The following is a 72,089-nucleotide window of genomic DNA, read 5'->3' as shown; positions in this document are numbered from 1 at the left end:
CCGCACGAGCAGTGGGCCAGCACATACATGCGCACAGGCAGTTCAACTTGTGTGAGCAGTGGGACAGCATGCGTTCTCACATGCATGTAGCTCAACTTGCACAAGTTGAGCTGTGCGTGCATGTGCACTGGCCCACCACTCATGCAAGTCAAGCTGCATGCGTGTTTGTACCGTCCTGCCCCTTGCGCAAGTTGAGCCTTGTATGTGTACTGGGCCGCCACTCATGTAGCCCTGTTCCCCTCTCCCCCTCCAGCCAGGCTGCTAAGCCAGAAATGTTGGAGACCGATGTTTTAGAAGATGGCTGCCGATCAGTGTAGACAGATAAATACTGAATTAGGAGGATCTATGATATAAAATAACTTTCTGTGTTCCACTCCAAAGATTTCATTGGAACTGGCATGGGGAAAAACTAAGAAATATGTCTTTAAAAAATCACCAATTTACTTAATAAGGACTTTTGATTTGATTTTATTCAATTTACATGGCCACTTACCAAGTGATGCTATCCTAGAGTATTTCTACCTCCACTCCATTTTCAATAAAAAGTTCCTCAGAATCATGAAACTGTAATTTTTCCTTATGTGTATGACAAGCAGAAAAATTATGATTCTTAATATTATATTCATTGGGTGGGATTCTGAGTTGTGAAACGATCATGGAATGTTATGGAAAACATCCAAGCAAGGACCCAGAAGGGAGTTTGACATCTGTTAATGGACATCCTGCAGACAATATATCACAGCAAGAGAGAAGCAATGGGATTTCTTTGGAATGCTGAGATGAGAAAAATGTACATGCAGATGGACTAGGGCAGGAGAAAAAAGCTTCAAGCTGGGCTGTATATAACTTTTAAAAAGGATTAGTGGCATAGAGAACAATATTGTGGCAGCAGAACAAGCATGGCACAGAAGTTACAACTGCTCAGATCCCCTTTACTAATGCACCACAAAGCTCCTAATGCACTACAAAGCTCCTATCCCATTGTCTTCCTTTGAATCTGGTTGCTAAGAGTGGAACTGTTTTTAAAGCACGTCAGAAATGTGGAGGAAGGCAGAGCTGAATCCATTCCCTGCTGTGTTTACACCCACTTATCCACACGCATTAGATATATTTACATGACATATTGTACCATGGTGAATCTAAGTTTTGTAGGTTGGCTGGCAGCAGTAAATAAGATTAAGTCTAAAAGCCATTTTCCTTTTCCAGTGAGGGGAATCTAGGATGGGAGATGCAGCTGAAAATTTATCCCCCACCCCCACCCCGAGTTTGGATGGGCTATTGCTCCCGGGAGTAGCAAATACAGCAAGCAGACTTTTCCTTATTGAACGTTGACTAGGATCCTATGATCAAAAGACCTGAAGAGCTGGAACTAGCGAGGGACCGTTGGCAGGAAAAGTGCAGTCAGAATATCAGGGATGTTTTATTTCTTTCTGGAACTGCTTTGCTCAGTTGGATCATTTTACCTTTGCTCCCACTTTCTGTTCCTTTCTTTGCATGCTCTGTTTACATGATTGCTAGCTTTTGTATGCAGATCTAAGCATACAGCTATCTTATTCCACAAATATTTACTCTGCTGCATCTGTTAAAATAAAAATCCTGTCGTCCTTGTGTTGTAGCACCACGCACTTCAAAACCACTTGCCTGCTAGCCTGAGTAACAGGGAAAACTAAAGTCATTTATTGAAAAGCTTAATGCCAAGGAGGAGGCATCTTCTGTTCTACCCTCTCCAGTGGGGGCATCTTCTCATTCAAGAGCAGATGGTGGCTCAAGTCCAAGTTGTACGTCTCCCAAAGTGCTGGATTGCTCTTCTCTTGAGAAATAGCCAGATGTTAATGGCTTTTCTTGACTAGGACTGAATGATGAGGCTTTAAAGATTTGTTTATAGATATAAGATATGGGAAGGAGAGACTTTGTTGAATTTGTAGAGAAAGTGATAAGTTATGGTATTAAAATTGAGAGGAGATGAAGAGGATAACAAATTAATTTGTGGGACATCATTTGAAGGGATTAAAGATTAATATTTTTAATTTGTTGTTTCTAGTAGCCCTTAATGGATTTTTCCTGATTAAGTTTGAATGATGAGGTTTTAAAGATTTGTTTTTAGAATAAGATAAGACATTGTAAGAAGATTGTTTTTCTTTGTATTTTTAGAGAAAATGACAAGGTACTGTGTAAGGAAAAGATATATGAAATTGATTTGCTGGTTAAAGTGTGTGTGTGTGTGTGTGTGTGTGTGTGTGTGTGTGTGTGTATTTCTGATAATTCTTAATGGACTTTTGCTGATTAAGACTGAAAGATGAGGCTTTATTATTTGCCAATAGACAAAAGATGATATATGGGATGAAGAGATTTTTGGTTGAAATATTAGAGAAGATGTTGAGTTAAAGTGTTTGTAGCTGGCTTAATGTAGGGAAAAGTCATTTCTTTCTATATTTTCTTTCTTTTTAATATATTTTTCTCTTGCCTACATTTTTCCTTTTTGTACTTTCTATTTTTCTCCTTTTAATATTATCCTTAGCTTGTATTAGCTTTTTATCTTTGTATTTTTAAACTTCAATTAAAAATATTATGAAAACAGCCAGGTATTCTACCAGTGCAGCACCCATCACACACTGACCTCAAGCACTGCAATATGAAAGGAGTTTCAATAGTGCTATTTAAGTAGCACAGCTCCTTCACATTCTGCCGTTCCTCCGACCTCCTCTAATTCTCAGAAAGGTAGAAATTTCTCTACTATTCTAATCGAGCATGGACCCTGAATTCAGAATTAGCTTTCTTCTCCTAAGCAGCAAAACACTGGTTCATTTGGATAAATGTCCCACCTCTGCCAGCAGCTCATCATCTAGGCAAGCGGATCCTTCCAAATACATCGTCCCTGTCCTATTGTTTCTTTTATTTTTCTTATATGTTTATTTATTTATTTATTTATTTATTTGATTTGCCAATTGTTTACAAGATAATAAGTATAAGTGTATACATAGTTGTGAATACATGAAATGGGTACATATAAGAAAAATAAAAGAGGAATAAGAGAAACAATAGGACAGGGACGGTAGGCACGTTGGTGCGCTTATGCACGCCCCCTACAGACCTCTTAGGAAAGGGGTGAGGTCAATAGTAGACAGTCTAAGGTTAAAGTTTTTGGGGTTTCGGGAAGTATCCATATGTATCCATGTATTCATAACTATGTTTTTACATACCTATTATCTTGTAAGCAATTGACAAACCAAATAAAATAAAATAAAAACACATACCTTGGATGGTAATGGTCTTACTTTTATTAATGATTAGAGATTTTATTAGAGGGAAACTAAATGGCTACATATCGGGGACAGGCCCGGGCTAGTTCATTAAATAGCCTTGCCTCACCCCCTCATTTCTCTCCCTCTGAGGGGAGTTGGGCTGAGAGAAAGCGACTGGCTCAAATTCACCCTTAGAGCTTTTGTAAATGAGGAGGGATTTGAACCTAGATCTCCTGGCTTCTAGTCCAACACTTACACCACACACATTCTCTAATAATATTTAATTATAATGCAATAATTTATTGAACAATAAAAGAATTGAGCCCCCCTTTTTCACTCTCTTTCATACAAATGCATAAAAGAGTAGGTGCATTAAGTCCTATTTTCCTTAATTCGTTGAAATGCTAACATCTCTCAAAAGAGCCACATTTTTTGTCCCATCTCCCCAGCAATGCAATTATCTTCCTGCCATGCCCCTGCAGCTATCAGATGGCTATAAAGAAATAAACTCTGCCCCCATCTTTCCAGACTCTAAAACTGTGCTTCACTCAATACTCTGAATGAAAACCATGTAGGAAGCGTCCCAAGAGTTTAGTCTGCTTTTTGAACCTAGCCTCAGAGACCACTTAGTCCCTGTTTTTATTGGAAGGACTCTCCTTTGGATAGTTACATATTTTATGCGCAAACATAAACATATGGCAAGTCACTCCTGCTTATTCTGTTGAGTGGGGCCCCTGGATTTTTGCCTACAAATCCTACTCTAATCCACCACTGCATCTAATTTCAAGGGAGGCCAAATGTGATTCCTAGCAGAATTTTAAATAAAATGGTATTTCAATGAGGCAGGGAAGAAAAAAAGCAGAAATTGGTTAAGGTTTCAACAATAAAGAGGTTTGATAAAAAGTAATAAACCGAATAAACAATATTGATGATATATCCCTTTGCAACAAACCTTGTATTACAGTCCAGTGCACTTCTCCTCAGAAGTAAGCTCTGTGGCATTGACCCGGGCATACTCCTGGGAAGTGTGTATAGAATCATTTCCTTAACATCAGTGCATTTCTTCTTAGCTTAGAAAAAAAAACAATCAAAATCTTCAAGGTCCCTGCTATTCAAGAGGAAATACTTGTGTCAGCAGAAAAAACAGCACCAAGTGGCTATTGCTCCAGGCGAAGATGCATCAGAGTTCCCAGAGTTTTGGGAGGAGAGATATGAGGCAGAGTTGGAGATTGGCCTCCCTGTCTTCTAAAACCAGCATTCAGATAAGAGCACAGGACAAAAAAAGGCCCTGGTTCCTCTTGTGGGGGATCTGTGGCAGGAGTTCAAGGTAGCAGCGCAACTGTCCTTGCCTAGGAGATGTTTCATCAACTTTTGATATCACAGGACATAGTATCCTTCCAGGGCTTCTGTGAAGGTTAGGAGTAAGAGCACCACATTACAGTAACTTTGCTTCTTCCCGAGTGAGATTTCAGTTGGTGATCATGGGGAAGGACAGGTCAAGCCTTCAGGCACTCCAGCATAGGATGCCCTCGGGTCAGCCTTCTTTCCCATAGTATTGAATGGCTATATGAAAGTACTAGGTGAGGTCATTTATTGGCATAGGATTAAGTAGGATCAGTATGTAGAAAATACATGATTACATCTCAATTCTTGGCTGAAGAGATGAGATGATCCAATCCCTGAAGGATATCAGGCCTGGATAGTGAGAAATAAGTTTCTGGCTTACCCCGAGAAGGTGGAATTCAGATACTAGCCAATTCCAGATTGACTCCAAATGTAACTACACTTTTCTGAAAGGCCTACAATAGGGTGATGGGGGGGTTTCTTCTGGGGTCTGGACTCACCGATGATCTGCATACATATCTGGAGGCAAAGGCCAGAAAGGTCAGGAACGGCAAGTGTTCCGGAACAGAAAGCACCAATTACGGTCAGTCATACACTTGCCACCTTGTGAACTCTTTACTGTAATTTGCTCTAGATCGGGGTGTCAAACTCGTGGCCCTCAAGCCGGATGTGTCACGTGCTGATCACGCCTACCCCTATTTTAGTGAAGGGGGGAAAAGTCATGATACGTCACGTGACGATAACATGCCGTCATGAGTTTGACACCCATGGTCCAGATGAGGATGCACTTGAGAGTCACCTGGAACCTTTACCTGATGCTGACTGTGGCTATCTAAATGATGCCAATCCCATTGTTGCTATCTTCCATCGCTGCTGCGGGAACACTCTCTGAGTGCTATTAAAGCAGATTAGTATATCTACAACCTTATATTACCAGGGCATCTTTGAGAAGGCCTTTTCTGAACGGCATCTGCCTGCCCTATCTATGCAAATAGATTCATTACTGGGAAATCCAACAGGAAGGCACAAAAGTGAGTATTTTCCCTCCTTTTCCCTCTGACTTTGCTCTCAGAGTCAATAGTAGTCCCATTCCTTATGATCTTCTGAGACATTGTTAAAAGCTGCATATTTCAGAAAGTCTTTGAAGACTAGGATGAATTAGCATTTTTTCCTGCTTAAGATACATTGCCATGAGTGGTGTAATTATACATTATATTGTTGATTTTTCTGCTAGTTTACTGTCACTGTTGACAGTAAACTAGCACTTGTAAGCCATTTAGGGTCATCCCTAGTGAAACAGCATAAAATAGGTTATAAACAAAAATTGCTTCTCTACAGTCACTCATCGCTGGTGCCCGCTAGCATTCTCTTTACAAATCATATCCTTCTTTCGATCTGCAGGGCCTGGCACTGGTACAGCGTTCTGATTGCCAATATGCCCGTTCATATGGTCAGAAAAGCAAAATAACGCAACAAAACAAAATCATTCTCCCAGTCCATTGACAAACCAACTGACGATGCGGAAGTGGGAATAAAAACAACCTTCCCTTCTGTGCCAAACTGCACACCCTTTGATTTTCCAGAAATCCAGTGCCTGTGGGAAAAAGAAGATCCCAAAGTGCTAGTTTCAAAAAGGAAACTTTCCTCTTTTTGGGGGGGTGGGGGGGTGTCCTTTGAAAATATTTTGCTTCTAATCCAAGAAGTTTCTTCAGTTCTGACTAAATGATGGGCAATGGACGGACTTATATTCCTTGTAGTCATCTGGTCATTAGCACTCTGAAGGTTGGTCATTAGCTCTCTGAGAGTCATTGAAGCCATTTTAACTGATACAGATAAACAGATGAGAAGAGAATTCTAGAAAAAAATCAAGTTGCCTCTAGGAAAAAGCAACCATGACCTGGATTAAGAATCTCCATAAACAGAAAAAGAAGATCTTACTATTCAGCAACAAGAAAAAGGGCTACTTTTGTAGATTTGGGATATACCAAGTGCAGTGATATAAAGTTAGGATGCATTTTTGGCACTGGAAAAGGGTTCCTTTTTAAAAAGAGCTGGAAAACCTTTCTGTGGTCCAGCATAGCTACATTCAATCGCCCTTGACTTTGCTAGTCCCTTACACATAGATGTTTTACATGGTGCTTCAGCAGCAAATGGAATGGCCGAGACCAAATTTTTGCATCAGGCCAGATTCTATTTTACTTGCCTCTCTCTCTCTCTCTCTCTCTCTCTCTCTCTCTCTCTCTCTCTGTGTGTGTGTGTGTGTGTGTATTGCTTACATTTGGTGCTGATCTAAGGAACTTACAACCTGGTGTACACTAAGTCACAGCCATTGCAGTATCCCTGGGTCATGTGAACAAAAATTGGGCACTTGGTACTATGCCTTCCCTTACGATGGACTGCAGGGACACTGCACCAGCTACCCCCCCGCCGCCAATGTCCCCCATCTCAACCAACTGGTGCCCACAGACCTAGGGCCTGTTTCGAGATACCTCAGAGGGCAAGCGAGGCAGACCATGTGTGAGATTGGCAGGTCCTAAAGGGCAGGGCCACTCCCACTGCCTGGGGCACCCAATGTTTGATGACTCACACAGTCACTTAAAAATTGCAACAGGCAGATGGGGACAGTGGTTGTTAAGTGAGGCAATCATATGGACACCTAATTTAAGTATTGGCATGACTTATCACCATAACGGGCAGGCTCCATTATGGTCGTAAGTTGAGGACCACATGTAGTTTAAAAAAGAATACAACATGTAAGTTTCATGTCTACTTTACTTGTCTCATTTTCGCCTTATCTTGTTCCAGTGCAATTTTTTTTTTAAAAAAAAATGTATAATTTGTATTTTTGTGAATTGGTTCTGATTCTTTGTTGTTGCTAGCTCTAAATAGCAGCCTGGAGGGAAAGGTGTCGATTTCAAGAAATAACATGCATCTCCAAACCATACATCTTCTGCAGTTGACCCATTTGCTATGCTGAAATATTTTCCAATGGGGAGTGGGGGTAGAAATTTCCTGATAGAATTTCAAACATTTATTAAGACCAGTTCTCACACTTCAGGAATGTTTGCAGTTAGGCTGGAATACCTTACCAAAGAGTGAAATCATGGGAGAATGCCTGCACTGTCCTAGGCAGCCTTGGCTTGCAACAGCCTTCATGCTGAAGTCAATTCTGCTTCCCCCCAAGTGAGGGATGAATTAAAAGAAAATTGACCGACGAAGATTGACCAATGCACAACAGTTGTTTATATTCATGCACTGGAATCAAGAGAGGATAGAATAGAATAGAATAGAATAGAATAGAATAGAATAGAATAGAATAGAATAGAATAGAATAGAATAGAATAGAATAGAATAGAATAGAATAGAATAGAATTCTTTATTGGCCAAGTGTGATTGGACACACAAGGAATTTGTCTTGGTGTAAATACTCTCAGTATTACATAAAAGAAAAGATACATTCGTTAAGAATCAAGAATTATAAGGTACAACACTTAATGATAGTCATAGGGTACAATCAGCAATCAAATCATACTAGGAAACGGTCAATATAAATCGTAAGGATACAAGCAACAAAGTTACAGTCCTACAGTCCCAAGTGGGAGGGGATGGGCGATAAGGAGTGATGAGAAGATTAACAGTAATAGTAGTGTATACTTTGTAAATAGTTGAACAGTGCTGAGGGAATTATTTGTTGAGCAGAATGATGGCTTTCAGGGAAAAAACTGTTCTTGTGTCTAGTTGTTCTCTATAGCGTCGTTTTGAGGGAAGGAGTTGAAACAGTTTACGTCCGGGATGTGAAGGGTCTGTAAATATTCTCACAGCTCTCTTTTTGACTCATGTCCAGAAGGCAAAGCTAAGGTCCAGGAACAAAGCAAGACAGGTTCAAGATCAGGATGGGCAAAGGGAAAAGACCTGGAGGCGATCAGTTCAATTGCTGTGCACATTGCTTTATATATTTTTTGTTTTAGACAAGATTGAGTTTGGGATTTGCCATTATGCTCAGGGCGTGATTACCATGCCACAGAACCATTAACCTCTCAATCTGAATCTAGGTGAATTAATATTGTACATTTGAGGATATGATAAAATAAAAAATAAAAAATAAAGGCCCACGGATCCCCAGTAGTTCATTGGCCACTGTTTAGGTAACGAGTGCAAACTAGGCCTAGAGAGACATATGCAAGGCAGGGTGCGGAGCAGATCTGGATAGTTGGGAATCAAGCTGTGATGCTGTCTGTCTTGAACTAACATTGTGGCAGTTCTAGGCTGTATGTACACACACACACATGCACACACATTGGCATATCCTTTCCAGGTGTCTGAGTAAAAATTTAAAAAAAAAAAGATGGCACTTACTGCCAGCCAGCAGCAAGGCCCTACTGGGAAAGGAATGAGGCTACTCATGAATATCTCATGGCACCTTGCTGGGAAAGGGAATGGATGATGCAAAAAAGGGGAACTGGCAGAAGGTTAGGCTTCTTATGCTCCACTGAACCTCATAAATATGCTAATAGCAGGACAAGGACATGTCTCTTGCTGGTACATGGTATGGGAAGAATCAAAATAGAACTGGTACAGTAGTCTGCTCTATGCCTGTGACTGTACACAGGACAAAAAGTTACAGTATTGGGGTTCATTCTAATCCCTATCCCTGTAAACAACTCTCTCTCTCTCTCTCTCTCTCCCTGCACTTTTGCCTCTTGGCATCTCTGGGAGAGTTTGGGAGATATAACAGCTCTAACTAGAACTCATCCTAACGTTCTCCTGAGGGATATCGTTGTCCGGGAGCTCGGCGGAGAAGCTCGGTAAGTCCTGAATACCCAGTCAGGGTCCAGGAGAAACGCGGGCCGCCGAGAGCGCGTTTCAATCGGACCGCAGGCGGGCGCCGAGTCTCGAGAAGGTCCCGGGTTCGGCCCGAAGAGAAAGGAGCCCGGGAGGAATCGAGCTCGGAATCCCAGCGGCGTTTCGAGCAGCGGATTTCCAGTGGAGTTTGGGGAAACAGCCCCAGAGGGAAAGGAAACAGCCCCAGAGGGAAAGAGAAAGTGCCGGAAACGATCGGGAAGGGCCGGCAGAATCATCTCCCCAAGAGAAAGTGGGGACTGCAGGCGCGATCTTATCAGCGCCCAAGAATCTGCCTCGGATGGCGGCGCCCGTGATCAGATGGCGGCGCCCGTGATCGGCGGGCAAGAAGACGGTGAGGGAAACGGAAAAGTGAGGGAAACGGAAAAGAAGGGAAAAGTAAGAGAAGACAAAGATACTAAGATTCGTTCGGGGCACAGAGCGAGCGTTCTCACGCCCGCGAAAGAGCGCAAACAGACAGCCCGGAGGCGCAAAGGCAAGCGGGCGAGGCCATCTCATTCATCAAGGGAAAACAAAAACAAATAGTTTCCTGTTAGCTGTTCAATCTTTCCTTCACTCAGATAAAAACCCTTGGATCATTGTGTTACAACTTCCTGTTTACAGAGTAATAGCGATCTGCTAGCGATAAATTCCTCCCATTCAGCTGCCAGTTAAACAATTAACCCGTTCCTTGCAGACTCTTAATACTACCTCATTACCTCAAATCTTACAACTTTTCTACCTCATCACCTATATCAACGATTAGATAATCAATTTCTATAAAATATTTTATTAATGGTTTAACTGATTTATTGTTTTTAATTGATTAGTGTGATTAGAGTGTTTAGTGCAAATAGTGTGATTACTGACTAGTTTAAAAGATCAAAATTCATGTAATTTAATTGAATAGCAAAATCATTGATCTAGTGAATTTAAATGAACAGTGTGATTAATGATTAGTGTAATTAATTGATTAGTGATTAGAGTAATTAATTGTTCAGGCTGATTGTTGCTCAGGAATATTATCTGACTTGAGAGACTACTGCAATTGATTGTTTGATGTAATATTGGTTATATAGATTACCCAAAATTGTTCCTTTAATTAATTCAATCAACGTACTATTTTAACAATCCTACCATGCCAAAAAGAAAATCCTACGTCAAACCACAACCTAAAGAGAAGATGATCCCCACCAATGAACCACAAGACTCCTGCACATGCCTTAAATGCTACAAAAATCTAAAGGATAATGAAAACTCCACCAAATGTTCTCTGTGTAAAAAATACACTCATCATGACTGCTTGGGATTACCTGAGCAGATGATTCAATACCTAAAATCATCCAATGAGTTTCCATATTTCTGCAAATCATGCAGACCCAAACTGGATCTGTCTGAAAGAGTTGATACCATCGAAACCATTGAAACATCCCCTACCATCGAAACCATTAAAACATCCCTCAACATCATAGTAGCATCCCTGGACGCCGTAAAAGAAAGAATATCCAACCTTGAAAAAAAAGACACAACGCAAAAACCTGAACATCCAATAGCTACAAACCACATCTCTACCAATCAACCACAATCCAATCCAAAACCCAATCCACAAATAAACACAACCCAGACAAATATTGATATCCCAATCCTCATCAGAGAAGCCGTTGAGCGTGAACGGAAACGTCCAAACTCCATCTTATTTGGTCTAGAAGACACCAATGTCAATGATGACATCACAACTGTCCGAAACATCATCAGAAATTATCAAGCATCAACCATCTCCGCTGATGAAATACTTGACATTTCCGCATTGACCGAGATCTCAAAAATAGAGACGGCTCTGTGGCCCCACGCTTGTGCAGGGTCATTTGCAAAAATGAATCAAGCAAACGTAAATTCATTTATACTATAAACTCACTCGCCAAAACCAACACCAACCATAAGAACCTCCGTTGCCGCCCTGACCTAACCATACAGCAACGTGCCCGCTCCCGTGTACTCCGATCGAACTCAAAAACCGTCTAGACAATGGAGAGAAGGACCTGTACATTGACTACCATGCTGACTGTATCAAAAGTAAGCCACGCAACCCAATACTCAACTTTTACCCTCAACCACAACCCTACCTCAACCCATCCACCATCACCCAAGACTAGGCACGCACGCCCCAACTACCTCAATTCCAACTACTGCCGGCCTTAAATGCAAACTACTCAATGCAAGAAGCCTCGTGAATAAAATACCTGAATTTCTCTTCCTCCTAAATATGGCTAACTTCGACATTATATTTGTCTGTGAAACATGGCTCAATGCATCTCTCCCGACTCCATTACCACAGTAAGAGACTATCATGTTTACAGATCAGATCGTGAAAATCGTCGAGGAGGTGGTGTTGCTATATTCTATAAAAATCCTTACATCTAAAAAATATCCAAGTTACCCAGGAGCTTGCCCTTCCTGAAACCATCATCTGTGAACTATCCTCAAATATCACAATTCGATTCTTACTATGTTACAGAGCACCTGATTATGACATCGAACATGTAAACAAGCTAAATACATTACTAACATGGGCTGCATCCTGCCCATACCCTTTTATCCTTCTTGGTGATTTCAATCTACCTCATATTAACTGGACCCTAAATGATTGTACAACTGAAATCATACACACAACCTTCTACAATGCTATTACAAATCTGGGACTGGAACAACTAGTAACCAACAACACTAGACTAAACAACTGCCTCGATCTCATCTTCTGCAACAGTTTGAACCTAATTTACGGAATACAAACTAAAGAACCCTTTTCCAGTAGTGACCACAATATGATCGACTTTTGTCTCAACATACATCCACACAAAAATCACCACAATGATGTAATCCCCTATTGTAACTTCAAAAAGGCAACTATGATCTTATAGACAACGATCTCTCATCCCTTGATTGGCAATCTCTATTCACTGGATGCAATACCGTTGAAGACCATTATAACATATTTTTACTTGAAGTCAAAAGAGTCATCAAACTATATGTTCCAACAACAACTCCCAAAACAAAACAAAAAGCAGATTACCCATATCAATAAGGAAACTTCAATCCAAAAAGAGATCACTCTGGCGGAAAAACAAATCTGGTCACGTTGCCAATTTCAAAAACCGATACAAAAATTGATGCCACCAGATAAAGACTGAATGCACCAATTATCACATTAAACAAGAGGAAAACCTTCTAAGCACCAATTCCACCTGAGCTTTTTACAATTTTGTAAACAACAAACTAAAAGACTCAAGGTCCATCCCTCCCTTGATAGGACCTGATGGTAAAGACTGCAACGACGACACCATTAAAGCCAACATCTTTAACACATTCTTCGGCTCAGTATTTGTAAACAGCAATGGATCATGCCCAGTATTTCCTAGCCGTACCACAGATAACAACAATGATCTAATACATATCGATTTCACAGAAGACAATGTCGAAAAATCACTACGCAATCTAAAACCATCTCTATCTATTGGACCGGATGGAATATGTGCCTACTTCTTAAGAAAGCTATCCACTGCCATAGCCAAACCTCTAAGCATAATCTTTGAAAAATCTTTCAGGACCAGCTCCTTGCCTAACCTATGGTCACAAGCCACAGTCATCCCCATCTTCAAAAAGGGAGACCCAAGCCTAGTTGAAAATTACAGGCCAATCTCCTTATGCTGCGTCACCTGTAAAGTCATGGAATCAATTATTAACCAATCCATCATCCTCCACTTAGAGACAAACAACCTACTCTCCAATAAACAATTTGGTTTCAGAAAAAAACTATCCTGTAATCTGCAACTCTTACACTGCAAAAACATATGGATGACACAACTCGACCAGGGCAAAGCAATTGACGCAATCTACATAGACTTCTGTAAAGCTTTGATTCAGTGGTACACGACAAACTACTCCTAAAAATAAAATCCTATGGTATCTCTGGACAACTGAATAACTGGATAGAAGCATTCCTGTCAAACAGACAACAAATGGTCAAAATCGGGAGCGTTCTATCAAATCCAGTACCTGTCAATAGTGGTGTCCCCCAGGGCAGTGTTCTAGGACCAACTCTCTTCATACTCTACATAAACGACCTCTGTGATCATATTAAGAGCAATTGCGTTCTCTTCGCTGATGATGTAAAGCTGTTCAATACCACAGACAATACTGCTACCTACAAAAAGATCTTGACTATGTATCTGAATGGTCAAACAAATGGCAACTTCAAATCTCAACAAATAAATGCTCTGTCTTACATATTGGCAAAAAAATCAGAAAATAAAATACAAGCTGAATAGTCAAGATCTTGTTGATGACCCAAGCTCTGTAAAGGACCTTGGAATACTCACCTCTAATGATCTAAGTGCTAGAGCCCACTGCAACTACATAGCCAAAAGGCATTAAGAGTTGTTAACCTAATCCTACGTAGTTTTTTCTCTGGTAATATCACACTACTAACCAGAGCATACAAAACATTTGCTAGACCAATACTCGAATACAGTTCATCAGTCTGGAACCCTCATTACGTATCTGATATTAGCACAATTGAGAAAGTCCAGAAATATTTCACAAGAAGAGTTCTCCACTCTTCTACTCATTGTAGAATACCTTATGCCACCAGACTTGAAATTCTAAAACTAGAAAACCTTGAATTACGCCGTCTTCGGTCTGACTAAGCATGGTATATAAAATCATACATTGCAATGTCCTACCTGTCAATGAATACTTCAGCTTCAACCATAACAACACAAGAGCACACAATAGATACAAACTCAAAGTAAACCGCACCAAACTTGATTGCAGGAAATACGACTTCAGCAATAGAGTGGTCAATGTCTGGAATACTCTACCCGACTCTATAGTCTCTTCCCCAAACCCCAAAAACTTTAACCTTAGACTGTCTACTATTGACCTCTTTCCTAAGAGGTCTGTAGGGGGCGTGCATAAGCGCACCAACGTGCCTACCGTCCCTGTCCTATTGTTTCTCTTATTCTTTTATTTTTCTTATATGTACCCATTTCATGTATTCACAACTATGTATACACTTATACTTATTATCTTGTAAACAATTGGCAAATCAAATAAATAAAATAAATAAATAAACTTGACTTAGCCTTAAACGGTCTCCTGGTTCCAGGTCTGGCTTTCTTAGGTGGTGACTCAGTTCTCCAAGTTCACTATATTGGGCTACTTCCAATCCAAGTGGAGAGTCAAAAGGTGATACGCAAATGTGTTGACCTGCCCAGAAAAGCTCACTTAGTGAGAATGTCTGTATGTTCTGGATACTTAGAACTTTGGAGGAATAGAATAGAATGGAATGGAATGGAATAACAGAGTTGGAAGGAACCTTGGAGGTCTTCTAGTCCAACCCCCTGGTTAGGCAGGAAGCCCTATACCATTTCAGACAAATGGGTGTCCAATATAATGCATCATCACTAACATCATCATCATCATTCATAGATTGGCTATATGCAGCACAATCTGTAATAGTTAGCTCCATAAAGAGAACAGTATGCTGTCCTGTAAACATACACATGCATGGCCTATTCACCTTCATTAAAAATGACAAAGCACATTCTCTCTCTGTCTCTCCCTCCCTCCCTCCCTCTCTCTCTCTCTCTCTCTCATTAAATGCCTTTGATGAAGCTGACATATAAGGAAAGGCAATGAAATCTTAAATTGTGTTAAAAACTGACACGTTTAAAATGGCACATGTATGTTTTCCTGGACTGTAGTCTACTTTATCTTATACATAAGAAAGGATCTTGATTGTATGTTTACATGTATGTGCAAAGATATATAGTTCAAGAAGTAACAAAATATAGAAGCTATAAAATATTATAACTAATTTTACCCATTCACACTCAAAATATTTGGCAACCAATTTAAAGCCTTGGTTGTTATCTTTAAATTCCTGTAATCTATAGTATATGCAGGAAGTCCTTGTTTAACAACCACTTGTTCAGCAACTGTTCAGAGTTATGATGTCCCTGAATGAGGGGACTTACAACCAGTCCTCACAGTTACAGCCATCGCAGCATCTCCACATTCACATGATTGTGATACAGTGCTCAGCAACCAACTCACAATTATAATACAGGCACATGATCACTATTTGCAACCTGCACTACCAGTTTCCAACAAAGTCAATAGGGAATCTGACGGGAGATCACAAAGGGTAATCACATGATGTTGTGCTTAATGACTTCAGGCTTCACTTAAAGATGGCAACTGGAATTGATGACATAAGCTGACAGTGGTATGGCATTTTATGATAGTGTTGCTTAGCAATGGAATTGCTAGTCCCAATTCTTATTGTTAATTGAGGATAATTGAGCTGTATCATCTACCAATCCTGCCTTCTAGGAAGCACCTATGAAACATTGCTTCCCCATTGTGGGCTTCACAGAATACGGGCCAGATGGCAGGTCTTCTCCCTCACTTTATGGAACTCTTCCCCCTGGATGTAAGCACAGCCCTGGCTTGTTCATATTACAAAGGCAATCAAAGGTTGTATTGTTTCACTAAGCCCTTGAACCCTAGTGATCTGATTGCAGCATTCAACTTGTGGATTTCGTTTTTGAGGTTTTATGATTTGGGTTTTTTGCTATATTGCTGTTTGCCACCTAGGGTTCTCTGGACTGCAAAAAGATAAAGGGATAAATCTCTATCTATCTATATATATATCTATCTATCTATCTATCTATCTATCTATCTATCTATCTATCTATCATCTATCTATCCAATCTATCACCTGGTGGCTTCAATGGGTGGACAGATTTGCTTCTCATGCAATGTGTTGCAACCTGCACAACCCAGCCTTGCCTGTCTTCTCCCTGTTTTTTTCCAATAGAGGAAATAGGGTACATGCCGTAAAACTGTGGTGGTGGCAAAAGATTCTGATTACCAAGAGGGACAAATGCAGAGATGGAAGGCAACAAGTGGAAAGAAGGACAAGAAGGCAATCAGTTAGCCAAAGGGAGGTCTTGCCCATGACTGAAAGCCATGTAAATCTACTGCAGATGTTGCATTTACTTCAATTGAAAAAATGGTAAATGGAGGAAAATACATAAAGTTTTACATACATGTAGATTAAACAAAGCAGTGAAGAGCTGAACATTAAACAAAGCAGGGCCAGGGACATAGCCTTGATGGCCAATCACAATGGAGGCAGCCAAGCAGAAAGGTATATATGGAGTCCTGAACAAAAGTAGGTGTGTAGGCATCTCTCTGTATTTCCAGCCTCTCTCTAAATCAGGCTGTCCAATCCATGGCCTGTGAACCACCTGCAGCCCTGGACAGTTAGTAATGTGGCCCCACAAGATGTAATAAAAATATTTAAAAATAAAGGAAATTTGTTATTTATATACATCAACTATGTTATAGATTTTATATGCAGCCTCAGACAATTCTTCTTCACTCACTGTGGCCCAGGCAGCAAAAGATTTGACACCCGTGCTCTAGGTCAAGATGGTTTCCATTCCAAATGTTTGTATTGGTTGGTTCTATTTGGGATCCATCATGTTTTTTTAAAAAAATTACAATAGAGAAATTAGCTTATTGATTTATTTAAAAACAACAACAACAATTCATGTAGCCACCTGTCTCACCTAGGGATGACCTTAGGCAGCATACAAATATTAATACCAAACAATTATATCATAAAACATCCAATGAGTATAATTCAGTATATCGGGAAACACTAGGCAAAAATAGCCAGAAAGAAAGAGGAGGAAGGCAGATCCTTCTGTGTTTGTGCACACCTAGTTAAGTCCTAAGAATACAAGAAATGCTGAGCAATCATTTACTTCAAGGAGAAGAAATGACTGGAATTGATAGACAGGAAAACTGGCAAATAAATCACAAATGTACAGTTTACCAACCCTCTTTATTTTGTGGGTGCTGCAATGAGGCAAATCAGAATGATTGTATCATACAATAAATATGCATTTCAGAATACTGTTAAACTGGAATATCCCCCTTCTTCTTTCTCAAACAGAATTGTAGAGCTCTGCTGCCCTCTGTTTTGCCAGAAGCCTAGACGCCTTCTGTCATCAGATGTAAGGCTGAGGAGATTGTGGCTATGAACAGAGCACAAGAAGCAATGATAGCGAAGAGAATAAACTGAGAAAAATGGCTAAGGATCACAGGATCACACACATTCACAACTGGGAAACACCTCAAACACATCCGCAATTATACTTCCACTGAGCTTACTACCAAGTAATGAGGGTTGTACAGTTCCCAAATATACACATTCCTTAAAATTATGCTGGAATGGTGCTAGCTTGAAGGGGAAAATACATTTATTCTGATGAAGCTAATGATGACTTAAGATACTATATCACTGATAGGGCCCCATCCTGGAAAAAGGGAAGAGATTGGTGTTGCTCAGTGGTGGGATTCAAATTTTTTTACTACCGGTTCTGTGGGCGTGGCTTGGTGGGCGTGGCAGGGGGAAGGATATTGTAAAATCTCCAGTCAGAAGTGGTATTTGGTGGTTCTCCGAATTACTCAAAATTTCTGCTACTGGTTCTCCAGAACTGGTCAGAACCTGCTGAATACCACCTCTGGTGTTGCTAGAGGACAATTGTACTATTGTTAAATACAGTCTTTGCCTCCCTTTCGCACATGTTTGTTCTCATTCAGTACTCTTAGAAATAAAACTTCCTTTCTCCATGTAGCTGGCTTATGTGCACCCACCAAAATGGTCTGGATTGTATTCTCCCCATCTCCTTGCCCTGCCAGAAACCAATCAGAAACCAATCTAGAAGCAGAGTCTCTGTAACTCCAACAATATGCAATAAATGATAAATAATCATGTCCTGGACTTAGCATCCTAAGTGGACTTAGAGAGGCTAGAGCAGGCCTGTCAAATTGGCGGCTTGTGGGCCGGATGCATCACACAGGACTCTGCAAAGGCAAAAAATGTCACGATATGTCATGATATGTCACATGATGCGAGTTGGGCACCTGTAGGCTAGAGGGAAGCACAACAACCCTATCTGTGACTCTGCTGAAAAAAAAATGCTGCTCTATTTTCCTCTTCATCTGCAGTGCTCTGAATTAAAAAAGGAACAAGCTCAGGAAAGCATGTAAAAGATGACTTATGGAATCCCTTCCAATCTCTTAAAAATAATTCTGGCTGGGAAGGAAGATGGAGAGGGATCTGGAATGAAGGAGCCAACAACATTCCATCCATGTCATTGCTCCTCTCCCAAAGGAAAGTACCAGAAGATTTGTTTCTGGAATGTTTTTCTCTGCGATTTCTGGCTGCATCATCTGGCCAACCTCTCTTGATACACCAAGTTTGGCTCCACCTTATTGTGTTTGAGTGTTTTCCCCCTGACGGACAAGCAGAGAGCCAACACCTTTACATAATTTTGTTCACCCATTAGTCCAAATGTAAACCTGTCTCCCAGGGATGGGATTCAAATTTCTTAACAAACGGTTCTTTGTTGGTGTTGCTTGGTGGTCATGTGACTGGGTGGGTGTGGCTTGCTAACTGGGCATGGCTTGGTGGTCACATGACTGGCTGGGCGCAGCTTGTTTGTAAATATTGTAAATATTGAATTTTTTATATAAAAAAGAGCAACTTGTTCCCAAAATCAGGCAAAGCAGGGAGGCAGATTGAGTTGCTCGCAGAATCACAGATTCACTCACAGATCTACCTTTCTGCAATCTGCTGCCTGATCTGTCACATAAAATTTGCTAGCAAGGAAACTCACAAAATTAACTCACAACACACCATGTATGTAAATATTGAGGTTTTTTTATATAAAAAAGAGCAACTTTTACCCAAAATCAGGCAAAGCAGGCAGGCAGATTGAGTTGCTCACAGAATCACAGATTCACTCACAGATCTACCTTTCTGCAATCTGCTGCCTGAGTCTGCACTGAAAAATAAAAGCTTAAGTCCTAAGGAAAGTTCAGCTCTACTCTCAGGCTATTTCTCCCCACCCCCCCGAATACCACCCCTGACTGGGCCTCAAGGAAGTCTCCTGGGAGAAGGCAAAGCAATACAACAGCGATTTAGATTAGCTAGAAAGCAAGAAATCCAACCATTTCCTGCTTTCTAGCTAATCTAAATTGTGCGGCACAGCTGATAGTCAGAACAGCTGATCGTTGGGGGCGGGGAAGGAAAAATAGCAATTTACCAAAAATTAGGCGAAGGCACAATGCAGACAAGTTGGATGGCATGCATGTCAGGTAAGGAGTGATTGGGCGGGGAGGGGTGGGCGGGGAGGGGAGGGGAGGGGCCAGCCAGTGGCACAATTTCCCGGTTCTCTGAACTGTGCAGAATCATAACAATCGGTTCTATAGAACCGGTCTGTACCAGTAGAATGCCACCCCTGCTGTCACCCTAACTTTCCCTAACCCTGTCAGTTTTGCACTCTGATTTCAAGGAAGCTTAACCCTAACCCTAGTTCAATTTTCACTAGGAATGGCATTTTATTGTGACTGACAAACAAGTCTGAATGAAAATTGTCAACCTCATTTTAGTTAGAGAATCTCTATAAATATAGTCCCGATAATAGTTTTCAGCCCTGATTCCAAGGAAGCAGAACCCCAACTCTAACCCTAGTTTAATTTTAATCTGGAATGGGATTTTCCTATACATTTCATTGTGCTCCCCAAATAAGTTTGAATGTAAAGTTGTCACCTTCACTTTCATTAGAGACCCTCCGCAAATCTATACCTGATGTCACTTTTCGGCTCTGTCTTCAAGAAAGCCTAATCCTAACCCTAGTTTGATTTTTGCTTGGAATAATATTTTCTCGTGTATTTTGCGAAAATAGATCTGAATGCAAACCTGTCAACTTCACTTTTCTTATACAACCTTTGCAAATCTAACCATAATGTTGATTTTCAGGCCTGATTCCAAGAAAGCTTAACTCTAGCACTAATCCTAATCTTAGTTTAATTATCACTGGGAATAGGATTTTCCCATGCATTCCCCCACATCGTTGGGGAAAAGAGGGGGGGAAAGCTGCACCCTCAGTTCCTTAGAGACCTATTGCAAATCTAACCCTGATGTCAATTTTTGGCTCTGACTTCAAGGTCGCCTAACCCTACCCCTAACTTAATTATCTATGGGAATCATTTTCCCATGCATTTTACTGGCTCCAAAAATAAGTCTGAACCTAGAGCTTTAACTTTCATTTTCATTTTCCCATCTCTCCTCCCGTGCACCCTCCCCCCACTGAGCTGACGGGCAACACCACTGTGTACAATATGTTGTATAATGTTGTTGCATTATAACATATGCGTTCACTTGGGTGTGTGACAAAGATAAATATGTTGTCGACCAATCAGATAATGTCTTATGTGTGTGCTCTCTCTGGCAATCCATTTTGTGAAGAGATTCCTCCTCCTTGCATTTCTCCTCTCTTGCGTGCCCCCCCCCACCCGGCCCCACTGAGCTGAGGCAGCACGCTTGTGTACAATCCCCAGCTTTCTTTTGCTGGAAGCTATTCACAAGCTCCGAGCACTTTGAGGCTGAGATTGTTTCTCACCTTTTGTCTGCAGCACCTGGCAGAACAATATTGGTGCTCCTAAGAAAAGAGGATCATACATTAAATATGACATAATGGTATGATATGGAGACAAAAAGAAAAATGCAATCCTGATATGGGAAGCCCACCCCCCACCCCCCACCCCCGGAAGAATGAAATATTTTGAGGGATATTTTTTTAAAAAAGGTAAGATATTATATTTCCCTAAAGGAGAAATGGAGACACATGTTTTTAGAAGCAGGAATCAGCCCCAAACTCTTTCTTAATAACCCCCAAGCAGAAACTTTGGAGGCAGTTTTTAGAAATGCAGATTTGGTAATCCATTCAAGACAGGATATTTTGAAACAAAGGTAGATTGTTAGGATTAGAAGCAGCCCCTCACCCAAGATCCAACACAGGACAAAGCCATTAAGCCACAACAGGAATTGTACAACACTCTTTCAGAACACACGCCCCTTCATTGCATGACTCCCAGAACAATCCTAACTTCACCTAGGAGCTCAGATAAATATTAAGCCAGAGGTTGATCAAATTAGCTAAGACAAGTACGTAGGAATTACATTTCCTCTTTTGCCAATAGAGCCAGCTATGACTCCTACATAACCTCTACCTGACCCCATAAGAATCTGACAACAGCCAATAGAATACATATTCTTACACATGAACAGGAAACTCGAATACAAAGCCCAAAGAAAGTATAACCCCCCCAACTCCATTTTGTCAGCTGCACCAGAATCACAAACCCCAGTGGTTCTGTTCATCAATAAATGGACCCTCTTTCCAATCAGCCTCCAGCCTCCATTTTGTCTCCAGTGCCTTTGTCCTGGCTTGGAACTGGACCTGGATATTTCTTCCAATACTGACTTATCAAGAAATACATACCATCAAAGATATAAGATATCACACATACGTGTATGCACACACACACACACACACAGAGTGATGGGGAACAAGAGATGCACCAAATGTATGTATGTACAGGTAGGTATGTGAGTGTACACACCAAAATATTTTACCCACTACAATAAAGGAAATGGTACAGAAGTTTGTCAGACAGGGTCACAGAGACACATTTATTCATGTTCATGCTGCCCCTTCAAATCTAAATCGCTTGGAATCTTTGAATTCATAAAACTTGGCCAACCTTATTCCTTTCCCAATTTGTGGAACTAGTTCGCCTACAAATAATGCTATGGCTGGGATAAAAATACAGAGATAGAGGAAGAAGAGGAACAGAGAAGGCATGACCTTACCCCTTTCCTAAGAGGTCTGCAGGGGGCGTGCATAAGCGCACCAACATGCCTACCATCCCTGTCCTATTGTTTCTTTTATTTTTACATTTTACATTTTTTTTTTACATTTGATTTGATTTGTCAATTGCTTACAAGATACAGGTATAAGAATAAATATAGTTTTGAATACATGAGATAAATACTTACATAAAAAAAGAAAAACAATAAGGACAGGGAGGGTAGGCACGATTGGTGCACTTATGCACACCCCCTACAAGCCTCTTAGGAAGGGGGTGAGGTCAATAGTAGACAGTCTAACGTTAAAGTTTTTGGGGTTTGGGGAAGAAACCACAGAGTCAGGTAGAGTATTCCAAACATTGACCACTCTGTTGCTGAAGTTGTATTTTCTGCAGTCAAGTTTGGTTCGGTTAACCTTGAGTTTGTATCTATTGTGTGCTCTTGTATTGTTATGATTGAAGCTGAAGTATTCATTTGCTTATATGTATCCATGTATTCATAACCATGTTTTACTTATACCTATTATCTTGTAAGCATTTGACAAACCAAATAAAATAAATCAAAATATTTGGCAACGACAGAAATGAAGATGAAAAGTGGGGAAAGAATGAAAGTATTAAATTTAAACTCACTGAGACACCTTGGAATTGTTTCAAAAATTAAGATAACATTACCAAAAAGCTGCATGTACAATCCTTTTTACTAGCTATCCCTTCTTATTCTAATCCTTACTTCCTGCCAGTTCTCTGAACACAATGGTTGACAATAATTCCAAGATGAAGAACTGTAGGCTAATTGTTACAGTGTATTCCTTGGATTTAAGAATCAGCACAACCAGAATGGGTGTGTAAGGCAATGCCTAGTGCAAAACAGAAAAAGAGTCAAATTCACTACAATCATTCCACAATCCTTGGTTAGTTCTTGCCTACATATCGGGAGAGACTAAATAATTGATACATTTAATCAAGATTAGCACAAAATTAAGAATTCATGAACCAAATATTACCTGATTTCATTTTTCAAAGGAAAATAATGTCGGGAACAGCAGTGGAAAAAATAAAACATGCAAATATTAATAACTTTACTTTTTGCACTACTTGCCACATTTTCTGCTGATTCAGTATCATTTTGTAGGAACATCTTTTTGATTAAAATAGTCGTAGGCAATCCCAGTCACCTTTCCAGAATTCAATTTCTTCTTCTATTTTGTGCACAGAAATGGCTCAATGTTTTGTCTAAACAATGTTTACCAAGTTCCTTGATCAGTGGATTCTCCTTATTTTTTCCCCCACATCTGCTTTTTTTACCCTTCCCACAAAAGTTTCATTTTGAGAAGACCCATAGAGCTGGCAATCCAAGAAAGTAAGACATGTCGGAAGGAATCTTCAATGTTAGTCTGAGCATTAAAATCCATATAGCCCATTATTGAGAATCCATTGTTTTCTATTGGAGCCCATGTAGAATCTGGAAACCTGTACTACTAAACTGTAGCAATACAAGTCAGAAAACATTATTTTTGACATGTAGCAGAAAAAGACAGAGATTGCCTTCCAGTTCAAGTGAGGGCAGCTAAAGGAGTCACTGCTTCTGTCCTTGAGAAATGAACAGTATGCCATACTCACGTTGGATCTGAAATAGTCCTAAGTGTGATGATGTCCAAAACCTGACTATGTAAAGCCAACCAAGAATGAAAGTGATCGTTTGTGATCATTATTATGTGACTGAACATAATAATAACATAATAATTCCCCCAAGTTTTTTATTTTATTTTACATATACACATCAATGTGTGAACAGTGTGGCACCTGGGGATCACACATTTTGGTGCAAATAAGAATAATAACATTAATCATATTTGTTACATTCATCAAGCTTATGTAGTTGTAATGTTAATACACATATTTGTATTAAGTTATACTCTTTCATTATTTAATTATTCAATGTTCCAATATGTTATTCTAATGCCAATCACAATATTGTTTAGACATACATGATAATTCCATTATTCAATTTCTAATCTTCCCTCTAATTATTGCTTTTATCTTATTATATAAAATGTGTATACTAATAATCCCCCTCACCCTTATTTCTATTTCTATTCTATCTTTTAATCATGCCACCATTATATTTAAAAACATTTCCTTTTTACCCTCATCTCTTGTTACTTTAATACTTTAATTATTATTTGCTTTTATTTTAGTACAAAAACAATAGTAATATTAATCATATTCATTACCTTCATCAAGCTAATGTAGTTCTAATATTAATACACATATTTATGTTCAGCTATGCTATTTCATTATTTAATTATTCAATATTTAAATCTATTATTCCAATGCCAATCACAATATTATTTAAACATACATAATAACACCATTTAATTTCTAATTTTTCTATCTTATTGATGGTTTTATTTTATTATATAGAAGTGTGTAAACTAATATTTCCCCATTTTCTAATTTCTACCTCTATTCTAACTTTTAATCATGCCACCCTTATATTAAAAGTCATTTCCTTTCTAACCATCATCTCTTGTCTGCCTTAGTATTTTAATTCTTATTCGTTTTTTGACTTGCCTCCCATATTCCTCTCTTGGATCTTTGTTTCTGTCTGCATCTACATCCTGACTATTCAATCTAGATATTTATCCCGTCTCTACTCTCTTCCATTGCTTAGCTTTCAAAGTATCTACTTGTGCCCCTGTTTCCCTTTCGAAAATATCTTCCTGTGTCTCCATGTCTCTTTTTAAATCTCTTAAAGTATTTTCCCCTTGTTTTTTCCCCTCGTCAGTCATTGTTATTTTTATTGTTGCCTCCTTCTTATCTTCTTTCGTTTGCTGGTTCATCTATTTTTTCCGCCATTCTTTCTATTGCTCCTTCATTTCCTGGGCATCTTGATTTTTACTCATTGTATTATATTTTCCAGCTTTCCCTCTATGGCATGCATTATTTTCTTAATCTCCTTGTGGTTTCTTATTATAATGTCCTTTATACTTTGATACATGAATGCCATATATTCCAAAGTTCCATTCATTTCCCCCTGATGGAGCATCTTGTTTTGTTTTAATAATTCCCATTTTTATCCAATAGTCCAGGAGCCATATATTCCAACCTAAAATTGCTCTTCAAAAATACACTGATCATAATTCCTTATGTTCCATAATTAATCCTTCAGTTCTCTTTAAATAGTCCAGGAAGTTGTTCAAAATCTTTTAAATTCCCCTTTATAGATTCAATCATGTATCATAACATTCAAGGGTCACTTTAATCAGACATCTTCCTTGTTCTCACATTTAAATCTCCAGAAGTCATGGAATAGATGCATATAACTCAGTAAATATCTTCACACTTCTCCAAATAAGTATTGTTTATTCCATTATCAAAAATCTTGCCAGGCTTGTAAATATATGTTATATTTCCTTTCATCAGCAGGTCGCATTCTCAGCTTAAATTCCAGTGTTATTATAAGACCAACCAGTTTCAATCCAATTTGGTTTTAATTCAATTTATAAAAGCAGGGTTAACTTTTTAAGTAAATAGTTCCAGCATTTTAAAATGCCTTCCCGAAACAATGCCTTCTCAATTTAAAAATCAAATTATCTGTATTTTTAAAGGTTTTTTAATTTTTCCCTTGGTCTTTTCTTTCCAATGTGGAATTTTTCTCAAAATGCTCAATTGCCGCTTTAACAAATTCTCCCTTTTGGGGTTAAGTTTTGAGTAAAAAGGAATCCTCTCACCTAGTTCCAGTCACTGTTCACCTACTCCACTCCAGCTTTTTCTTAGCTGTTCCTCAACTGTCCCAGCTTCGTGGCAGCCATCTTTAGGCTGCCTCTACTCCTCATCGTGGCTGAGAGGGAAAAGAAAGCCCCGGGTCAAGCAGGTGAGTTGTGACTCTCCAGTCCACACAGGGCGCCCCTCTTTGCTTCGCTGCCCTACAAGGGCAGCTTTAGCTCCTTTCGGAGTTCACCAACGGGGAGAACTCGGCACAGGGAGCACGGAGATCTGCTCTGTGTTCGCTCTCACCACGACATCAGCCAGAAGTCCTCCCAAATATTTCAATATCCCATTTTGGAGAAACTTCAATTGCTTTCTTCCACTCCCAATCATAGAAAATTAGAAACTTTTGCTTTTACTGAAAGGTATGAAAAAAGTTATCCTTTTGAAAAATCATACTGCTTGAAATCAGGGAGCTTGGAGGATTATAAATACTAATGATTATAAGAAAAAATTGCAGCTATTGAGGGGGAGAGTTTCTCGTGGATATTTGAATGGGAGAACAGTGTTTTTGGAAATACAGCAATGGAGTGAGGATCCTTTTATCTAAGTCAAATGTTTTTACTTGGCTAAAGTGGGATCCTGAGGAAAGAATAAGAAGAAATAAAGGCTTTACATATGTGATTCTTTGAAATGAAAAAGAAACAAAACAAATATAGATAGATAGATAGATAGATAGATAGATAGATAGATAGATAGATAGATAGATAGATAGATAGATAGATAGATAGGTGGGTGGGTGGATGGATATGCATACACACACACACACATAAACATATACATGCGTGCCCACCAAGGTTCTACAATAGAAAAAGACAATGGAAACAACATTCCAAAAACAAGCTGGACAAGCAGAGGAAAATGCACAGTAGATGAGAATAACAATAGCATGGGATATAGAAGATACTTTGCATATTTCAAACTCAGAAAGAGTTTTTTTTTAAACAAACTTTATTGATTATACAACTAAAATGTCAAACAAACACATACACAACACACAGGAAAAAAAGGAAAAGAAAAAGAAAAAGATTAAAAACTAGCAATTCTATTATCGACAGTCTATGGTTCCTTATTTGTTATCAATATTGGTGACATATTTACAAATACATCTTATTGCGAATATATAATTATTACATCTTTTACATTTTACAGTATTTACTAATATATTTTCTATTTTTGTTCTATCCAGTCATACCAGCATTCCCAGCTTCTATAATATTCTGATGTTTCTTTTTCCTTAAGTGCTAAGGTTAATTTATCCATCTCTGCACAGGCTGTTATTTTCCGAATGACCATTTCCTCTGTTGGAATGTTGGCTTGTTTCCAACACTGTGCAAAGGTTATTCTGGCTGCAGTAAGAATGTGCAGTATTATATATTTGGCTTTTTTAGAAAATTGTCTATTAAATATCCCCAATAAGAAGAATTCTGGTTTTAATTCAATTTGCTCTGCCGTTATTTCCTCTAACCATTTTTTTATTCTATGCCAGTATCTTTGGGCTTCAGTGCAGGACCACCACATGTGAAAGAATGTTCCGTGTTTCTTTTTATATTTCCAGCAATTCGGATTCATGTTAGGAGACATCTTCGCTATTCTCGAGGGCGAGAGGTGCCATCTATAAAACATTTTATAGGCATTTTCTTTATATGTTGCTGATTTTGTAATTTTATTATTCCTGGCAGACCTTTTCCCATTCTAATAATGTAATGCTACATCCTATGTTTCTACTCCAAGCTATCATGTTACTTTTGACTGCTTTCTCTTCTAATTTTATCTCTAATAAATAATTATAAAATTTAGTTATTTTCTGGACCTAATAGGATTTTATCTAATTGTTGTGGCTTAGCATAAATTCCAAATTTTTTCTTATCCTGACTGTATCTATTTTGAATTAGCAAGTAAGCCCACCGGTTACTTGTAGCCCTTGTTCTTGGAGATCTTGCCATGATTTTAAAGTTCCTTGCGCATCAAGAAGGTCTTTGTATTTTATCATTTTGTTAAGATCTAAATTATTTGGATATATCATCGCCTCCATCGTTGAGATCCAGATTGGGATTTTTAGATATTTTTTTTAAATTCCAATTAGCCAATAAGGAGTCTCTAATTATATGTCTGTGGAAATAATTCTGTTTGATTTTTCCAGTGTCCCATAAAAATGTATGCCACCCTCTCTGTAAGTCGTGGCCTTCTAGGAATAGGATTCTTTTATTCGACAAGTTTACCCACTCTTTCAGCCAAAGTAAGGAAGCTGCACTATAGTATATTTCCCAATTTGGGAATGCCATACCTCCCCTGCTCTTCAGAAAGAGTTTTTAAGGTCCTTGTAGATTAAATGGGTCCTGAGTATTCAAGGGAAGAAAAGGGGACTTTGCAGAATAAGAGAGTGGATGTTGAATCACTAAAGGGCACAACGTGGCTGTAAGGAAACTAAGAGAAGAGTACTAGTAGTTGGTAGTTCATTACTATGAGGAACTGAAACAATTGTATATTGACCAACCCATTGGATTGTGAAGTATGCTACTGCAATGAGCAAAGACATGACAAAACTTTGAAGAGTTATGAAGATTATTCAACTCCTATTTTAGTTCTCTCCAAAGAAAAATCAAATGCTTCACTTAGAAATTATAAAAGGCATAATGAATGGGGAGGATCAAAGACTGAGATTAATCATAACATGAGCAGGAAATTTTTCTTTTCCTTGCATGATTTTATCAGGAATATATCAATTGCATCATGTGTTACTAAAGAAACTGTCAAGCCCAAAACCAAGACTGAGACATGGTGATTTTTCCAAGCTGCGTTCTTTATTGGTTTCACACCTATAGACAAAACCTTGCCAGACTGAAGATTCTACTATCTGCATCTAGAATATACTTTGTTTAGTATTAGGGAGGGGCTGTCTTTACCCTCTTTCTTTCACAAATAACATCTGGAGTGAGTTGCGCCTTACTTTTCTGAAATGCCCCCCTTTTTTTCCAGGTAATCCACCTCCTTGCTACATTCCATCACACTAATTGATGATCTGGCAAATTGATGAAGTGCTAAATAAGTGGAGAAGAACAAATGTTGTCCCTATCTTTAAAGAGAGGAAAAAGGAAGAGTCAGCAAACTACAGATCATTCTGTCTGACAGTGATTCTAGTAAAGATTTAAGAGCAGATAATAAAAACACAAAATTGTAAAATGTCTTGAAAATAATAATTACCAGAAACCAAATCATGAGAAATAATGGATCCACTTTGTTGTTCTTTGGTCAGATTCCACCTTACATACTATGTCCATTTCTTAAGAAGGCTTGGAACAGGTTCAGAGAAGGGCAATAAAGATGCTAGTGGGACTAGAAAAATCCTTTGAAGAGAAATTGAAAGAGCTGGGTAAGTTTAGCCCTGAGATAAGTTGGATAAAAGGGGATATAATAGAACTCCAAATACCTGAAAGGATATTATAAAGTAGGTTGAGATCTTTTCTTCTTGTTCCAAGAGTGCAGGACACCAAATAATGATTTTAAGTTACTGGAAGGCTATGTACTACTAAAAAAAATCTTAACAATAAAAGCATTTCAACAGTGGAACCAATTACTCCAAAAGGTTAGGATTGGATGTGTTTGAATGGAAGGTAGACAGTCATGTCCAGGATTCTTTAATTTGAACTCATGCAGAGAAAAAGGTTGGATGATGGACTAAACTGCCCCTTCCAACTCTTTGATTCCATCATCCAAGTTCACATACATGTCAAGGTATAAGGAGTTGGTAGGCAGATAATAAAATGTGTTTTGCAATATAACCATATGATTTACATACTTGTATCTGATATCAGATATAAATATGAAATGGCAAGTTTTGATTCTAATATAACACCATACATTTTGTCATTATTTCATAATCTCAGTAGCAGATTCATGAGTAAACCCATTAGCTTCAGTGTCTGTGAAGTGTCTTCTGAAGATTCTTCCCCTATTCTCTTAAATCATAAGCCTGTAGACTACATAATAAGCTTTGATAGCCAAGACCCTGAAAATAGACCATGTCTGTCTTCCAAACTGTAGATTTTGGCTGTGTCCTGTCTATACTGTTGGCAAAGTTTTGTCATAACTCAATTTTAATGAAATTTACAATGGCTGTTTTATTGCATATTAACAACCAGATGTCACTTTCTTGGCTGGTGATTCCATGTGTATTGCAGCTAAGAAACTGTAGTTTGTTCTCACATAGAATCTTAGCACATCTGCCCTCCCCTCAAGTCCTGGAATGTCAAGAAATCTAGGGATAAATGAGCTCCACTTTCTGAACCATTTCAGGATGCAACCCAATACTTGCAGACTTTCCCAAACAAGAGGAGGAGGAAACATTAAGACATTACACCATTTATTAAAATTCCTTACTCCCAAGAATGTTCTACAGGTAATACTTGACATATGACCACAATTGAGCCCAAAATTTATGTTGCTAAGTGAGACATATGTTAAGTGAGTTTTGCCCCATTTTATTACCTTTATTGCCATAGTTGTTAAATGAACCATTGCAGTTATTAAGTTAGTTACGTGGTTGTTAAGTGAATCTGGCTTTCCCATTGAATCTGCTTGTCAGAAGGTCACAATGACCCTGGGACATTGCTACTGTCATAAATATGAACCAATTGCAAAGAACCCACATTTGATCATGTGACCATGGGGATGCTGCAAAGGTCATAAGTGTGAAAAACGGTCATAAGTCACTTTTTCAATGCCATTGTAATTTTGAATGGTCATTAAATGAACTGTTGTAAGTGAAGAACTACCTGTATTGCCAACTGTTTCAGAACTTGATCATCTGCTCTGGAAACTACTTCATTGTCAGATATCCTCTATTCAGTGCTATATCAGTTTTTGAAGCTAACACAAATTTTGACATTAACATTTCCAAAGTACCCATCTTTTCCAAAGAGATAGAGTTTAGTATTCAAACCTCTCCTATTTAAAAAAAACGCAAGTATCAAAAAACTTTGCATAAGTCATGGAGCCATATGACATCTTGGGCCAGCTCAAGAAATTTTGTTTTTCTTGCCATTCCACATGCAAGCTTACCAGACTGGTAAGTAATTTTACTCCTCCTCCCCATTTAAAAAAAAAAAAAGATATTTGAAAGCACAAGCCAGGAAAAAAAACCAGAAAAGAAATAAGAAAAACATGAACAAGAAATGTACAAGCTATAACTAATTGAGCAAAAATTTCAAAGTAATATTATTGCTGCCTGTAAAATAATAAAATAATACAACCACCATTAAAATCCAAGATACAAAATCAAGACAAAAAAAAAGCTACAAAACAGACAGAAGATATTAGAAACACCAATCAAGCAGAACACAGCAAACTCCAAGACCAATAAACACAGACCAAGACTGCCAACCAATCAGGATGAAGAAAAAAACATTCTGGCACAGCAGTAGGCTAACACCAAATTTAAAACAGAAACGGCTGTGAAAGTCTGACTTACAGACGAACACTATACAGAAGCCTGATGATGGCAGATGAGATTCTGCCAAAACGTTGCTACAACTTTAAAAGCACAATTATAATGACGTGGGAAAATACCCAAACAAAGCTGAATACCATATATATATATATATATATATATATATATATATGTGTGTGTATATTCTTATATACATATAATTAAAAGTTTAAAAAGCAATAAGAATACAAACTAAATTGGAACACAAAAACAACAACAAAACAACAACAAAAGAAAGGCTATCCTATACATTTATCCTCTTCATACATACATATATATAAAACAACATTTAAAAAAATTAAAAATGCAATAAGAAAAGATAATAAAAAGGCAGATATAAACAAAGGTATAAAGATATAAAGAAGTAGTTTCTGATATTCTTCCCAGAAGTTATAAATATATTATCTTTCAATCACTCTCTTTAAAGTTACATTTTGACTCTCTTTTTATAATCTACCCTGTCTAAACATCAAAATCATAAATCACAAATTCATTGTTTCATTTTTACACAAAAAGTCCATGACAGTCATCAATGAATCTAGATGCAGTCTTTTCTTTAATGGAGACAGTGAGCATCCTTGTCTTGTTTTCTTTATGAAGCACATTAAAATATTTTATTAATTCTTCACTAACAATCATTTATGCTTTCTGTGAACTATAAATGAATTGTACCCTTTAATAAAATTATTTCCTAGACTCATAAATTCTAGGAATCCAAACAAAAACACCCAATTCAAATTGTCTAAGGCCTTCTCTGCATCCAGTGGCATCAGTGCAGCTTGTTTTTCATTCTCTTGATCAAAATACTCCAGAATAAGCAAAACATTTCTAATATTACCTTTTAATTGTCTTTTAGGTAAAAGCTTACATTGATAGTCATCATAAAGTCAAAGCCAAAATTATTCTAAATAATTTATAGTCATTATTCAATAATGATATTTGATGATAATTTCTTGTTAAAGTTATGTCTAGAATCTCTTTAGCTATTAAAACTATATTCGTTTCTTTTCAGCGATCAGGAATCTTTCCATTCTATAAAATAATATTCCCTGTTTGTTGTAATATTTGTAAAAGTTCATTCTCAAAACATTTATAATAAGAAGCTGACAGCCAAATGCCTTTCCTGCTTTATTCTTTTTAATAGCGTCACATATTTCCCTTATTGTTATAGGTCCATTGAAAATTTGCCTCTGATTTTCTGTAATCTTTGGTACATTCTGTTTATGTAAATATTTATCCATTTTTCTAGGAAAATTTATTGACCTTTATAGAAAGCAGAATAATATTAATAAAACATTTTTTACATTTTTGCATTATCTGTTATTTCAATATTTTCTTCTTTTAATTTTAATATTACTTTCTTTTCTTTTTCTTTTCACAATTTACATGGTAACCATTTCCCCAATTTATTGGCAAATTCAAGACTTTTTGTGCATAATTCATCTTTATTTCCATCTCTCTCACTATTAATGTAGGTAATTGCCTATATATAAACTTAATTTGATAAGTAATAATTGTCATCCCTAGGGAAGTTTGAAATGCTTCCATTTTTTTAATCTCATCTAAAATCATTTGTATTTTCTCTTGCCTTTTCTTTTCAAGTTCACTATTATATTGTATAAAGTATCCTATTACAAAACCTTTCCTAGCATTCAAAATAATTCTTACTTTTATTAAGATTATTCTTAAAAAATATTTTAACTTCTTTTTGCAATCCTTCACTACCATTTCCTTTTATAGCAATATTCAATCTCCACCTAAAAGAGCCATTTTTTTTCCTTTTAAAAGTTAAACTCACTGGACTGTGATCTAAAAAAGTCTTTGGTAATGTTCCCATTTTAAAACAGTAAAAGAAAAACAAATCATATCTACCTTGAAAAAGATCTATATCTTTCAAAAAAATAAATGTATTCTTTTGAGAATATATGTTTATATCTCCATGCACCAATGTTCCAAATTATCATTAAATTAAAAAAGAGTTTTGATAATTGGTAATTTAACTTGTGTATTTTTAATATTTTTCTCAGAAGTTCTATCTTTTTCTGGAGCAATCACTCCGTTCCATCTCCCAGGAGACACCAATTTTCAAACATAAAATCCAATATTTTTTACTTAATGCTTTTTTACTTTTTACTTAATTTGGGGCATAAATTCCCAGTATCAAAGCCTTATTGCTCAGTAAATTAATTTCTACAATAAGATCTTTGCTACAATCATCAATCAATGTAAGTTTTGCATACAGTTGGGGATTTATATACAATACTACTCCATTGTTTTTTTAATTTCAGCTGAAATAAAGTCTTCGCCCATTTTTTTACTCAAATATTTTATACCATGTTTCTCCACCAATACAGCCTCCACCAATAGGAAGGCCCAGCATGATTTCTAGGCATGAGGTGAAATTAAGCCCCGCCCCCAAAATTTAGGCCTATTTAAACCATGCATTTCCCCGCCATTTCTCACATTGTTCGTTAGAACTACACGAGGTGAAGAGAAATGGGGGGGAAGGGCGGAGAGGTGGGGAGAAAACTTGCCTTTAGGAGTGCCCTGCAGGTAGCCTAGGCTAGAATACCCTGATAGCCGATAGAAGCTCCCCTAAGGCAGAGTCCCCAGCCGCTTCGGGATGTGGCGTGTCTGCCCTTTAGGCAGTCTCTTTCTGGCGATGGAAGCTCCCCAAGGGCAGTCACCAGCCACTTTGATTGGCTGGTAGAAGTGGCTGGTAACTGCACTTGGGGAGCTTCCATCGCCCGAAAGAGACTGCCTAAAGGTGAGGGGACATGGGCAGACATGCCATGCCCCGAAGCGGCTGGGGACTCTGCCTTCGGGGAGCTTTTTTCAGCCGATAGAAGCAGCCTCACGGTGAGGGGAGTGTGTATGTGCGCTCACCCCGAGGCCGCTTCTACCGGACGATCGAAGTGGTTGGTGACTGCACTTGGGGAGCTTCCATCACCCGAAAGAGACTGCCTAAAGGTGAGGGGACACGGGCAGCCATGCCACGCCCTGAAGTGGCTGGGGACTCTGCCTTCAGGGAGCTTTTGTCGGCCGATAAAAGCAGCCTCGCGGCGAGGTACGTGCATATGGGCAAGGTACATGCATATGGGGGAGGAAATTAAGTCACCCCCGAAAAGACGGCCTAGCCGTTTTTTCAGGGGTCAAAAAAAAAAAAAGGCCCGGCCTTATTTTTTGAGAAACATGGTACCTTTTTTCTAATATGCATTTCTTATAAACAAATCACATTTTGTTTTAACTTTTCCATATTTTCTTCTTTTGGGGGGAGCATTTATTTCATAATTTTCCACATTAAACATTTGTAACCCACAGCTGGGCCACCATTTTAAAAAAGTCAATGCACATAGTGCCCTATATGGAATCATCATCAGTAACTTATATCTGTTGTGGCATTTGGTTAGTAATAACTGTCATTGTCACTCCATTAAAAAATATCTTGGTTTAAAATTAAAAATCACCCCTTCCAAGTATCCCATCTAAATGTAATATTTTTCTACTTATGCTTGCCAGAGAAAAAATACTGTTCTCTTTCATAGCATTCTAACTGGAATTTCCTTAAGTACAATTATATTTTTATTATCAATCTAGTATCAAAGTGCTATGGAAAATTTGATCACTAGTCTTCCTGACAAAGCGCATGATAGCAGTAGCACTTACTGCTTTATATATTGCTATATAGTACTTTACAGACCTCTCTAAGCAATTTACAGAGTCAACATATTGTCCCCAATAATCTGCCTCTTCATTTTATTGACCTTGGAAGGATAGAAGGCTGACCCAACCTTTAGCCGATCAGTATCGATTTCCAGGCTGTGGGAACATTTCTTAATTTTGCAAATTATTAATCACAAAAACCTTAACAATTCTAAGGACTAGATGCGATTTTTCAAGGGTACCCATCATTTGGCATTATATTGTCAATCATTTAAAATTATTCACCTCTGTGATTTTCTTGGTAAAATACAATACTTGTGCAGAATGAAATAAACTCTCTGCTGTTGTCTAAAGTGATCTATACTCATGCTGCCCAAATGGTGTCTATTTGATATAACAGAGAAACTACAATGACCTTCATAACTTGAGTAACCCTTGTTAGGATATGTGCAGAGTAACCCTTGTATATAAAGGATATGCACACAGAAAACAGTTTATGAGAACAGTTATGAAGAAATATACAGCCACACAGAGTTGAACAAGTTGTATTAATGTTTACTTGAATAAATAGCACAGTCCAATAAACAGTCCATGTCATACACATTTTTAACAGTCCAGAAATATCCAGTTATAAAGTCTTCTTACATCTAGTCATAAAGTCTTCTTAATGGTTCCATGTCTTTTCCAGCAGACAAATATCAAACCATAATACAACAAATAACCTTCGATATCAACAGAATATCAAAATAAACAGGGTTAGTCAGTATCGGTGTGTAGTCAGTCAGTATCAGTATCAAGAGTGATCATCAGTGAAAAAGAGAAAGAGAATTAAACCATGATCTATAACTCCCTCTTATGGCAACTTGTAGCATAATTAACTAACCAGAACACAGCATAATACATTACAGTATTTTTCCTTAAAGCTACAAACATATATATTTGTAGTTTATATATTGTCAACCCAACTACGTTATTTACATATACATAACAACCTTATTGGGAGAAAATATTTTCCATGTACCCTCAGCATTCTTCCTTATCTTTCTCAAAAACGTCCTCCCTTCTCTGATCAGATGCATAGTGGTGGTAGTGGTGGGGAAAACAAAAGAATAAAGGTAATGTGATTGACTATTGACCATGTTAGCGCTGGATAACCAACTCCTCAGGCTGGATGGCACTCAACATTCTACAGAGAAAAAATTGAAGTACTAATGATGCAAAGACAGGATTACAATGGGAATATAAAACACATGAATGTGGAAAAGCTCAACAAATAAAGGATTAAATGAATTGACTACATATTGACTTATTAAGCATCAGCCCAAAAAATGAACAGGAATTGGGCGCTTTCAGTCAGATTGTGCTGTTATTACTCAAGTCTCAAAGAAAGAATGGAATTGTTTCCATATTCATGAATGATATAGCAAAACATTACTTGCTACATTGCAATCAATGACCAAATAATATCAATTGGGCTTTGAGGACAACCTTTTAAGATGAGCACTGAATGAGGCACATGTAAAAATTAAGCTAGGATTTATTTTCTGAGTAGGTTGTATTTTCAGACAAACACAGTACATACATACATACATACATACATACATACATACATACATACATACTTACATAGTACATACATACATACATACATACATACATACATACATCACTTTCAAGAAAATCAGCAGGAATTGTTTTGAATTCCTGAACATTCATAGGGAACCAGCAAAACTGTGCAATGAAATCAAAGAAACTGATAAGAATGAATCTTCAAATAGACTGCCAAAGACAAAGAAACAAGAAAGCAAACTACAAACTGCCAAGAAGATAAGAGAAGCCAAAGCCAAGAAGCTTAATAAAGAATTTCAGAGAGTTGTTGTAAGAGTCAAGAAGTACTGTTACAATGATATCTGTAAAGATATTGAAGATGGAAGCAGACACACAAAAAAGGAAAATCTTCCAACAGATTTAACTAAGAAGGAAGTTTCAACCTCAAATTGATATACTAAAGCAAGTCAATAGGCAGATAGTAACTGATTCAAAGAACAAACAAGGATGGGAAGAATATTCCGAAATTCTGTAAGATAGGTGTATCAATGTCCAAAATAGCTTAAAAATATTCCCTTTTTACAAGAACCCCTAGTATTAGAAATCGGTATTAAATAAACACTTTGCTCTTTATCAAATTAGAAGGCTATGGGAATTTATGGAATAACATGGAAATATGGCAAAGATATAAGAAAAATCAGTAAAGGTTTTATCCAAGCTGTGGCAATAAATCTGGAGAATACCACAGTGGCCAACAGTTTGTAAGAGGCCAATCTATATATGAATGCAAAATAAATGAGACTTAACAAAGTATGCAAAGTATTGTACAGTAACCTTAATTTCACATGCTAACAATAAATGCTTAACATCATCCAACACAGATTAAAGTCTTACATGGAAAAGGAGATTTCAGATATTCAAGATGGTTTTAGAAAAGGCCACAGAGCAAGAGACCTTATGGCTGAGGAATGCTGGGTAATTGAAAAAGTCAAAGAATAACCAAAAAAAAAAAAAAAGGTCAAAATGTGCTTCATTGATTGTAGAAACGCTTTTGATTGTGCTGTTCATGTCGAATTATAGAATGTTTTTAGCAAAATGAGAATCCCAGAACGTCTCATTGTCTTGATACAAAATCTATATATCCACTGGACAAAAAGCCATAGTCTCAAAGGACCATTGCAAACAGTCTAATTCTATGCCAGCAAAAGAGTAAGACAAGGATCTTTATTTATTCAAGTGATATGTTGAATAATATATATATATATATATATATATATATATATATATATATATATATATATATATATATATGTTTTCTTAAGTTTTTGGTACTTACATGTATGGTGTTCGGCTTGGTTGGGTATTTTCCCACGTCATTGTAGTTGTTCTTTTAAAGTTGTACAACGTTTCAGCAGAATCTCATCTGCCATCATCAGGCTTCTGTATTGTGTCCGTCTGTATGTATGTATGTATGTATGTATATATATATATATATATATATATATATATATATATATATATATATATATATATATATATATATATATATATATATATAACTGGAAGAAGATGAAGTTGATTTTAAAATTGAAGGAAAATAGACCCATAACTTGCTCTATGTTAACGATGCTATTCTGACTGCCAAAAATACAAATGATCCATATGTTCTAATATTGAAAGTCAAGAAGCACAATAACAAATGGGAGTAAGATTAAATATAAATAAGAACAAGAGAATGACCACAAGCCAGCAACTAGCTTTTAATGACACTGAAGATATTAAAATGGTGAACAGCTTCTGCCTTTTAAAATGGACCAGTAAAAAAACCCACACAATTAAGCATTTTGCAGGATGACAATAAGGGCTTTGGAAAAGATATTTAGATTGTTAATATATAATCATGTTGGGAATTGTTTTCCCTCCATTCACCAATACTGCATCATGAACATCACTAACTCTGCATCACAGAATTGCCATCTTTTATTTCTGGAACTCAGACTTACAATATTTTTAGTTGCCTTCCAAGACCTCTTACTGTCATCATGCCAGAGACTCGCCCTATACACATACACACACACATAAAATTAACTCAGACATACATGGTTAATAATTCAGGAGAATATGGTAAAATATTCAAGGCAGTTGAGTGGGCTCCAACCCAGAGAACCTGGGGGGCTTATTCATGGCAGATACCTATAGCAGTATGAAAAACTATATTCAGCTCTTTGATTGGCTATCTACTTAATGAATAGCTCGCAAGATATGTCTACAAAGCCATCTGGGGTTGTCTACCCCCCCCCCCCAGGATTATTACATAGAATATATTATCAAACTTGTCAGGCTTTTTATAAGAAGGTGGTATGGATCTGGACATGTTCAAACATGAAAGCCTTGGAGACTGGGTTCCTTTTTCATTTCATTTTCTTCAGAGGAAACCTAAGTCAGGACAGCAAAGTTTTCATAGCCAGAGTTGACATTCCAGTCTAGAGTAATGCAGTTACACGTAGTCATGGAGGGCTGACCAGAAAAACCATGCTGACCAGAGTCAAAGGCTACATTTACACCATTTTTGACAGGTGTCAAAATCTCTTTGTAAGATTACAGCTACAGCACAAATACGCATATATATATATATGCAAATGTTTATGACCCATTAACTGAACGGTTTACAACAAGACTAGCAAGAAATGAGCAAAGCACAAGGCAACCATCATCAGTGAGACAGGTTATTGGACTAAGAGAGGGAAGAATCAAGCTAGTAGTCAGACAAACTATTAAAAGAGATGTTGTAGTAGTATGTACTGATACTAAAGGTGCTGGACTAACATTAGGGAGACTCATGTTCAAGTGGACTGTCAGCCAGGGAAAGTCATTGATCATTCGCAATGGGGAAAATGGAAGGAAGGAATGCCATGTATACTCTTTTAAGTTCCAGGAGAAAGGGCAGGGTATAAATCTGATGAATAAATAAATCATAAGTGGTAGAAAGAGCATTAGCACAAGGCTAGATCAGCCTTCTCAGCAGGTGTGCTGATTGGGACTTGTGGGAATGCATAAAAGAGAGAGTTAATGAAATCCTACACAAGCCAAATCAGGCCTCCTTGTAACTTTCTAAACAAAATAGTTGCAGAATGGAATTCACATGCAACTAAAGTGACCTTCCCTGTAATATTTGCAAGAGCACCAGGAAGGAAATGGGGCTAGGTCATCTCTACATCCAAAGGATCCAAAGTAACTTTACCTTGCTTAGTGAGGCTGATGCTTGAGGTTCCCCTGTAGAGAAATAAGTATGATGCTCACATGTAAAATGGCCATTATTCTGCATGCTCAAAGCTGGAATCAGCATTCCACAGCACATATATCTAAAGCACAAATGCATACACTGTATTAATATGTGATTTGCAGCTTAATAACTGTAAAGTGTAATACCAGAGCTTACTGCATATCTTGACATTTAGGATGCTTATTCACACTGACTCATGTTATGCTGTTCTTTCCTTTTATACAATAAATTCTCTGACAGTAGTTCAGAAGGAAATGCACTTTGGAACTCTGGAAAAGCATCAAGCACTTAACTTGTTTTTCAAGCACTTGAGAATCATCAAAAATTATGATTTGGGTAAGAAATATTGACAAGCTAGAGTAGATTAAATGCTATCAGCAGCATCATAGGGCCAAGTTAAGGTTACAGGTTTGCCTCAAGTACATGTGCATGGAATCTGATGCATTCCATTTTTAAGCAAAGAATTGAAATCTCAAGAATGAAGAGCAATTGTTTTCAAATCTTTATGTTACTCATTTAATAAATGATATTGGAATGGATGCACCCATGGGGTGGAGGTCTCAAATCTCTCTTAGAAATCCTTTAGATCTTCTCTTCTAGCCACTCCTCCTGCTTGGGTTATTATTAGGAGGGGCTCAGACCTTCCTTCCCCCATCCCTTTTTGTGATATAGATCAGGGGTCACCAACCTTTTGGACCTCAGGGACCACCAACTCATAATTTTAAATCCTGCAGATCAGAGACCCTGGGAAAATCCCAAAAAAAGTCTGCAGGAAAATTCCCCACCCCATTTTCCTACTGATCAATCATTCTTTATTTGGGATCACATTATACCGTTTCCAGCTCTGTTCTCAGGGGAGGGGGAGAGACTTTTGGCTTCATACAAGGAAAGCAGCAGAAGCAGCAAAAGTCTTTCTTTCTCTCCTCCAAACACCGCTAGAAATGAGTCTTTGTGAGACTTGTCATGCTGGCACAGCCTCTTGGAGCAGGATGCCTTGCAGGGTCCCAAAGACTCATTTCTGGCAGAGTTTGGGGAAGAGAAAGAAAGACTTTTGCTGCTTTCCTTCCATGCAGCCAAAAGCAGAAGAAGAAAGAAGCAGAAAGAAGCAGCCTGGTAGCCAGGCGAGGCGCATGGGGCTAGTGGAGCAAGTTCCCCCCCCCCTTTCCCTCTCCCCTCACTACCTCATGTTATTTGCAATGCAAGCAATGCAAGCCTTGTACTCCCGTGATCCATGTGAGTGGTGCATCCTTGTTCCCTCACAGCCTGGATTAATTGCTTTGGGGGGGTGACATTTCTCTGTGAACCACCAACATTTTCTCACGGACCACCAGTGGTCCCCGGCCCGCTGGTTGGCAACCACTGATATAGATCACAGGTGTCAAAGTCAATCATGTCATGTGATGTCACATGACGTATTGTGACTTTTTTGCCTTTGTGGAGCTTGGGTGAGCATGGCCTGCACGTGATGCATCCAGCCCATGGCCGCCAGTTTGATACCTCTGATATACATCATCTCACCAGATATAAACAAAGCCTAACTTATTTTTTTTATTTTTTAATAATGTTTATTGAAAGTTTCAAAAAAAGAATATATTTTAAAAAAAGATAAACATGTTCTCACATTTTTGCAATGTTTTCATAGTAGTGTACAGTTCTATTAGTGTCAATTAAAGTCATCTATAAGTAAATCTATAACTTATTTCTTAAATGCTTACTTTTTGTTATGTTATCATTACAATTATAATACAATATTTCTTTAATTATATTACTTTACATATATACATAGCTATATATACATTTATCCTTATTTCCATTTTCCCTTGTTGTTTGTTTAATCAGTTTCACTAAACATCTTTACTTCCTTTTTATACAACCATTTGTACCATATATTCCAAGTTGTAAAAAACTCCCCCTCTTCCTTATTTTTTAGTAACATGGTTATTCTAACCATTTCTGCACATTGGTGGATTTTATTAGTTATTGCCAGGTATCATTGTTGATTTCCAGTTTTGGGCAAAGACTATCCTTGCCGCTGTAATGATATGTGATATCAGATGCTGGTGTTTTTTGCTCCATGTCGATTCTGTCATTCCAAGTAGAAAGGTCTTTGGGTTGAATTTAATCTTTAGTTTTGTCATCTCTTCTAACTGTTAAGTTGTAGAAAAGAACGACTCGAGACCCAGTTGATCTTTTGTTCCTTTTAATTCTTTCTCTGGAACTGAACAACTGTGGAGCCGCGGCAGCCTCCTTTATAGTGGGCTGCTCGCGGCTCGCAGCCAATGACGGCTATTCAAGTTTCCCACCATCCAGATGGACCAATCCAAAGGGAGTATTCAAATATTCAAATATACAACACTAACCATGTCTGTATCTTAGACCAGTATTTTTTTTAAAAAAACTTATTTTTTAAAAAGAGAACTATACAGCCCATTTTAGATGGAGATGCTTTTGAGTCAGAGTTGCGTTCTGGTGACTGCCTGAATAAGGCCCTGCTGTTTTTTTTGGCAAGAGTTCAAAAGTTGTTTGATACTGCCTATTTCCTAGGACTAAGAGAGTGATTGGCATAAGGTCACCCATTGGCCTCAGGTTGACAGGAACATACAGTATCTCACCTGATGCCTTAACCACTATACCAAACTAGATCTCTTCATACAGCCCATTTTAAGGTTCAACTTTAAAGGCCATACACTAAATGCTGTAGAAAAGGAGACAAAATGTTGCCTTAATCAGTGTCTGCAGTTAAATAGGAAAAAATAAAATAAAATTCCAGACAGACCAGAACATATTATTGCTTTGCTATAAATGAATGTTTTCTCCTTCTGTGTTAGAGTTAATGCAAAAAAGCTATAAATAAAAACTGCTTCCTGCCCACCCTGAGGAATGGAACGCAAAGTTGAGGATAACAGTCAATTTCTTTATTTATACAGAGAAAAAGAGAAGAAGAAAAATCACACTTAACACCACACAGAATAAAAAGAAACAAAAAAAAACTCTAATGCAATTTCTTAGACATTGAACATATCAATTTTTCTAAATCTAATGTTCCTTTGCTTTACCTAGACTTCCAGTATTCTGGAGAACTTGACTTTAATCAGAGGCTGCTGAGGTGGTGAACCCTCTCTTGTCTGGCCACTCTTCTGGACTTCTTCCCTGTTCATCTACATTTTATTGGTAAAAACATAAACCCTTCCTATTTCCAGCAGTGGGAAGGCATAGGGAATCTGCCTCTCTACACATGACCAAGAGCTATGCCTTACTCGTGTAAGTGGAATGTCCATTGTTAAGTTTGGAGAATAATGGAGACCAGACATCTGACCAGTGACTTCAAACTCTTTAATAACAGTAGATAGAACAGAACAGAGCAAGGCTATGGGCAGCAGTAACCCTTTTATAGGGTTGGCTGCTACCCTATTAACCAATAATATGTGCAACAAGTTCAACTAATACCCAATAAGAAGTGTCCTAATATTGGCCAATCAGGGACTTGTTATGGACCAATCCTTGTTCGTTGTTTAAGGACCAATCAGGTGTGCAGGCTTTCAAAACCCGCTTTGCATTTGGGCTTAGTTACTTTTTATTGATTCACAACACCCTCCCCTTGGGCTCCGTTTGAGGAGCTGTAACAAAATCCTCAAGATAGACAGGCCGTTTGGTCTGTCTGGATGATTTCCGTGGTTCCACGGGTTTGGCCTAAAGTCCGGTTCGGTGGAGCGTTTGGATGATCTCTGTTAAGCTCCGTTTCGCTGCACAGAAATTCCGTGCTGCTTTCGTTGTGGTTGTCCCCACCAATCAGTGTTTCTTGGGTTTCGCAGTTCGGTTTCCCCGTGTTCACGTCCCATGGGAAAGTCAACTCCCTCCCTGCTTCGATTCCAGGTACTTCGCTGGGCCGTAGGGTTTCCGTTGGCCTGCTATCTGTCATATCGAAGTCAATTTCCTCGGTATTTCCTCCCCCTCAGTTGGTGAACCCGGGAGCCATGGGCGCTGGGTGGTAATCTCGACGGAGTTGGTCTATGTGGCGTTCCACACCCTCCCATCGTCTGTTAGCAGGCGGTAAGATCTAGGCCCTGTGAGGTGGGTGACGGTTGCGGGTATCCATAAAGGGTCGCGGAGAAGTTTTTGGCAAAGATTAAATCGCCTACCTTAAATTCCCGGCATTTGCTGCTGGAGCGAAAGGCTTTTCGGGTGCGTATGCGGGGTGGAGCTGGTCAAGGTGCGATCGTAGTTTCCGCCCCATGAGAAGTTCGGCGGGCGTTTTGTTGGTAACGCTGTGGGGCGTGATGTGCTGCAACAATAAAATTCGATTGATTTTTCATCGATGTCGCTGAATTCCATTTTGTGGAGGGTCTTTTTACAAACTGTACCATGCGCTCTGCACGTCCATTCGCCGCAGGGTGCGCGGGCGAGGTTAGCGCATGGCGGATGCCCGGTCAGCAAGATATTGTTCAAATGGTAATGCTGTGAACTGTGGGCCGTTATCTGAAACCAGAACGTCCGGAAAACCATGTGTGGCAAATAGTCTGTTTAATTTGTTGATAACTGAGTCTGTTGTAGTTGTGTTCATTCAATGGATCTCGAGCCAATTTGAATAGGCGTCGACTGTAATAAGGAAAGTGTGCCCTTTTGTAGGCCCCCAAAGTCAATATGAATACGGGACCATGGTCCCCTCGGAGTTTCCCATTCGGTTGGGCTTGCTTTAGGTGGGCGTTGCTGGCGTCCTGGCAGCGTTGACAAGTAGCGACCCAGGCCTCGATTCTTTTGTCGATTCCGGCCACCAGGCGTAGCTCGTGCGAGTGCTTTCATTCGCACGATGCCGGATGTCCGTCGTGCAATACCGCTAAAACAGTTCGTTGCAGTTTGCCGGGATTACGACTCTATCGCCCCACAAGATGCAGCCCTTTTGGGAAAACAGTTCGGTTTGGCGGGCTTTGAAAGGCGCCCATTCAGGTGATAGTTGTTCTGTTGGCCAACCACGTTCAACCCAGCGTAGGATGTGTTGCAGGACCGGATCTCGTTTTGTTTCGAGAGCAATGTCTCTCGCCGTCAATGGCGGCGCGTGTAAGAGCCTCAATTTGCAGCGTTGTGATGGTTGGGGCTGGATCTTCAACCGATTCTGGGAGTGGTGTTCTGCTCAATGCATCAGCGTGGAGAATTGATTTCCCGGGCGGTGTTGCAAGGTGTAGTTGTACGCCGCCAAGAATTCAGACCAGCGGGTCATTCTGGGGGACAATATATACGGGGTTGGTTTATTACCGCAATAATCCCCAGTAGTGGTTTATGATCAGTAATTATTGTGCGCACGCCCATACACATATTCATGAAATCGTTTAACTGCAGCCACAATAGCTAAAGCTTCTTTATCCAGCTGACTATAATTTCTTTCAGCTTTAGCTAAAGTTCGCGAAAAAAAGCGACGGGAGCTTCTGCTCCGTTTGGTAATACGTGGGCCAGGATTGCTCCAACCCCAAAGGTGAGGCGTCACAGGTAATAGTTAACGGCAGAGTCTCGTTGTACTGCATAAGTACAGAATCAGAAGTTAGCAATTTCTTTACTTGTTGGAAAGCGTATTGTTCACGTTGTCCCCAAACCCACGTTGCTTTTTGTCTAAGAGTCTATGTAATGGTTCAGCTACCGTTGCTTTATTGGGTAAAAAGCGTTATAAAAATTGATAAGTCCAAGGAACGCCTGTAGATCTGCCTTGTTCCTTGGAGTGGGGCCTTCTTAATTGCCTTTAATTTGTCCTCAGTGGGATGGATTCCCTGACTGTCCAGGAGGTATCCCAAGAACTCTACCCTTTCGGTACATAACTGGCATTTATTTTTTTGACTTTGAGGCGGCGTCTTGGAACCTTTGTAAGACCATTGGGTCGTTTTTCTAGAATGTCTCTGTTAGGGCGGCGATGAGTACATCGTCGAAATACAGTACGACCCCTCTTATTCCTTGTAACAGCCTTTCCATTAAGCTCTGAAAGATTCCTGGACGCGCTCACCCCAAACTGGGCCGGTTGCATTTAAATGCGCCCCTATGCGTGGCGATAGTTTGCGCCTCCGCGGTGGCCGGATCTACAGGCAATTGTTGATACGCCTGCGCTAGGTCTAATTTAGCGAAAACTTTCCCACCGCCCAGGGAATGGAGTAGGTGTTGCACTACCGGCACTGGATATGCACTTTGCTGAAGTGCGTGGTTTAGGTGGCCCGGTAGTCTCCGCAAATTCTCAGTGACCCATCAGGCTGATAGGCGTCACTATTGGGGTTTCCCACCAGGCGTGGTCGGTGGGTTCCAGCACGCCCTGTGCTATTAGCTTATCGAGTTGTTCGTCGATTTTAGGTTTCAGGGTGAACGGCACCCGGCGCGGCTTAAGGCGGATGGGTGCTACCTCAGGGTTCAAGTTAAATGAGATCGGGGTCCCCTTGTACTTGCCTAGTCCGTTCGCGAAAGCGTCTTGGAATTCTTGCACGAGGGCTTCCTCCCAATCGTTGCTCTCGGCACGGTGGACTCCGGCTACAGTGATTCCGAGCGGTCTGAACCATTGCAGGCCTAAAGACTAGGCCGGTCACGGTCAATGACAGTCAGTGGCAGTGCGACGGTGCAGTCCTTGAAAGAGACCTGGAATCGGCGGGACCCGACAACGGGAATTCGGTTACCCTGGTAATCTTTGAGTATAACCCTTTGAGGGTTGAGGTCTTGGCGGCGAATCGTCGGGCGAGCTGTTGGAGCGTCTTCCAGGACACCATCGAGAGGAATGATCCTGAATCCACCTCCATTACACAAGGTTTGTTTTCGATGCGACCTTCACTCTGATTTTCCCGGCATCTAGGGATGTAGCGTGGCCTATGGTAATTGTCTGGTGGGTCTCTTCCCGCCTGGTTTCTTCCCGCCTGGTGGAAGTGGTGGACGGTTTGTTTCTGTAGGAGTGGCTTCCCCATTGGTGATTCAGTTTGTCTCGGGGTGTGCCGATGAATCCTGAAGACTGGCATTCGGCCTGTCGGGGTTTGGAGTTGGAGTTTTGTTTGCTTCTGCAAACCTTTGCGATGTGACCTCTTTTCCCATAACGCGGCAGAGTGCGTCGAGGAATTTACAGCTGGATCGTGGGTGATTCGCTCCACATCCTGCACAAGGTCAAAGTGAGCGTTGTGTGAACTGGTCTCGTTCAGTTCGAGTCGGTTGACCTCTTCCTCATCACTTTCTGCGGGGATTCTAGGTCTTCGTGGTGAGTCGATGCGGGTGTCTCTCTGAGCGGCGAGGTATCATTGGCGAGTTGACGTGGCGGTGCGCTGGTGCGGCGTATTCGGGCTGCCGACTTCTTGGTTGCTTCTGCTGCAGTGGCTTCTTTAAGGGCATCGGTGAGGCTGATGTCCCCCTTAGCCATGATTTTGCTCTGGATCGTGCAGTCTTCTAGGCCCAGAACTAGGCGGTCTCGGAGGGCTTCTTCTAAGTTAGAGAATCCTCAGAGGCCTCCAGGTTTCGGAGGTCTGCGACGTAGTTGGCAAGGCTTTCGCCTTTCCGCTGGACCCTCTGGTAAAATTCGTGCCTTCTGACTAAGGTTGGCACGGTGGGCACGTAGTGGGCCCGTAGCAAAGGCTCGAGGACGTCCCAGTCCATCGCTTTTACTTGGCTGGCTTGGCAAGTGATTTTGCCATTTTAAACATGGTAGGCCCGCAGTGGGTTAGAAATACAGCTCTTTTTTGCTGGCTGTTGCATCTTTCAAGTTGTTGGTCTCCAGAAACATCTGGAACCTATCCATGTACGACTCCCAGTCTTCGGTTTCTGGGTCGAATGGAGCGGGTGGTACGGCACCGCTGGCCATGTTGCCGTTGATAGTGCGTGTTCGACCACGTGCTCTGTTGGTTGCTCTGTAGATCAGTCAGCTCTTCGGTCTCCGCATCCCACCCTCGTCGCCAGTGTTAAGTTTGGAGAATAATGGAGACCAGACATCTGACCAGTGACTTCAAACTCTTTAATAACAGTAGATAGAACAGAACAGAGCAAGGCTATGGGCAGCAGTAACCCTTTTATAGGGTTGGCTGCTACCCTATTAACCAATAATATGTGCAACAAGTTCAACTAATACCCAATAAGAAGTGTCCTAATATTGGCCAATCAGGGACTTGTTATGGACCAATCCTTGTTCGTTGTTTAAGGACCAATCAGGTGTGCAGGCTTTCAAAACCCGCTTTGCATTTGGGCTTAGTTACTTTTTATTGATTCACAACATCCATCCGGCATGAAGCTGACTGGATGGGAATGACAGACTTTAGAGTTTCCATATTCACAGCACACATACACAAACATCTTATTAAAAGGACAGTGGCAATAAAAGTTGGCTTGAGACAATTCTGTCTTTTAGGAATATCTCTGAAATGGACTATCACACTAAGACTCAACACTTAATATGTTATGTACAGAACATGCAAAAGGATATGAGGTGTGTGTGTCTCTCTCTGGGTGTGTATGTATGTATATTTTTTTCAAGGTAGATCATTTCCCTCAAATACCGGATCCACTTTTTCCCAGTTACCTATAGTCTACTGTATTCATTTGGCAACTTCCAAATACTTCCAACTGAGAACAATGCCGCAAATATGTTATGTAACTGTTGAATCCCTTGTCTAATAAATCAGTCTAACAAGTATAATGGGAGGTAATGGCAGGAAAAGAATTGCAAAGCACAGTAATGGCCAAACTAGATGGGACATTGGAGATTGGATTGTGCAGCTCTTTAAATATTTTAAAATAAAAGTGATCACCTCTATCTATGTAAACTGCATTTGCAGCACTAGGAAAATATCTTAGCAGTTTTATCAGTGAAAATGGGCCCTCACAGTTATTTGTCTGGTTAATTGAAACGTGTGTGTGTGTGTGTGTGTGTGTGTGTGTGTGTGTGTGTGTGTTACACAAGGTAAATTTGAATGTCTGGGGTTTCAAGCTCTCTAAGCCTCTTCTGTGGCGAGTGAGCATTTATGGAATGGTGAACTTCAATATTGGGTCAGCTAATCATTCACATCTGAGAAAGCAGCTTTCATGGTAGCTTCCAAAGGCTCTGTGGGAAAAATGCATATTCTGTAGACATCACCATGATATGAGAATAAAGTGTTTCTATTAAATACAGCCAGATATATAACCAAGAAAAAAATTTACACTAGATCTCAATTTGAATATAATGTTCAAGCTCATTTCCTGGCGGGTGGCAGGACCTTTACTCTCCAAAGATGTTGGAACTACACCTCAAAAGTTCAGGATTTGATGTCCAATACATCTGGAGGCATGCTAGATGGGAAGGCTGATGTTAACAACTGCTTCCTTATTGATCTATTATTATATGGCTCAGGTGCCACTCACCTCATTGCTTCTTCAAGTGTTCACTGTTCCAACTGAAATAACTAATTCTCATGTATTAGGGACAATGAGGGACACAAGAGCAAACTAAAGCACTGGTATTATCAAACAGAAGGCAGCTAGGGAGTGGTGCAACCTCTGCTCACAACAAGAGGTTGCATTCACACATGGGAGTTAAACAAAACCACAACTATTATTCAACTGAAAATGGCTTCCTCCTCATCTACAGAAAATATGTTAAAGACCATTTGCCTCTACTGACTGCTGGGGATTTTCTAGGCATTTCAACTGGTATATCATGGGCTTCCATTTACTTTATTGTTTATAATTTTAAGAAGAGAAAAGGGAGAAAGCAATAAAAGGAAGATAAAAGATTGAGAAAACAAGTCCTACTTATTTCTTGAGATTACATCTCAACCAGGTTAGAATGGAAAAGATGAAGGTCACTGAAGCATGCTAAGTATTTGCTGTCTCTTCAGGAACATATTTCTTCCTCTCCTCCATGTAGCTTTTTCTATTTTACATAGTGATCATTAGGGGTTGTTGTTTTTTTAACTGTATGTTCTTCAAAAATGAATATCCCTATTACAATTTGCTATCCATTTCAAAAGTCTTAAACCAGCCTTTTACAAGCTGATACTCTTTACCAATTTCCATCCTCTAAACTTCATGCTCCAGATGGGGGTGGCTGTCATGACCTGCTTGCATTTAATTAAATTCCTAGCATAGTATCACTTAAGTCTATATGTGTGACAACTGTACTTTTTCCTAATACAGGTAGTCCTCGAATTACGACCACAAATGAGCCCAAAATTTATGCTGCTAAGTGAAACATTTGTTAAGCGAGTTTGGCCCGTTTTAGGACTTTTCTTGCCACAATTGTTAAGTGAATCATTGCATTTGTTAAGTTAGTAACATGCTTGTTAAATGAATCTGGAATCCCCATTGACATTGCTTGTCAGTAGGTTGCAAAAGGTGATAACATAACCCTGGGACACTGCAACTGTCATAAATATGAACCACTTTGCCAAGCATCTGAATTTTGGTCATGTGACCATGGGGATGCTGCAATGGTCATAAGTGTGAAAAATGATCGTAAGTCACTTTTTTTCAGTGCTGTTGTAACTTTGAATGGTCACTGAATGAACTGTTGTGAGCTGAGGACTACCTTGCAGTGATAGGAAACAATGAGATAGAGCAGCCATATTGACCGACCAGGTTTCGCCCCCCCCTTTTTTTTTCTGTAGAATTCTTGATGTTTTGGGACAGAAAGTGCCTTTTTCTAAGGATGGATGCATTCCATACATCAAATGCTTGGCCTGTTTATCTCAGAAACAGAACAGTGGGCTCATTTAATGACGCAGTAATAGAAGCCTAGTACTAATTTATAGAATATTATGGCTATTATCCCATGAATCAGACTACCGTACTGGGGATTTGTTCTATGTACAACTAAGCTGCTTTTCTAAGTTAAATGTAATTCAGGTTGTCTTTTTACTTTAAAATGTCCCCTCTACAATAAAACACATAAAATAAAAGATCTAAGTAAGTTATTCTACAGATGATTATAATAATGAAGGAAGATAAAATTATCATTTAACACATAACCCAGGATGAGCTTTTACAGATAATGGAGTTTTTTTTAAAGACATGAATTTCTTCTGTATGTGCAGTTGAATACTGTAAACATTACTGACTGTAATATAAAACAATCCAGTTTGAACAAATCAAGATTTAGTGGACTATATGTGTCCACTCAATTTTTATGTAGGTTGGATTATGTCCTATTAAGTAATTGTATCAAAATGTTTGTTTGTGTGTTAATTTCTAGCGTGCGATTTTTCACACATGGCTTACCACATTTCTTTGTGGACTGTACCTGGCAGTCTTTCTCCACACCTTGTTTACAATGGATAATAACAGACACACAGTACAATTGTACTGTACAGCTTAAGACAGTGTGCTGTTTTACAACAGAATGAACACACATATCCCAAGACCAAGTGCAAATCTGTTTTTAATATTATTCACATAAAAGCCCATATTGTACATTTTCAGCTTGTGCTACTGCACTGAGGTTAGACTATGTGGGAAAGCCCTATTCCATGTACCTGTCAATGTAAATTTACATCATTAGTGGACATGAGAAGGTAAATCCTTTCCTGGTAATGCTTGCCTGAATGATTAAGAGTACATCTAAGCAACTTATTTTTAGGAGATAATTGCTTCCACATAGTATGCAATATCCCTAGGATATCTACCAAAACTCCAGGGAGAAGTAAACACCCAACCTCCAAACATTTTCTCAGAATGACTGTAAAGCTGTAGCAGATCACAGAGTTAGCATATGTTAGTCCTTGGGAGAATGCTTTATATCTTCTAATCTAGATAGTTACCTCCTGTGTTTTTACAGGGTGCTGCAAAGAATTGACAATTTATTGCTGTGCTCAAGCCAAGTTTCAAGTAGAAGGTGAAAGAAAGACGCTTTTACATTAGGATGAAACTAAGTACTTATACAGGTGTGTATAATTTTTGAGATTTAAAGATATATTCTTGAAATCAACAGCATTTGTTTCTTCTTCTGTCTGGCTTTTGACTGTTGTCTAAGGATGATTGCTGAAGAAAGCTAGAAAGACTAAATACAAGAACTATCCTAAAACATCAGATAACAAAAAATAATTTGTTCCTGCTTTTCCAGAATTTCAGCAGTTTGGGACATATTTTTACAAACCCTCATAACTTCAAAAGAATGAAACAAAAGTGAACACAAATAAGAGAACTGGGAAGACAGGATCTTCAGTGTGGTTCATTACACATGATACAGGCTGTCATTAAGTATTTCTGCTGAGGTTAGGCTGTTTTCATTTTGCCTTTTTTCCCCTGCCAGAGCTATAGTATCTCCTAAAAAAGAAACATAAACCTTGAATAAATGAATGCAGTAGAAGTAGAACAATATAGGAAACCTCTCTTCACCAGAATATTATTATTATTTTATTATTGTTGTTGTTGTTACTGCAACTACTTCTAATTAAAAAGGGGCAGAATAGAATATTTCTCCTGAAGGAGAAGAGGAAAGACATCTTCTTAAAGGCAGAAAGCAGCCCCAGTCTTCCTGCTATAGGAAAACAGTCTCAAGCAGAAACTTGAAGAAGACTAGTTTTTAGGAATTGATATTTTATATCCATTCAGAAAGCTGGGCCATTCTATTCATAAGCAAAGAACAGCCAGAAACTCCAAATAAGCAACACATTAGACAAGGAGACAAAACTGACAAGATTAGCTCAGGCAAACAAAACACCTAGGATTTACATTTCTCCTTTTGCCAGTAGAGCCACCCATGACCCCTACATGACCCCATAGGGGGCAACAACCATTAAAATATTAAAGGACATATTCTTGCATAGCAACAGGCATCTCAATCACAAAACCCCAAAGAATGTATAAAAGCCCACCTACTCTCGACCCCAGAAACAGGCTGCTGCCACTAGTTTCTGACTACCAAATAAATAGAGACCTCCTTTCCTGCAGCCTGCCTCCATTTTATTTCCAGCATCTTTCTCCCAATTTGGAACTGGACCAAATTTTTCTTCCAACAACAGGAAAGCCAAATAATCAGGCACATTAACTATGAAATTCCCTGAAACACAAACCTGACCCAACTGTAGGAGGGAGGAACTGTGAAGGATAAACAAGTATAAGTCTAACGTTGAAAAAGAAAGACGAGACCACTATGTGAAATTTGAGTGATGGGGTCTGTCACACTTCTGTTCTTGGAAACTTGCTGTTATGGAGCCTGCTTAATCCACATATTGGTTTTCTTCTACCGATATGCAATCAGTTTCTTTTTCAAATTCCTTCTGCCATGATCCTGCTAATATTATTTATATATTTGTATCATGCTATTAAGGGACACGGTGGCTCAGTGGCTAAGATGCTGAGCTTGTCAATCAGAAAGGTCGGCAGTTTGGCGGTTCAAATCCCTAGTACCACGTAATGGAGTGAGCTCCCATTACTTGTCCCAGCTTCTACTAACCTAGCAGTTCGAAAGCATGTAGAAAAATAGGAACCATTTTGGTGGGAAGGTAACAGTGTTCCATGCGCCTTTGGCATCTAGTCATGCCGGCCACATGACCACGGAGACATCTTCGGACAGTGCTGGCTCTTCAGCTTGGCTCTTTGTAGAGCCAGAAATAACTAGCATGTATGTGCAAGGGGAACCTTTACCTTTATCCTGCTATTTTTATGTTTACAAATAACTCAATTACATCTTCCTCCTCCTATTTTCCCAATAACAATTTTGTAAGGTGGGCTGGGCTGAGAGAAAGGAGCTAGCCAAAAGTCACCCAACTGGTTTTTACTGCTAAGGCAGGACTTAAACTCACAAACTCCCACCACTTTCTAGCTTGGAGCCTTAATTGCTAGACCAAACTGCTAAATGATAAAAAATGATAAAAGCTGCTAATAAATGATAAAAATAACAGTAAGTAGCAACTGGACCTAAGCAAAACCCATGGTATAATCAGCTCCCTCTATGAAACATCTTATCAATCCAATCTAATAACTTACCCAATTGTTTATGTTCTTCCCACAAGAACTCTGTTGTGCTGAAATTCTAATGGTGATTATACTATTAATTTCTGCTTATACACATAGCCTTTGTCAAAGTTAAACCACTGCAGCTTCCCTGCAGCCATATGATCAAGATTCAGGCGCTTTGAAACTGGCGGGCTTTTATGACCACTGTAGTGTCCCATGGTTACATGATTGTCATTTGCACCCTTTGCAGCTGGATTCTGACCAGCAGTCAGTGGAGAAGCTGGCAGTAAATTCACAAGTCATGATCATATAATGTCTCACTTAACAACCGTGTCCCATTTATGGACATTCAGTGAGCACTCCCTTTAATGTCAATATAAATATTATGTTCACCAAAATGGATTTCTAAAAAGTTTATATTTTCATTTCCTCTAAAAAGCATTAAGACAAAAGAGAAGATTCCTTTTATGATAAATCTTAGAACTAATTTGATTTTCATTTTCAACCAGCCATGTTTCTTTCCACGTTTTATAGGTATCAAATAATAATAGTGAAGCTATTTCTTCTAATGCTTAGCCTCTCTAAGTGTTATCAAAGAATTCAGCAGCAGCATCCAACCATTACTGGGAGGTCTTAGCCATCCAAGGTGGACATGGATTTAATATACAGGTGACCTACCTGATGGTCATGAGGACCCTGCCCATTTACATAAGTCCAACAAGATCAGACAAGATAATTAAGATGCTGTCATTATACTATGCATTGAATTGAATACACTTTGTTGCATTTGAATTTTTAAAAGTTTGGTAGCTACATAAGATCAGGCCTGATTTGTACTTCAGTAGGAAGTTTCCAGAAAATGCTGGTGCTGTATACTAGATTGAAAAATTGAAAAACATCCTGACAGAAGATAGTATAGGTGCCATATAACCATATGGATGTTTCCACACAGTGGGACTATAGGTGAAAGCAAGGTGAACTAGACTTCCCTGAAGAGAGGGGACAGCATTACATCTAAGATTGGCAGCCAGATGGTGAGTCCTGATCTGCAAGATCTCTTTGGAGAAAGGAAAGATTGTGAGATTGCCAACATGTATTCTAGACAGCTAGTTCTCATGAGTATACTGCTCGAACTGACATTTTTGCAGTCAGCTTATGAGTTGATGGCTGAAGACTAGCTAGGCTTATAATCATAATATAGCTTATATGGATAAAAGTTTGGCCGAGGCTCATTTCTTAATTACTTTTGGATTTTTTTTTTAATATTCCAATATTAAAAATCTTCAGAACATCGAGTCTTTATGGCATTCGCAGGGTGAATTTCCTTCAGTCATTAGTAAAGAAGTTTTTAAATGCACGTTTAGGAACTTAGAAAAAAAATATTCTGAGTATTTTAAATAGACAGCAGAAAGGTGCTTAGAATGTTGATTTTGGAAAGTCATAGATGAGCTAAGGATGCAGATAGATTTGAAATAAGATTTTGAAATTAATTATAAGAATCCTTCTTGTGGAAACTGCTGTTATTTTGCATTCTTAAAAAATGATAGGATGGAACTTTGAAGCTTGGACATTAGAGAATGGGGGAGGGGGACTAAATATTACAATTAAAGGAGAAAACACATGAATTCAATTTGCTAAGCCAGAATGGAACAAAATATTTTAACACTGGGAGTACTGAAGAATATTTGTGAACAATAGACTCAGAAATTAATTTTAGGAATGTCTGTGACTATAGATACACTGTGAAGAAACTATGTTATGGGAGAGGAACAAGTTCTACAAATTCTACAAGACTGAAATTGACTTGGATGTGAATTTTAAAAAATGATAGGCTAAAAAAATGAAATGGAAAAAGATGATTTGTAGGTACACAACCATCTAATGTCTTAATAATTAAGAGGACTTATTAGAAAAACACACCAAAAGATTGACTTGGATAACTTTCTTATATTGGATTTACAAAAGAGATCTTTTGTGAAAAGGCACAAGAAAAAAAATGAAATCAAGTTCTAAAACATTATATAAATGGATTAAGGATCGAGATTGTTAAAAGGGGAGGAATATAAAGTTGGTTTATTTGATAAAGATTAAAATAGATATGTTGCTATCTCTGGTAATGCTTAAAGAATTTTTACTGACCAGAATTGAATGATGAGGCTTTAAGATTTTGTTTTTAAATAAAAGATAGGATATTGGAAGAGATCATTTGTTGTATTTAAAAAAAATATATAATTAGCCAATAAAATTTTTATACTTTTTGTGAAAAGCAGAAAGTATTTCTTTTATATTATTTTTCTTCTTTTTCTATTTTTCTTTTCCTTTCTGCACTTATTTTCACTGTATTTTAGTCTGTACTAGCTTTTATTCAATTGTAAGATTTAATTAAATTATTATTTTTAAAAAGTGATGTGTACACAAAGTCACCAAAAGTCATGTCCCACTTGAAAGAGACTTTAACTTTATTTTAGGCTTGTCTAAACATTTTTTGCTCTCCTAGCCAGAAATACACATAAATCAAGTACTTAAGGCCAGTGGTGGGATTCAATTTTTTTTACTACCGATTCTGTGGGCGTGGGTTGGTGGGCATGGCAGGGGAAGGACACTGTAAAATCTCTGGTCAGAGGTGGTATTTGTCAATTCCCCAAACTACTCAAAGTTTCCGCTACCGGTTCTCCAGAACTGGTCAGAACCTGCTGAATACCACCTCTGCTTAAGACTGGCCATTATATTTTGACAGCTGAACCATAATTAATAATACCTTAACTTCTAACCATTTGCTGCTATTTTCTAAAGCCTAATAATTATCACATTTACATTATTCCCATAATTGTTGGTGTAATGGGTAATGGTTGGTAATTGTTGGTGTGTTGAGTTGGTTTTATTAGGTAGCTAAATTGGCTATTGGCATAGTAGAGTATTTCACCTTTATTTATTCAATAGCTAATTCATTTTACCCATTCAACAAAAAGTCTGGGCAGCCAACAAGGTTTAAAAATGTTTTTATAACAAAAAATCCTGTACTATTAATCTTATATGACAGAGTAAGTTATTTATGTGAATAGAGACTTGAACACAGATTATATCCATCCATATTGCATTGCTTTCAATAGTTTGCACATTCAAACTATTCAAACTGTTCATATAGACTCAGTGAGGGAACAATTGGTTTAAAAGACATAAGGCTACTCTTCTTTATACTAGATTTTTGGGCAATTCACATCAGCATAAATTTAGGAAAATCAGATCTGCTTAAAATTGGACTCCAGTTGGACAAATATAGTTCAAGTTTCTAGGACAGTCTTTTTGGTTTATGTGGAATAAGTTTGAACCTGTTACTCTTGATGACGTACACAGGATCCTTTGAATTTCACCTAGGTTGTTAAGGTTTCAGATCACTTTTGAGGCAATCCATGCAGTGGTGTTGACTTAACAGAACAAGTGGTTCCTCTGAGCTCAAAAGAGATAATGGTATGCTCACACCAATAGTGGGGTATTGAGACCCAACAATTCTGGGTAATTATTGTCCAGTCTCTTAACTTCCCCACTTTAGTTAACATTGCTAAGAAAATGGTTAGATATTACTGCAGAGAATCCTAGAGAAAGATCATTTAAACCCATTTCAGTCAGCTTCAGAAAGGGGTACAGTACAGAGACATCATTTTGAATGAGTTGGGCGAGGAGGCCATGTTGTGATGGTTCTCCTCCTTTTGTGTTCAGTGAGAAATAGAAGGCCTTGACCTTTCATTTGTGGAGTGCCTCAGGCCTCATCACTCTCAAGCCTTCTACTTAACATCTGTAAAAACTACTGTACAAGGACATCTGTTGATGCAGGGTCTGGTATCATCATTATGCTAATGATTTTTATCTTATTATTTGCCATCAAATTAGTGTCAACTCTTGATGACATAGATCTTCTCCAGGAGAATCTGTTTCCAATTCAGTCCTTTGTATTTTCCAACCGTGCATTCATTGCTGTTATAATTGAGTCCATCCACCTTGTTGTTCTTCGTTGTTTTCCTCTCTTTCCTTCTACTTGTCCCAGCGCTATAGACTTCTCCAAAAAGGTCTTCATATAATATGTCCAAAGTATAGTAATCTGAGTCTAGTTATTTGCACCTTACATAAGATTAATTGATCCAATTGTACATTTATTTATTTTCTTGGCTATGATATTCTCAGGTGTCTTTTTCAACACTAAAGTTCAGAACTGTCACTATTCTCTCTATCCTGCTTCCTCAAAATCCAATGCTATATTGTATTTCTTAGCCTTGGTGTTTTGTTCCAAGATGCTGTATGTCAGGCTGGGGAAATAAGCCACATAGAATCATCTGGAATCAGGCAGCCTCTAAATGTATGCATCTGTATGCATCTGTATGCATCTATGTATATATAAATACATTTCAATATTTTTCTTGTCCCCTTTGGCAATGGAAACTTATTCTCTTTTTTCTCCTTACATTTATTCCTATATGGATTTTATTCTTTCTCAAACAGAGCAGGAAAATTACTTGAAAGGGGAGGCATGTTTCTCAGTAGGTGAACATGTCCCTGAATTGTATCCATGGATAGGCTCAGCCTTAGTTTTATAAAAGCTTGTGTGTGCATTCTGTTATGTGCAAGACATTTTTACTCTCAATATAACATTTCACATGGATATAGATTTAGAACATACTTTCTCACAAAGGTAATGCAGCAGCATAAATAGTAAATTTCAACACAATTAGTACTATAAATACAACTTGTGTTTTTTTTAAAAAATATTGTCAATACAAAGCATAGATGGTATTGTTTAGAAACGAAGGGCAATGAATGCCCTTCTAGCATTACTGTGGCCTATTTTTGTTGGGTATTTCTTCTAGCAATGTTGCTGTTTAATTGATGCGCACCAAGGAGCAAATCCAGAGGTCCTAGTCATGAAAGATCATTTTGGGCTTCCATTTCAATTATTCTGATTTTCAACTGCAATCTAACTGACTACAAGACTAAATAAGCTGGGTCACTTAGGCATTGATGCATCCTTAATGTGTATGCTTCTGAAGGACTTTTGCAGAAATCAAAAGCTTTTGGAACCTAATATAGATAGTTCATTTAACTCTGTCCCATATAGTTAAGATGAACATTGGGGAGAGGAATTCTGCAAGTAAGATAAATTCACAATCCCAAAAATACTTCATAGGAAAGACCACAGAATAGGAAATGACCACTGAATTGCACTATCAAAAAGTTTAATTTTATTATTGTGATCTGAATTAAAAGAAAAGTGTTTTTTTATCTCAGCAGGATATTGATTTAACTAAGTTGGTATTATTGGTCATCAGCATTGCTTTATTCTTCACCCTTAGTCTGTTTTACATTTACTTAACTTATAAATAATCCTCAACTTACAACCATACTTGAGCTCAAAATTTCTGTTGCTAAACAAAATGGTTAAGTGAGTTTTGCCCCATTTTACAACCTTTCTTGCCACAGTTGTTGAGTGTTTCACTGCAGTTGTTAAGTGAAATTGGCTTCCCCATTGACTTTGCTTGTCACAAAAAAGGTCACAAAAGATAACACTGCAACTATCATGAATACATGCCAGTTGTCAAGTATCAGAATTTTGATCATGTGCCCATAGAGACGCTGCAATCGTTGTGTGAGAAAAAGTCATGTCACATTTTTCAGTGCCTTTATAACTTTGAATGGTCACTAAATAAATGGTTGTTAAGTCGAGGACTTATGTGTATTTGTATTATATTATGTATTTTCTTTTCTGTTTGCATTGCATTCTTTTCTGTCTCTACAGCCATGGCTATGTGTATACATGTATATGTATACATTTGTATGTGTGTATATGTTTATGTATATATGTATGTATATATGTATGTACCTATATATGTGTGTAACACACACACAAAGAGCATACATATACATTGTTGATATATCTTAGAAACTGAACTCTGCATCAAGTCCATTCGTCCTTTAAATTATCATGAATCATTACTTTGATTACAGTGGCCATCAAGATACTGAACTGGAAATTGTTTCTAAGTGAACATGCCAAAGATTGTGCTGTGCCAATGAAAAACTCTCTGCAAGTTTTTAAATAGTATTAAATAGATAGATTGAGACTATTGTCAACAGAGATAGGGAACAAAGCTTTGTGTCAGAAATATTTCCAAAAGAAGTATATGATTTTAATTCACATTATGCACAGAGAATCTCTATAAATGAAAGGGTTTGATGTTCAACAAAAAAAAAAATCCTGTTCAATGGAAATGTGCAACAACGCAGCCATCCTTCACCTGTGCTGTATCCTCCTTCATCTGTGCTGTATCCTCCAACACATCTTTGTTGAATTGAGCAAAGATGCACTAACTAACATACAGATAGTCCTCCACGTATGACCACAGATGACCCCAAAATTTCTGATGCTAAGATTCAAGCTATAATTAAATGATATTATGGCAGACCAATGAAATGTCAGGCAACTGCAATATCTTTTCCTAATAAGAAATACAGAAATGATTAAAATAATGCAAATCAGCTGTAACTGACATGAACTTGAAAATGTAGATGAAACTGTTACGCCTGACCTCAATTTAAGATGATATAATGTATTTGGAGTACTGTTGCAAGAAAAATACAAGTGGTTGGACTCTTCGGAAAATTGTTTTTCCTGTTGCTTCCTTTGGTTACATTTTGAATGTCCAAAACAGTGTTTCTCAACTGCGGGATCTTAAATGTACGGACTTCAACTTCCATAATATCCCAATCAATACGTTGCAGTGTGTTGGTATGAGGTAATAGGGGGATCCACAAAACTGTGTTGGCAAATATATTGTAGGTGACAATACCGTGGAGGGTAACATATTAACCGTTCAAACTCAAAGTATCCATATAATTGTCATTGATGGGACGCACAAAACAGGTAACTCTGAGAAGTTAAACATGTAAGATAACTGGGCTCAGCAGGAAACTATGTTCAGGCAATTGTTACCAAAATAGGAAATATGTAATTCTGGATCTACTTTATCCTTGCAAAGATACACTCTGAAAAATAAAGAATGCAATGGAGCAATCCATTTCAATGCATACCGTTCACATACAGAACAAAATGTGTGTGCAGGTATGTGTGTTCTAATAAAAAGTGAATGGATCCTGTTCTACCACTCTAAAGACATTTTTCTTCAGTTTACTAACCGCAGACTGGTTACAGCAACAAAAACAGGGAACAGGAATTCTTGCAAAAGAATAAAGTGGAACAATGACTGATGACCTCCTTTTACCGATCCACAATAGAAAGTGTCCTCACATATTGCTTTACAGTGTGGTATGCTGGCTTGACAACCGCGGATAGAAAGACATTACAGAGGGTGGTGAGAGCACAGCACAAAACATGGTGGGCTGTTCCCTGATACCACTAGATGACATCGCATGGGCTCGCTGCCTTAGAAAAATGAGGAAAATTCTCAGGGACGAATCACACCCTGGTCAGCACTTCTTCACTCTTCTACCATCGGGTAGGAGATATAGAAGCATAGCCAGCCACACCAACATGCTGAAGAACAGTTTCTACTCGTGGGCTGTCACACTTCTGAACGGAAAATAACTTCATGTCAACATATTTTTTTTTATTTTTTATTATTTTTATTTTATTTTATTTTGATTTGCCAATTGTTTACAAGATAATAAGTATAAGTGTATACATAGTTGTGAATACATGAAATGGGTACATATAAGAAAAATAAAAGAATAAGAGAAACAATAGGACAGGGATGGTAGGCACGTTGGTGCGCTTATGCACGCCCCTACAGACCTCTTAGGAAGGGGTGAGGTCAATAGTAGACAGTCTAAGGTTAAAGTTTTTGGGGTTTGGGAAGAGACTACAGAGTCGGGTAGAGTATTCCAGACATTGACCACTCTATTGCTGAAGTCGTATTTCCTGCAATCAAGTTTGGTGCGGTTTACTTTGAGTTTGTATCTATTGTGTGCTCTTGTGTTGTTATGGTTGAAGCTGAAGTATTCATTGACAGGTAGGACATTGCAATGTATGATTTTATATTCCATGCTTAAGTCAGACCGAAGGCAGCGTAATTCAAGGTTTTCTAGTTCTAGAATTTCAAGTCTGGTGGCATAAGGTATTCTAACGAGTAGAAGAGTGGAGAACTCTTCTTGTGAAATATTTCTGGACTTTCTCAATTGTGCTAATATCAGATACGTAATGAGGGTTCCAGACTGATGAACTGTATTCAGTATTGGTCTAGCAATCATAACATAGTATGATAGATTTGCGGGCGGCACGTTGTGCAACAGGTCACATACTGTAATAAGATTGGGACTAGGTTAGGGACTTCTGTCCTCACTGTGAGTTCGGGGGAGGGGGGAGTGCATGAAGGGAGGCTCAGCCAATCTCATTGTACACATGTTGTACTCTGGCAATAAAGGTAATAACAAGCAAGTTCAGATCTTCATTGTGTTCTATGTGTTGTGTGAATTAGGTCCACAACTTCTATTACTTTCATGTTTTTATACATATATAGTATAATGCACTGGGCTCCATTTGGAAGAAGTAATGTTGACATGCAAATAATAAAAAAGAATAAAATGATCAGCAGAATTAAATAGCTAGTGAAAGCATTGGTCTACCGCTAGGCATATAATATCTATTGTAGCGTGAAATAAAAAAACAGGGATCTGAAGGGTGGACATGAACTGTTTCAACTCTTACCCTCAAAACGATGCTATACAGCACTGCACACTGCGCTATAGAACAACTAGACATAAGAAACATTTTTCCCTGAACGCCATCACTCTGCTAAACAAATAATTCCCTCAACACTGTCAAACTATTTACTAAGTCTGCATTACTATTACTATTAATCCTCCCATCCTTCCTTTTGCCCATGTGCTCCCACTTATGACTGTATGACTGTAACCTGTCACTTGTATCCTAACGATTTTTATTGACTATTTCCTAGTATGATTTGATTGCTTATTGTACCCTATGACTATTATTAAGTGTTCTACCTTATGATTCTTGACTATTGACAAATGTATCTTTTATTTTATGTACACTGAGAGCATTTGCATCAAGACAAATTCCTTGTGTGTCCAATCACACTTGGCCAATAAAGAATTCTTTCTTTCTTTCTTTCTTTCTTTCTTTCTTTCTTTCTTTCTTTCTTTCTTTCTTTCTTTCTTTCTTTCTTTCTTTCTTTCTTTCTTTCTATCTATCTATCTATCTATCTATCTATCTATCTACAGGGAAAGAGTCTTTAATATATCTAGATTCCACACCATTTAAATTTATGAGGACACCCCTGCCAATAGATCAGAAACAGAAATAGGAATATGATTTGTTAATTGCACTACACATAGTATAGCATACACGGTTGTGTTTGTTTTTGCTTGTTGCTTCACCACTAGCACATATCTCTTCAGCCTTAAGAAAATAGGACCAAGACCAGCCTTACACAAATCCAAACCAAAGATATGTAAATAATGAAGCACGCCAAATATTGGCAATTGTCATCCTTGTATTCATATTATTCCTACCTCAAGGCCATTGACTTTGCTGACGCATTCTTCCCACATCACTTGTACTCCAATCATCTTCCAAACTGCATCTAGCATTTTTCCTTACAATTTAAGACTCAGGGAAGGGGGTAGTGAGTAAGCAGCCATTGCAACTGTAGAGGATTGCAGCCTTCAATCTCCTCTGCCTCCTTTATTACTTCCTCTTGTTTTCTGCAAAAAATATGCCTGATTTCCCCAAACTGACTTTTTTTTTGCTGAATAATAACTCCAAATTGAATCTAAAATACACAATCACCCTGGCATGGAATTATATGACCAGTATATGCCACCAGCAGTATGGCTCCATGAATGAGGGTTGGGATGGAACACAGTGGAAGGAGTCTATCCTTCAACTTAAGCAAGAAAAACATCTATATAATGAGAGGATCAAAGAAAAGAGTCCTTGCCCATATTTTGCTGCTAGGTGTGCTAAGTGGCATGCTCAGCCAACACCATACATTTTCACACAGTTTCATTTCTTTTGGAAGCTTCAGAACTTCACTCTGCCTGCCAATCATTGCACAGGCATTGTCTGAGATTAAAGTCACATAATTCTCTAGGTTTAGTCCAGAATCAGGTACATTTTTTCAGTTGCCTTTTCAGTACTGTACTTTCAGCATCTGCATAGTTTACTGCAGTCACATCCATAAGGTGATTCCAAACTGTATCTTACAATCTTCAAAAGGGTGCGTGTGAGTTTCTAATCACCAGAACTCTGTGATTGTTGCTGTCCTGAATAAATGGATAAGGTGACTGTCTTTTGCATACAATATCTGGATACATGTCTCTCAGTTACCTCATTTCTGGAAATATGCCATCTAGTTTATTAGTTGAGATTTCCTAATGGTTTTTCGCTTTTAAAAAATGTGGAAAAAAATCTGATAAAGGAGAATATTTGTAGCTCAGGATTGAAATAAAGTTGGTGCTGTGAGCTTCTTTTCTTGCAAACATTTCATTGCCCAAACTAGGTAACATCATCAGTGCCAGTTAGGAGTCAGGTTTGCCCTCAGTTTATATTCTAGGTGTTTATCCTATCAGTGTTTGTAGGAGTGGTCTTGGAGGTTCTACTGCCCCAATGGCAATTGGTTGGGCTTAATTGGCAGTTCCTTGATTGGGGTATTTTTGCTTGATTGATGGTCTGAGCTTAATCTTGGAGTTAATCTATGCTCATCTGAGTGTTGATTGTTGGTGGAGAGGTGTTTAGGTCTTTTTGTTCCCTTTTTGGCTTATTGTCTCTTTTGCACAGTATGTAGATATAGCTTATGCCTATGTGTCTGTTGATGTCCAATTTGTCAGAATGCTAGAAATTCTAGAGCATTTTTGGACTTGGCTTTGGCTCAGTGTTCTTAATGTTAAACACTTTTAACATTAAATATGTGCTTGAATTATCTACCTTGGGATATGGAAAAGTCACAGGCAAATGTTTCACAAATAATGTGGCTCTTTTCTAAGATGGCTGTCCTATACAACCTCATTTTAAAACACTATTTGGAGGGAGGGCTATCTGTTATTCAGAATGTGTCACAGAGATGAGGTGCACCATGATACAAATGAGCTTCTGGGAAATGGTGCCCATTTGGGAAAATGCTATCTCTTTATCAGTCTGCCTTACTGGAAGCTCAACTCCCAGTATGAAAAAAATGGAAAGACAGAAGGGGAAGAGGTTCCATACTATGGCTTGCCTCCATAGTTGTTTGTCCTTTTCTCCCCATTCTTCCCAATCCCCCTTAATAGAAGCTGCCCCTGCTTCTCCCGAGTCCCAGTAAGGCCATGCTGACCTCCCAATCGAAGCAAAGCTGCCACTCCATCCTCTTCACTGTAGAGATCATATACTATTTCATACTAATGGCTGTCCAATCTCTTCTTTAAAAACTCCAGTGATGAAGCAACCGCAACTGTAGAGTTGTAATTGTAGGAATGTTCCAATCTCGGATGGCAAACCTCAGATAAAGAATGTTTCTAAGCAAATACAACTCAGGTAAACAAAGTCACTAATCTAAAGGAGGATTAGAGAGAGGAAGTAAACATATGTTAGACTTTAACTAGAGATAATTAATTGTACTAATTACTGTGCTAAACAGTAACCAAAGTTAAGCAGTAACCAAAGTTAACCAATGATGGAGGATAATTAAAATGTGTATAAATGCAAGACTAGACTCCAATAAAGATCATCATGATTCAGTTGTTCATGATCAAACAACTCGACTGCCTGGTCATTACAACACGCAACTTCAATCGTTCCACTGATTAATTGCTCTGTCAGGAAATTTATCCTTATTTCTAGATTGCTTCTCTCCTTGATTAGTTTCCATCCATTGCTTCCTGTTTTGCCTTCAGGTATTTTGGAAAATAGGTTGACAACCCCCCCACCTTTTTTTTTCTTTATGGCAGCCTTAGCCCTTCTTTTCATTAGACTAGACGTACCCAATTCCTACAACTGTTCTTCATATATTTTACAGTTTACTCTCCATCCCCTAATCATCTTTGTTGCTCCTCTGCACTCTTTCTACAGTCTCAACAGCTTTTTAATATTGTGGTGACTGGATGTGATATGCCAAGTAGGGTCTTCCCAAGGCAATATAAAGTAATTATTAACACTTCACTTGATCTTCATTCTATGCCTTTGTTAATGCAATCTAGGACTGTGTTGGCTTTTTGGGCAGCTGCTGCACACTGCTCATATTTAAATGACTGTCTACTAAGACTCCAAGATCCTTCTCACAGTTACTACTGTTGACCCTATTCTATATCTGTGCGTTTGGTTTTCTGCATTTGAACAGGGATAGAGGAGGAAGGACTTTTCGTCATTCTGTCTCCTAAATTCCCTTATTTAGAATGCCACACCTGGTGGGCATGTCAAGCTGGTCCCTTCCACAAGATTCCAAAATGACTTGGAAAAACAAGAGAAGTAAGAGGAATAAGTACATGTTTAGCTTCCATTTTCCTAAAACATAGTGCAGTGAAAAGATTATGTGGAAGGAATCCTCTTTTTTCCTTCACTGTTACAATGATTTCTTTACAGTTATTACCAGGATCTGGAGGTGTCCTTATAAGCCATTATCCTTAATATCACTTTTCATTAAACAGTAAGGATGACCTCTCAGCCTTTTATCTTATGCATCACCAGGGGCAGTGATGACAAGAAGTTGAAAGAAGCAAGTAATTGGTGCTTAAAGCTGAGCAATCGTGCTATCTGCCTCATGACATTAGTGAGGCACCTTTTCCATGGTAAACAAAATTTATTTCACTGAGATCTCATTATATGGAATTCCTTATTCTCTGAATAATCTGAGGAATTAAATGTAGTTTCCTGATATTTTGGCTTGGATATCTTTTTCAATATAATAGTACAATAAAATTTCAAAAATACAATGCTAGTTTGGATAATCAAGGGTGAGCATTTTAACAGATTTTGAAACAAAGTATTATTGTGCATAAAAAAACACACAACTTGACCAGATCACTAGTGATTTCTGAAAATAAAGTACCATTCTGAATAAAATGCCATTAAGTCCTGCACTTAAACAAACAAACAAATGAAAAATCACTAAAGATGTTGCCCCAAAACAATTCTATCTCACCAAGTAACACACTCTCTAGCAAAAATATGTAATTTGGAGATAGAAAGTCCTGGGTTCAAATCCCCATCTGTTCCACGACATAGTAAGGCTGGCAAAGAGAGGAGAGCACTGAGGTCATTCAGGGTAGTCCACAATGGGCACTGATGGTATGAAGCAGATCTGATTCCAGATAATGCTCTTACCATACTCATTTTTTAAAAAGATTACATTTCTCCAACTTCTAACCTGTTCTGTTAGGAATTTATCGAATCTAAAATGGATGAATTTAATATTTCTGTTTCTCTCCACCTACCCCAATCACGCTAAGAATAAATGAATGTTTCTGTACGTGTATGTTTGTGTGTAAACTGTGATAAATTGACTTCATAAAGCTTGCATAAAACTCAGCAACCATTAATCCAGTAAAATCTCTTTACTGATGATTGTGGCAGTATGCAATCACGGTGCAAACGTAACTTTTTTTCTGCTATGTTCCAAGGACATTGCCTTCATCTTTTTCCCAGCAGGAGACTGCAATACTACTACCATCAGCATTTTCCACTGAATGAATAACCAGTAGTATCCAACAGAAGCCCCAAGATATAACATCAGTTATGTTTTGCTACCCATTACACTGGAGGCATCGAGTGAATAGCAGATTGTTCAGCCAGTAATGCTGTAAATGCCCCAATTCTATGGTTCTTACCAGTTTAGCGGAAGGCCAAGGGTCATTCACAAAGCAATCAAAGTCCCATTCTTAATGTGAGAGGAATTTACTTTTTTAAAAAGTGCTGCCTTGGCAATGAGGTATGTCAGGCAGTGTTGCGGCTCATACATCAAAGGAATGTATGGAAGACCTGCATTTAGCTTTCCACCAAATGACACACAGAACAAAATTTCTGGATGAGATTCTGTTCTCTCTGGCAGCCAAAGCGTATGGCTTTGGAGACTCAAACCTCAGCAGCCAGTGAAGAAGATGGTCCCGCACTGGACCAACAGCAGGGAAGCTCTAAATGGTCTTCTTCTATATGACTTAAAATGCCCATATGGGAAAGTATCTTCCATTTTCCCAGGGAAACTGCTACTTTCAAGACAGACCACTTGGCTTCAATGTTCTAGATGGAGGTTCCATCATGAGAACACAGCCACAACTAAGAGGGGTGTCCTTAAGCAAGAGCAAAGAGGTTTGTGGATAAGCCCACAAATAGCACAATAGAGGAATAAGAGGACCAACTTTCACTCTTTGGGTTCTAGGACAGAGTATGAAGGAACCAGCAGGCCAGCATTTCTTGTTTGTATAAGGAGGGTAGGGAGAAGGAAGGGAATCGTAAATAAAAGAGCTGTGTGTGACTCCAGCTTTCTTCCTGACTTTTAAAACCCTCATTTATATTTTGCTTATGGTAGAATGTGAAGAAAGGGTACAAGGAAGAGATTAGAGTAGGAACTTAACAATTCTGGATCAAAATCCAATCTTTTCTACTGTGACCCTATGATTGACAAATGTTTTTCTCACTGATTGTGTCATGGAAAAGAAGAAAAAGAGCAAAGCCAAAGGAATCAACCAGTTGTTTTGCTTATCACAAGCTGCATATGCAAAATAAAAAAGCATCATTTGGCTATGAGTCTGAACAAAGGTGGTAGAGGCAAGATAGAGGTTGGAAATGGGGACAGCATATTTGAAGCAAGCATACTTTTTTGCCAACTCAAGAATGTATGGCTAGCATTTTAATAGAGAAGTGGGGGAAAACTCTGATTCGGGAGGAGGACGAGGAAACAGCAGCTACTGTAACAATACAAAGTCTGCCTGCTTTCTCCAGAAAATACTGGTATTTCTTTGAGCTCTTATACCAGCAAAGTGCTGGCAAGGAGTCTTGAATCCATTAGCCCATTCCCCTTGGTCAAGCAAACCGCAGCAGCAGGAAGGGCTTAGCTGCTGTAACAGATTAATATTTGGGAGATTTGGCTATGCTGCCAAGCTCTGGCACTGAGTTCTATAATAGAGAGGCTGACTTTCTATTGCACTTTCTCTCCAGCTCTTTTTCTTGGAGGACCATATATAGACAAACTAACGGCCTAGGTTTCCATGTTCTCATAATAGAGATAAATAAATAGAGAGAGTTTAACACTGTAAATAGAGATAGTTTAACTCTGTACATGACTAGATCTATTTTGGAACAAACATAAGCCCTTGTGGTTATATTAATAAATCAATTAACCCTTCACTCTACCTAGCTGAGCATGTTATAAGGCCATGGGTAATGGATAGTTTTGTAAAATTGCAGGAACTTGCCCATACAGTTTCTAGAAATTAATCCTGACTTGAAGGCATCAAAATACATGCATGGGACAAACATACAGTACATACACCAATGGTGGGATTCAATTTTTTTTACTACCGGTTCTGTGGGCGTGGCTTGGTAGGCGTGGCAGGGGAAGGAGACTGTAAAATCTTCAGTCAGAGGTGGTATTTGCTGGTTCTCCGAACTACGCAAAATTTCTGCTACCGGTTTTCCTGAACTGGTCAGAACCTGCTGAATCCCACCTCTGATACATACATACATACATACATACATACATACATACATACATACATGCATGCATGCATACTGTTGTTTCCCATCTCCTTTCTTCTCTCCTGGTTCTATCTTCAAGGTTTGGAGACCCTGGAGATAGGCAGGGAAAGCCTCCCAAGGACTGTTCAGATCAAATTTGCAGAACTCCTGAGCCAATTCCAGTGGCTCTGCAACCACTCGCCTCACCTCATCATCATATCTGACCTCCACATATCCAGAAAGGGGAAAATCATTCCTGCAAGGATGACCTTCAAAACCGTAATCTGTAAGGATTCGCTTCAGATCTGGGTGGTTGGCAAAGAATACTCCAATCATATCCCAGACCTCTCTTTCATACCAATTTGCCCCTTCAAATAATGATATTATAGACTCATTTGGTGTCAGTTCATCAGTATATGTTTTCAAACAAATTCGGGAATTATAGTGTAGAGATAAGAAATTGTAGACAATTTAAAAACGGTATTGCCGATTTGGAATATCGACTGCTGTCAGGTCAACTATGTTTCTGAATGGGACATTTGTGTGATCTTTCAGAAAAGCTATCACAGGAAGGATTCCATCTGGATGAATTAAAATTTCCAGCTCACTGTAACATGTTATCTGCACTTGTTGAACATATTTAGGCAGTATTTCAGCAACATATTATCCAAAGGCAGATAGCTGTTTCTGTGCTATTTCATCCTTGGGTCTAATTGTGGGCTTAGTTTCAGCAGAAGAATTTCCTTCAAACCAAGTCTGCAATAGGACTGCATGGCGCCCAGCAGCTCTCAGCCCGACCCGGGCTAGCCCTCAAACTGATGCGAGCATCCCCATCGTCTCAGAAGCTCAATTCGCAGTCCAGATTCTTTTTTTTTAATTTTAAAAATAAAGTTTATTTAAGTTTCATATATTTAAAACATTTAAAAAGAAACAAACAAACATATAAACAAATATATATACGTTTTCTTAAGTTTTCGCGGGTACTTACATGTATGGTATTTAAAAGCACAACTATAATGACGTGGGAAAATACCCGAACAAAGCTGAATACCATAAATATATATACATATATACATTTTGCAGCAGGTATTGAGCATTGGTTACGTTTTCCTTTTTCTTTTTTTCTTTTACCCCATAACATTGATGTGATCTATCTTGTTACAATACCTTCCTCGTTCTTTTAATGTTTTAATTTCACAGAATACTTTATAATTAAACGTATGTCCTTCATAATTTCATATCTTATTCAGTTATCAAATGTTGCTTTTTCTTTAACCATTCGTATCAACAGTTCCAAACTTTGTGGTATTCACTATCTTTGTTGTTTTTTAGTAATTTGGTTAGGCTATCCATCTCTACGCACTCATGAATTTTTTTAATGACCATCTCCTCTGAAGGGATAATAGACAGTTTCCAATTTTGAGCATAACTCATTCTGGCTGCCGTTATAATGTGCAAGATTAAATATTGATATTTTTTTTCTATTTTTGAGTCTATCATACCCAACAAGAAGGTTTCGGGTTCAAGTTTTACTTCTTGTTTAGTTATATTTAGAATCCAATTTTTGATATTTTTCCAAAACTTCTGCGCATATGGACTTGTCCACCACATATGGAAATATGTTCACTGGGTGCAGTTACACTTCCAGCAGTTTGGGGGGAGGTTCGGGAATATCTTAGCCAGTCTCGCGGGTGGCAAGTGCCAACGATACACCATTTTATAGAGATTCTCTTTGTATGAGGCTGACATAGTTAGTTTGTAATTTATTTCCCAAATATGTTCCCACTTGTCTAATTCAATACTGTGGCCCACATTTTTTGCCCAAATTATCATACACTCCTTGACTGTTTCTTCTTTTAATTTATAATCCAATAGATATTTATATATTTTACTAATCAGCTTCCTTTCCTCTCCATGCCAAATTTTATCTAATTCTTTGTAGGTCATGTTAAAACCAAATTATTCTTTATCTTTTTTGTAATGCGATTGTATCTGTGCATAGGGCCACCATGCTATCTCTTTTCCTTGAATTTGTATTTGATTCCTACCCTTTAACTCTCCAGTTTGATGTAATAGATCTTTATATCTTACAATATTACCAAAATCTAAAACATTTGGATGTGTAACTGCCTCCATTGTAGATAATCACAGTACAGTAGTACAGTACAGTACAGTAATGTACTTTTTTTATCTTTTCCCAAATATTTAGTAACACAGTCCTTATATAATGCCTTTGAAAGTACAAGTGGTGTTTACTCTTTCCATGCCACATAAATGTGTGCCATCCAAGTTGGAGATCAAAGCCCTCTAATGTTGAGACTTTTATTTATCAAATTAACCCAATTAACCCTGATAGTGAATTGGAAGGAGAAATAAGACCTCATTTCTACATTTCTTTGTCTAAATACGATTTATCCAATAATATAGGAATCGTTTGGAATAAATAAAGCAGTTTGGGTAGAACATTCATTTTAATTGTGGCAATTCTGCCTAAAAAAGATATCTGCATTTTGCTCCTTATCTCCAAATCTTTTCCTATTTGTTGTACTAGTTTAACATAATTGTCTTCTTTCAAAG

At 38.4% G+C, this 72,089-nt stretch overlaps 1 pseudogene; it reads right to left on the bottom strand.

Moving 5' to 3' along the window:
- Positions 1-20,927: 20,927 nt before the first annotated feature.
- On the bottom strand, positions 20,928-70,340 carry LOC113418229 (NADH dehydrogenase [ubiquinone] iron-sulfur protein 3, mitochondrial pseudogene; annotated as a pseudogene).
- Between the last annotated feature and the right edge of the window lie 1,749 nt (positions 70,341-72,089).

This window comes from Notechis scutatus, chromosome 2, assembly GCF_049901735.1.
Source record: "Notechis scutatus isolate UNSWTSFEM ecotype Mainland chromosome 2, rNotScu1.2, whole genome shotgun sequence".
Lineage (NCBI taxonomy): Eukaryota > Metazoa > Chordata > Lepidosauria > Squamata > Elapidae > Notechis > Notechis scutatus.
Note: the sequence above shows the minus strand (reverse complement) of the source record. Positions and strands in the feature narration are given on the sequence as shown.